Source organism: Podarcis vaucheri, assembly GCF_965113315.1.
Source record: "Podarcis vaucheri genome assembly, chromosome: 5".
In the NCBI taxonomy this organism is placed as follows: domain Eukaryota; kingdom Metazoa; phylum Chordata; class Lepidosauria; order Squamata; family Lacertidae; genus Podarcis; species Podarcis vaucheri.
The window spans coordinates 92,771,251-92,843,339 of NC_138763.1; positions in this window are offsets into that span (position 1 = coordinate 92,771,251).

Here is a 72,089-nt window from a genome sequence, read left to right on the forward strand (position 1 = left end):
TATCATAGGACATGAAATCAGCCCTCGAAAACTTAACCTGTGAAAAAAAAAATTTCTAAGCCCTGGGGTCACAACTTCAGCAAAAATCTGAAATTCTCCAATTCACTCAAAAATGGTGCTAAACTGTTGCAAATTCTCCCCTGCAAGGTTTGGCGGTGGAAACAGAAGGCTTTTTATCATAGGCCAAGAAATCAACCCTCGACAACTTAACCTGTGAAAAAAAAAAATTCTAAGCCCCAGGGTCACAATTTCAGCAAAAATCTGAAATTCTCCAATTCACTCAAAAATGGTGCTAAACTGTTGCAAATTCTCCCCTAAAAGGTTTGGCGGTGGAAACAGAAGGCTTTTTATCATAGCCGAAGAAATCAGCCCTCGACAACTTAACCTGTGAAAAAAAAAATTTCTAAGCCCCGGGGTCACAACTTCAGCAAAAATCTGAAATTCTCCAATTCACTCAAAAATGGTGCCAAAGTTTTGCAAATACTCCCCTGAAAGATTCGGCGGTGGAAACAGAAGGCTTTTTATCATAGGACATGAAATCAGCCCTCGACAAATTAACCTGTGAAAAAAAAAATTTCTAAGCCCCGGGGTCACAATTTCAGCAAAAATCTGAAATTCTCCAATTCACTCAAAAATGGTGCTAAACTGTTGCACATTCTTCCTGGAAAGGTTTGGAGGTGGAAACAGACGGCTTTTTATCATAGGACATGAAATCAGCCCTCGACAACTTAAGCTGTGAAAAAAAAAATTTCTAAGCCCCGGGGTCACAACTTCACCAAAAATCTGAAATTCTCCAAGTCACTCAAAAATGGTGCCAAAGTTTTGCAAATACTCCCCTGAAAGGTTTGGCGGTGGAAAGAGAAGGCTTTTTATCATAGGACATGAAATCAGCCCTCGACAACTTAACCTGTGAAAAAAAAAATTTCTAAGCCCCGAGGTCACAACTTCAGCAAAAATCTGAAATTCTCCAATTCACTCAAAAATGGTGCTAAACTGTTGTAAATTCTCCCCTGAAAGGTTTGGCGGTGGAAACAGAAGACTTTTTATCATAGGCCATGAATCAACCCTCGACAACTTAACCTGTGAAAAAAAAAATTTCTAAGCCCCGGGGTCACAATTTCAGGAAAAATCTAAAATTCTCCAATTCACTCAAAAATGGTGCTAAACTGTTGTAAATTTTCCCCTGAAAGCTTTGGCGGTGGAAACAGAAGGCTTTTTATCATAGGCCAAGAAATCAAGCCTCGACAACTTAACCTGTGAAAAAAAAAATTTCTAAGCCCCAGGGTCACAACTTCAGCAAAAATCTGAAATTCTCCAATTCACTCAAAGATGGTGCCAACGTGTTGCAAATACTCCCCTGAAAGGTTTGGCGGTGGAAACAGAAGGCTTTTTATCATAGGACATGAAATCAGCCCTCAACAACTTTACCTGTGGAAAAAAAAAATTCTAAGCCCCGGGGTCACAACTTCAGCAAAAATCTGAAATTCTCCAATTCACTCAAAAATGGTGCCAACGTGTTGCAAATACTCCCCTGAAAGGTTTGGCGGTGGAAACAGAAGGCTTTTTATCATAGGACATGAAATTAGCCCTCGACAACTTAACCTGTGAAAAAAAATAATTTCTAAGCCCCGGGGTCACAACTTCATCAAAAATCTGAAATTCTCCAATTCACTCAAAAATGGTGCCAAAGTTTTGCAAATACACCCCTGAAAGGTTTGGCGGTGGAAACAGAAGGCTTTTTATGATAGGACATGAAATCAGCCCTCGACAACTTAACCTGTGGGGAAAAAAAATTCTAAGCCCCGGGGTCACAACTTCAGCAAAAATCTGAAATTCTCCAATTCACTCAAAAATGGTGCTAAACTCTTGCAAATTCTCCCCTGAAAGGTTTGGCGGTGGAAACAGAAGGCTTTTTATCATAGGCCAAGAAATCAGCCCTCGACAACTTAACCTGTGGAAAAAAAAATTTCTAAGCCCCGGGGTCACAATTTCAGCAAAAATCTGAAATTCTCCAATTCACTCAAAAATGGTGCTAAACTGTTGCACATTCTTCCTGGAAAGGTTTGGCGGTGGAAACAGACGGCCTTTTATCATAGGACATGAAATCAGCCCTCAACAACTTAAGGTGTGAAAAAAAAAATTCTAAGCCCCGGGGTCACAACTTCACCAAAAATCTGAAATTCTCCAAGTCACTCAAAAATGGTGCTAAACTGTTGCAAATTCTCCCCTGAAAGGTTTGGCGGTGGAAACAGAAGGCTTTTTATCAAAGGACATGAAATCAACCCTCGACAACTTAACCTGTGAAAAAAAAAATTTCTAAGCCCCGGGGTCACAACTTCAGCAAAAATCTGAAATTCTCCAATTCACTCAAAGATGGTGCCAAAGTTTTGCAAATACTCCCCTGAAAGGTTTGGCGGTGGAAACAGAAGGCTTTTTATCATAGGACATGAAATCAGCCCTCGACAACTTAACCTGTGAAAAAAAAAATTTCTAAGCCTCGGGGTCACAACTTCAGCAAAAATCTGAAATTTTCCAATTCACTCAAAAATGGTGCCAAAGTTTTGCAAATACTCCCCTGAAAGGTTTGGCGGTGGAAACAGAAGGCTTTTTATCATAGGACTTGAAATCAGCCCTCGACAACTTAAGCTGTGAAAAAAAAAATTTCTAAGCCCCGGGGTCACAATTTCAGCAAAAATCTGAAATTCTCCAATTCACTCAAAAATGGTGCTAAACTGTTGCACATTCTTCCTGGAAAGGTTTGGCGGTGGAAACAGACGGCTTTTTATCATAGGACATGAAATCAGCCCTCGACAACTTAAGCTGTGAAAAAAAATATTTCTAAGCCCCAGGGTCACAACTTCAGCAAAAATCTGAAATTCTCCAATTCACTCAAAGATGGTGCTAAACTGTTGCAAATTCTCCGCTGAAAGGTTTGGCGGTGGAAACAGAAGGCTTTTTATCATAGGCCAAGAAATCAACCCTCAACAACTTAACCTGTGGGAAAAAAAATTCTAAGCCCCAGGGTCACAACTTCATCAAAAATCTGAAATTCTCCAATTCACTCAAAAATGGTGCCATAGTTTTGCAAATACACCCCTGAAAGGTTTGGCGGTGGAAACAGAAGGCTTTTTATGATAGGACATGAAATCAGCCCTCGACAACTTAACCTGTGGGGGAAAAAAATTCTAAGCCCCGGGGTCACAACTTCAGCAAAAATCTGAAATTCTCCAATTCACTCAAAAATGGTGCTAAACTCTTGCAAATTCTCCCCTGAAAGGTTTGGCGGTGGAAACAGAAGGCTTTTTATCATAGGCCAAGAAATCAGCCCTCGACAACTTAACCTGTGGAAAAAAAAATTTCTAAGCCCCGGGGTCACAATTTCAGCAAAAATCTGAAATTCTCCAATTCACTCAAAAATGGTGCTAAACTGTTGCACATTCTTCCTGGAAAGGTTTGGCGGTGGAAACAGACGGCCTTTTATCATAGGACATGAAATCAGCCCTCAACAACTTAAGGTGTGAAAAAAAAAATTCTAAGCCCCGGGGTCACAACTTCACCAAAAATCTGAAATTCTCCAAGTCACTCAAAAATGGTGCTAAACTGTTGCAAATTCTCCCCTGAAAGGTTTGGCGGTGGAAACAGAAGGCTTTTTATCAAAGGACATGAAATCAACCCTCGACAACTTAACCTGTGAAAAAAAAAATTTCTAAGCCCCGGGGTCACAACTTCAGCAAAAATCTGAAATTCTCCAATTCACTCAAAGATGGTGCCAAAGTTTTGCAAATACTCCCCTGAAAGGTTTGGCGGTGGAAACAGAAGGCTTTTTATCATAGGACATGAAATCAGCCCTCGACAACTTAACCTGTGAAAAAAAAAATTTCTAAGCCTCGGGGTCACAACTTCAGCAAAAATCTGAAATTTTCCAATTCACTCAAAAATGGTGCCAAAGTTTTGCAAATACTCCCCTGAAAGGTTTGGCGGTGGAAACAGAAGGCTTTTTATCATAGGACTTGAAATCAGCCCTCGACAACTTAAGCTGTGAAAAAAAAAATTTCTAAGCCCCGGGGTCACAATTTCAGCAAAAATCTGAAATTCTCCAATTCACTCAAAAATGGTGCTAAACTGTTGCACATTCTTCCTGGAAAGGTTTGGCGGTGGAAACAGACGGCTTTTTATCATAGGACATGAAATCAGCCCTCGACAACTTAAGCTGTGAAAAAAAATATTTCTAAGCCCCAGGGTCACAACTTCACCAAAAATCTGAAATTCTCCAAGTCACTCAAAAATGGTGCTAAACTGTTGCAAATTCTCCCCTGCAAGGTTTGGCGGTGGAAACAGAAGGCTTTTTATCATAGGACATGAAATCAGCCCTCGAAAACTTAACCTGTGAAAAAAAAAAATTCGAACCTCGGGGTCACAACTTCAGCAAAAATCTGAAATTCTCCAATTCACTCAAAAATGGTGCAAACTGTTGTAAATTCTCCCCTGAAAGGTTCGGCGGTGGAAACAGAAGGCTTTTTATCATAGGACATGAAATCAGCCCTCGACAACTTAACCTGTGAAAAAAAAAATTTCTAAGCCCCGGGGTCACAACTTCAGCAAAAATCTGAAATTCTCCAATTCACTCAAAAATGGTGCTAAACTGTTGCAAATTCTCCCCTGCAAGGTTTGGCGGTGGAAACAGAAGGCTTTTTATCATAGGCCAAGAAATCAACCCTCGACAACTTAACCTGTGGAAAAAAAAAATTCTAAGCCCCGGGGTCACAATTTCAGCAAAAATCTGAAATTCTCCAATTCACTCAAAAATGGTGCTAAACTGTTGTAAATTCTCCCCTGAAAGGTTTGGCGGTGGAAACAGAAGGCTTTTTATCATAGCCGAAGAAATCAGCCCTCGACAACTTAACCTGTGAAAAAAAAAATTTCTAAGCCCCGGGGTCACAACTTCAGCAAAAATCTGAAATTCTCCAATTCACTCAAAAATGGTGCCAAAGTTTTGCAAATACTCCCCTGAAAGGTTCGGCGGTGGAAACAGAAGGCTTTTTATCATAGGACATGAAATCAGCCCTCGACAAATTAACCTATGAAAAAAAAAATTTCTAAGCCCCGGGGTCACAATTTCAGCAAAAATCTGAAATTCTCCAATTCACTCAAAAATGGTGCTAAACTGTTGCACATTCTTCCTGGAAAGGTTTGGAGGTGGAAACAGACGGCTTTTTATCATAGGACATGAAATCAGCCCTCGACAACTTAAGCTGTGAAAAAAAAAATTTCTAAGCCCCAGGGTCACAACTTCACCAAAAATCTGAAATTCTCCAAGTCACTCAAAAATGGTGCTAAACTGTTGCAAATTCTCCCCTGCAAGGTTTGGCGGTGGAAACAGAAGGCTTTTTATCATAGGACATGAAATCAGCCCTCGACAACTTAACCTGTGAAAAAAAAAATTTCTAAGCCCCGGGGTCACAACTTCAGCAAAAATCTGAAATTCTCCAATTCACTCAAAAATAGTGCTAAACTGTTGCACTTTCTTCCTGGAAAGGTTTGGCGGTGGAAACAGACGGCTTTTTATCATAGGACATGAAATCAGCCCTCGACAACTTAACCCGTGAAAAAAAAAATGTCTAAGCCCCGGGGTCACAACTTACCAAAAATCCGAAATTCTCCAAATCACTCAAAAATGGTGCTAAACTGTTGCAAATTTTCCCCTGCAAAGTTTTTCGGTGGAAACAGAAGGCTTTTTATCATAGGCCAAGAAATCAACCCTCGACAACTTAACCTGTGAAAAAAAAAATTTCTAAACCCCGGGGTCACAACTTCAGCAGAAATCTGAAATTCTCCAATTCACTCAAAAATGGTGCTAAACTGTTGCAAATTCTCCCCTGCAAGGTTTGGCGGTGGAAACAGAAGGCTTTTTATCATAGGACATGAAATCAGCCCTCGACAACTTAACCTGTGAAAAAAAAAATTTCTAAGCCCCGGGGTCACAACTTCAGCAAAAATCTGAAATTCTCCAATTCACTCAAAAATGGTGCTAAACTGTTGCAAATTCTCCCCTGAAAGGTTTGGCGGTGGAAACAGAAGGCTTTTTATCATAGGCCAAGAAATCAGCCCTCGACAACTTAACCTGTGAAAAAAAAAATTTCTAAGCCCCGGGGTCACAACTTCAGCAAAAATCTGAAATTCTCCAATTCACTCAAAAATGGTGCCAAAGTTTTGCAAATACTCCCCTGAAAGGTTTGGCGGTGGAAACAGAAGGCTTTTTATCATAGGACATGAAATCAGCCCTCGACAACTTAACCTGTGGGGGAAAAAATTTCTAAGCCCCGGGGTCACAATTTCAGCAAAAATCTGAAATTCTCCAATTCACTCAAAAATGGTGCTAAACTGTTGCAAATTCTCCCCTGAAAGGTTTGGCGGTGGAAACAGAAGGCTTTTTATCATAAGCGAAGAAATCAGCCCTCGACAAGTTAACCTGTGAAAAAAAACATTTCTAAGCCCCGGGGTCACAACTTCAGCAAAAATCTGAAATTCTCCAATTCACTCAAAAATGGTGCCAAAGTTTTGAAATACTCCCCTGAAAGGTTCGGCGGTGGAAACAGAAGGCTTTTTATCATAGGACATGAAATCAGCCCTCGACAACTTAACCTGTGAAAAAAAAAATTTCTAAGCCCCGGGGTCACAACTTCAGCAAAAATCTGAAATTCTCCAATTCACTCAAAAATGGTGCCAAAGTTTTGCAAATACTCCCCTGAAAGGTTCGGCGGTGGAAACAGAAGGCTTTTTATCATAGGACATGAAATCAGCCCTCGACAACTTAACCTGTGAAAAAAAAAATTTCTAAGCCCCGGGGTCACAACTTCAGCAAAAATCTGAAATTCTCCAATTCACTCAAAAATGGTGCTAAACTGTTGCACATTCTTCCTGGAAAGGTTTGGCGGTGGAAACAGACAGCTTTTTATCATAGGACATGAAATCAGCCCTCAACAACTTAACCTGTGAAAAAAAAAAATTCTAAGCCCCGGGGTCACAACTTCAGCAAAAATCTGAAATTCTCCAATTCACTCAAAAATGGTGCCAAAGTTTTGCAAATACTCCCCTGAAATGTTTGGCGGTGGAAACAGAAGGCTTTTTATCATAGGACATGAAATCAACCCTCGACAACTTAACCTGTGAAAAAAAAAATTTCTAAGCCCCGGGGTCACAACTTCAGCAAAAATCTGAAATTCTCCAATTCACTCAAAGATGGTGCCAAAGTTTTGCAAATACTCCCCTGAAAGGTTTGGCGGTGGAAACAGAAGGCTTTTTATCATAGGACATGAAATCAGCCCTCGACAACTTAACCTGTGAAAAAAAAAATTTCTAAGCCTCGGGGTCACAACTTCAGCAAAAATCTGAAATTCTCCAATTCACTCAAAAATGGTGCCAAAGTTTTGCAAATACTCCCCTGAAAGGTTTGGCGGTGGAAACAGAAGGCTTTTTATCATAGGACTTGAAATCAGCCCTCGACAACTTAAGCTGTGAAACAAAAAATTTCTAAGCCCCGGGGTCACAATTTCAGCAAAAATCTGAAATTCTCCAATTCACTCAAAAATGGTGCTAAACTGTTGCACATTCTTCCTGGAAAGGTTTGGCGGTGGAAACAGACGGCTTTTTATCATAGGACATGAAATCAGCCCTCGACAACTTAAGCTGTGAAAAAAAATATTTCTAAACCCCAGGGTCACAACTTCACCAAAAATCTGAAATTCTCCAAGTCACTCAAAAATGGTGCTAAACTGTTGCAAATTCTCCCCTGCAAGGTTTGGCGGTGGAAACAGAAGGCTTTTTATCATAGGACATGAAATCAGCCCTCGAAAACTTAACCTGTGAAAAAAAAAATTTCGAACCTCGGGGTCACAACTTCAGCAAAAATCTGAAATTCTCCAATTCACTCAAAAATGGTGCAAACTGTTGTAAATTCTCCCCTGAAAGGTTCGGCGGTGGAAACAGAAGGCTTTTTATCATAGGACATGAAATCAGCCCTCAACAACTTAACCTGTGAAAAAAAAAAATTTCTAAGCCCCGGGGTCACAACTTCAGCAAAAATCTGAAATTCTCCAATTCACTCAAAAATGGTGCTAAACTGTTGCAAATTCTCCCCTGCAAGGTTTGGCGGTGGAAACAGAAGGCTTTTTATCATAGGCCAAGAAATCAACCCTCGACAACTTAACCTGTGAAAAAAAAAAATTCTAAGCCCCGGGGTCACAATTTCAGCAAAAATCTGAAATTCTCCAATTCACTCAAAAATGGTGCTAAACTGTTGCAAATTCTCCCCTGAAAGGTTTGGCGGTGGAAACAGAAGGCTTTTTATCATAGCCGAAGAAATCAGCCCTCGACAACTTAACCTGTGAAAAAAAAAATTTCTAAGCCCCGGGGTCACAACTTCAGCAAAAATCTAAAATTCTCCAATTCACTCAAAAATGGTGCCAAAGTTTTGCAAATACTCCCCTGAAAGGTTCGGCGGTGGAAACAGAAGGCTTTTTATCATAGGACATGAAATCAGCCCTCGACAAATTAACCTGTGAAAAAAAAAATTTCTAAGCCCCGGGGTCACAATTTCAGCAAAAATCTGAAATTCTCCAATTCACTCAAAAATGGTGCTAAACTGTTGCACATTCTTCCTGGAAAGGTTTGGAGGTGGAAACAGACGGCTTTTTATCATAGGACATGAAATCAGCCCTCGACAAATTAACCTGTGAAAAAAAAAATTTCTAAGCCCCGGGGTCACAACTTCACCAAAAATCTGAAATTCTCCAAGTCACTCAAAAATGGTGCTAAACTGTTGCACATTCTTCCTGGAAAGGTTTGGCGGTGGAAACAGACGGCTTTTTATCATAGGACATGAAATCAGCCCTCAACAACTTAACCTGTGGAAAAAAAAATTTCTAAGCCCCGGGGTCACAATTTCAGCAAAAATCTGAAATTCTCCAATTCACTCAAAAATGGTGCTAAACTGTTGCAAATTCTCCCCTGAAAGGTTCGGCGGTGGAAACAGAAGGCTTTTTATCATAGGACATGAAATCAGCCCTCGACAACTTAACCTGTGGAAAAAAAAATTTCTAAGCCCCGGGGTCACAACTTCAGCAAAAATCTGAAATTCTCCAATTCACTCAAAAATGGTGCCAAAGGTTTGCAAATACTCCCCTGAAAGGTTCGGCGGTGGAAACAGAAGGCTTTTTATCATAGGACATGAAATCAGCCCTCGACAACTTAACCTGTGAAAAAAAAAAATTCTAAGCCCCGGGGTCACAACTTCAGCAAAAATCTGAAATTCTCCAATTCACTCAAAAATGGTGCTAAACTGTTGCACATTCTTCCTGGAAAGGTTTGGCGGTGGAAACAGACAGCTTTTTATCATAGGACATGAAATCAGCCCTCGACAACTTAACCCGTGAAAAAAAAAATGTCTAAGCCCCGGGGTCACAACTTACCAAAAATCCGAAATTCTCCAAATCACTCAAAAATGGTGCTAAACTGTTGCAAATTTTCCCCTGCAAAGTTTTTCGGTGGAAACAGAAGGCTTTTTATCATAGGCCAAGAAATCAACCCTCGACAACTTAACCTGTGAAAAAAAAAATTTCTAAGCCCCGGGGTCACAACTTCAGCAGAAATCTGAAATTCTCCAATTCACTCAAAAATGGTGCTAAACTGTTGCAAATTCTCCCCTGCAAGGTTTGGCGGTGGAAACAGAAGGCTTTTTATCATAGGACATGAAATCAGCCCTCGACAACTTAACCTGTGAAAAAAAAAATTTCTAAGCCCCGGGGTCACAACTTCAGCAAAAATCTGAAATTCTCCAATTCACTCAAAAATGGTGCTAAACTGTTGCAAATTCTCCCCTGAAAGGTTTGGCGGTGGAAACAGAAGGCTTTTTATCATAGGCCAAGAAATCAGCCCTCGACAACTTAACCTGTGAAAAAAAAAATTTCTAAGCCCCGGGGTCACAACTTCAGCAAAAATCTGAAATTCTCCAATTCACTCAAAAATGGTGCCAAAGTTTTGCAAATACTCCCCTGAAAGGTTTGGCGGTGGAAACAGAAGGCTTTTTATCATAGGTCATGAAATCAGCCCTCGACAACTTAACCCGTGAAAAAAAAAATGTCTAAGCCCCGGGGTCACAATTTCAGCAAAAATCTGAAATTCTCCAATTCACTCAAAAATGGTGCTAAACTGTTGCAAATTCTCCCCTGCAAGGTTTGGCGGTGGAAACAGAAGGCTTTTTATCATAGGCCAAGAAATCAACCCTCGACAACTTAACCTGTGAAAAAAAAAATTCTAAGCCCCGGGGTCACAATTTCAGCAAAAATCTGAAATTCTCCAATTCACTCAAAAATGGTGCTAAACTGTTGCAAATTCTCCCCTGAAAGGTTTGGCGGTGGAAACAGAAGCCTTTTTATCATAAGCGAAGAAATCAGCCCTCGACAACTTAACCTGTGAAAAAAAACATTTCTAAGCCCCGGGGTCACAACTTCAGCAAAAATCTGAAATTCTCCAATTCACTCAAAAATGGTGCCAAAGTTTTGCAAATACTCCCCTGAAAGGTTCGGCGGTGGAAACAGAAGGCTTTTTATCATAGGACATGAAATCAGCCCTCGACAACTTAACCTGTGAAAAAAAAAATTTCTAAGCCCCGGGGTCACAACTTCAGCAAAAATCTGAAATTCTCCAATTCACTCAAAAATGGTGCCAAAGTTTTGCAAATGCTCCCCTGAAAGGTTCGGCGGTGGAAACAGAAGGCTTTTTATCATAGGACATGAAATCAGCCCTCGACAACTTAACCTGTGAAAAAAAAAATTTCTAAGCCCCGGGGTCACAACTTCAGCAAAAATCTGAAATTCTCCAATTCACTCAAAAATGGTGCTAAACTGTTGCACATTCTTCCTGGAAAGGTTTGGCGGTGGAAACAGACAGCTTTTTATCATAGGACATGAAATCAGCCCTCGACAACTTAACCTGTGAAAAAAAAAATTTCTAAGCCCCAGGGTCACAACTTCACCAAAAATCTGAAATTCTCCAAGTCACTCAAAAATGGTGCTAAACTGTTGCACATTCTTCCTGGAAAGGTTTGGCGGTGGAAACAGACGGCTTTTTATCATAGGACATGAAATCAGCCCTCAACAACTTAACCTGTGAAAAAAAAAAATTCTAAGCCCCGGGGTCACAACTTCAGCAAAAATCTGAAATTCTCCAATTCACTCAAAAATGGTGCCAAAGTTTTGCAAATACTCCCCTGAAATGTTTGGCGGTGGAAACAGAAGGCTTTTTATCATAGGACATGAAATCAGCCCTCGACAACTTAACCTGTGAAAAAAAAAATTTCTAAGCCCTGGGGTCACAATTTCAGCAAAAATCTGAAATTCTCCAATTCACTCAAAAATGGTGCTAAACTGTTGCACATTCTTCCTGGAAAGGTTTGGCGGTGGAAACAGACGGCTTTTTATCATAGGACATGAAATCAGCCCTCGACAACTTAAGCAGTGAAAAAAAAAATTTCTAAGCCCCGGGGTCACAACTTCAGCAAAAATCTGAAATTCTCCAATTCACTCAAAAATGGTGCTAAACTGTTGCACATTCTTCCTGGAAAGGTTTGGCGGTGGAAACAGACAGCTTTTTATCATAGGACATGAAATCAGCCCTCGACAACTTAACCTGTGAAAAAAAAATTTCTAAGCCCCTGGTCACAACTTCACCAAAAATCTGAAATTCTCCAAGTCACTCAAAAATGGTGCTAAACTGTTGCACATTCTTCCTGGAAAGGTTTGGCGGTGGAAACAGACGGCTTTTTATCATAGGACATGAAATCAGCCCTCAACAACTTAAGCTGTGGAAAAAAAAATTTCTAAGCCCCGGGGTCACAAGTTCACCAAAAATCTGAAATTCTCCAAGTCACTCAAAAATGGTGCTAAACTGTTGCAAATTCTCCCCTGCAAGGTTTGGCGGTGGAAACAGAAGGCTTTTTATCATAGGACATGAAATCAGCCCTCGACAACTTAACCTGTGAAAAAAAAAATTTCTAAGCCCCGGGGTCACAACTTCAGCAAAAATCTGAAATTCTCCAATTCACTCAAAAATGGTGCCAAAGTTTTGCAAAAACTCCCCTGAAAGGTTCGGCGGTGGAAACAGAAGGCTTTTTATCATAGGACATGAAATCAGCCCTCGACAACTTAACCTGTGAAAAAAAAAATTTCTAAGCCCCGGGGTCACAACTTCACCAAAAATCCGAAATTCTCCAAATCACTCAAAAATGGTGCCAAAGTTTTGCAAATACTCCCCTGAAAGGTTTGGCGGTGGAAACAGAAGGCTTTTTATCATAGGACATGAAATCAGCCCTCGACAACTTAAGCAGTGAAAAAAAAAATTTCTAAGCCCCGGGGTCACAACTTCACCAAAAATCTGAAATTCTCCAATTCACTCAAAGATGGTGCCAAAGTTTTGCAAATACTCCCCTGAAAGGTTTGGCGGTGGAAACAGAAGGCTTTTTATCATAGGACATGAAATCAGCCCTCCACAACTTAACCTGTGAAAAAAAAAATTTCTAAGCCCCGGGGTCACAATTTCAGCAAAAATCTGAAATTCTCCAATTCACTCAAAAATTGTGCTAAACTGTTGCACATTCTTCCTGGAAAGGTTTGGCGGTGGAAACAGACGGCTTTTTATCATAGGACATGAAATCAGCCCTCAACAACTTAACCTGTGAAAAAAAAAAATTCTAAGCCCCGGGGTCACAACTTCAGCAAAAATCTGAAATTCTCCAAGTCACTCAAAAATGGTGCCAAAGTTTTGCAAATACTCCCCTGAAATGTTTGGCGGTGGAAACAGAAGGCTTTTTATCATAGGACATGAAATCAGCCCTCGACAACTTAACCTGTGAAAAAAAAAAATTCTAAGCCCCGGGGTCACAATTTCAGCAAAAATCTGAAATTCTCCAATTCACTCAAAAATTGTGCTAAACTGTTGCACATTCTTCCTGGAAAGGTTTGGCGGTGGAAACAGACGGCTTTTTATCATAGGACATGAAATCATCCCTCGACAACTTAACCTGTGAAAAAAAAAATTTCTAAGCCCCAGGGTCACAACTTCACCAAAAATCTGAAATTCTCCAAGTCACTCAAAAATGGTGCTAAACTGTTGCACATTCTTCCTGGAAAGGTTTGGCGGTGGAAACAGACGGCTTTTTATCATAGGACATGAAATCAGCCCTCAACAACTTAAGCTGTGGAAAAAAAAATTTCTAAGCCCCGGGGTCACAAGTTCACCAAAAATCTGAAATTCTCCAAGTCACTCAAAAATGGTGCTAAACTGTTGCAAATTCTCCCCTGCAAGGTTTGGCGGTGGAAACAGAAGGCTTTTTATCATAGGACATGAAATCAGCCCTCGACAACTTAACCTGTGAAAAAAAAAATTTCTAAGCCCCGGGGTCACAACTTCAGCAAAAATCTGAAATTCTCCAAATCACTCAAAAATGGTGCTAAACTGGTGCAAATTTTCCCCTGCAAAGTTTTTTGGTGGAAACAGAAGGCTTTTTATCATAGGCCAAGAAATCAACCCTCGACAACTTAACCTGTGGAAAAAAAAAATTCTAAGCCCCGGGGTCACAACTTCAGCAAAAATCTGAAATTCTCCAATTCACTCAAAAATGGTGCCAAAGTTTTGCAAATACTCCCCTGAAATGTTTGGCGGTGGAAACAGAAGGCTTTTTATCATAGGACATGAAATCAGCCCTCGACAACTTAACCTGTGAAAAAAAAAATTTCTAAGCCCTGGGGTCACAATTTCAGCAAAAAACTGAAATTCTCCAATTCACTCAAAAATGGTGCTAAACTGTTGCACATTCTTCCTGGAAAGGTTTGGCGGTGGAAACAGACGGCTTTTTATCATAGGACATGAAATCAGCCCTCGACAACTTAAGCAGTGAAAAAAAAAATTTCTAAGCCCCGGGATCACAACTTCACCAAAAATCTGAAATTCTCCAATTCACTCAAAGATGCTGCCAAAGTTTTGCAAATACTCCCCTGAAAGGTTTGGCGGTGGAAACAGAAGGCTTTTTATCATAGGACATGAAATCAGCCCTCGACAACTTAACCTGTGAAAAAAAAAATTTCTAAGCCCCGGGGTCACAATTTCAGCAAAAATCTGAAATTCTCCAATTCACTCAAAAATTGTGCTAAACTGTTGCACATTCTTCCTGGAAAGGTTTGGCGGTGGAAACAGACGGCTTTTTATCATAGGACATGAAATCAGCCCTCAACAACTTAAGGTGTGAAAAAAAAAAATTTCTAAGCCCCGGGGTCACAACTTCACCAAAAATCTGAAATTCTCCAAGTCACTCAAAAATGGTGCTAAACTGTTGCAAATTCTCCCCTGCAAGGTTTGGCGGTGGAAACAGAAGGCTTTTTATCATAGGCCAAGAAATCAACCCTCGACAACTTAACCTGTGAAAAAAAAAAATTCTAAGCCCCGGGGTCACAACTTCAGCAAAAATCTGAAATTCTCCAATTCACTCAAAAATGGTGCTAAACTGTTGCAAATTCTCCCCTGAAAGGTTTGGCGGTGGAAACAGAAGGCTTTTTATCATAGGCCAAGAAATCAGCCCTCGACAACTTAACCTGTGAAAAAAAAATTTTCTAAGCCCCGGGGTCACAACTTCAGCAAAAATCTGAAATTCTCCAATTCACTGAAAAATGGTGCCAAAGTTTTGCAAATACTCCCCTGAAAGGTTTGGCGGTGGAAACAGAAGGCTTTTTATCATAGGACATGAAATCAGCCCTCGACAACTTAACATGTGAAAAAAAAAATTTCTAAGCCCCGGGGTCACAACTTCAGCAAAAATCTGAAATTCTCCAATTCACTCAAAAATGGTGCTAAACTGTTGTAAATTCTCCCCTGAAAGTTTTGGTGGTGGAAACAGAAGGCTTTTTATCATAGGACATGAAATCAGCCCTCGACAACTTAACCCGTGAAAAAAAAATGTCTAAGCCCCGGGGTCACAATTTCAGCAAAAATCTGAAATTCTACAATTCACTCAAAAATGGTGCTAAACTGTTGCACATTCTTCCTGGAAAGGTTTGGCGGTGGAAACAGACGGCTTTTTATCATAGGCGAAGAAATCAACCCACGACAACTTAACCTGTGAAAAAAAAAATTTCTAAGCCCCGGGGTCACAACTTCACCAAAAATCTGAAATTCTCCAATTCACTCAAAGATGGTGCCAAAGTTTTGCAAATACTCCCCTGAAAGGTTTGGCGGTGGAAACAGAAGGCTTTTTATCATAGGACATGAAATCAGCCCTCGACAACATAACCTGTGAAAAAAAAAATTTCTAAGCCCCGGGGTCACAATTTCAGCAAAAATCTGAAATTCTCCAATTCACTCAAAAATTGTGCTAAACTGTTGCACATTCTTCCTGGAAAGGTTTGGCGGTGGAAACAGACGGCTTTTTATCATAGGACATGAAATCAGCCCTCAACAACTTAAGGTGTGGAAAAAAAAAATTTCTAAGCCCCGGGGTCACAACTTCACCAAAAATCTGAAATTCTCCAAGTCACTCAAAAATGGTGCTAAACTGTTGCAAATTCTCCCCTGCAAGGTTTGGCGGTGGAAACAGAAGGCTTTTTATCATAGGCCAAGAAATCAACCCTCGACAACTTAACCTGTGAAAAAAAAAAATTCTAAGCCCCGGGGTCACAATTTCAGCAAAAATCTGAAATTCTCCAATTCACTCAAAAATGGTGCTAAACTGTTGCAAATTCTCCCCTGAAAGGTTTGGCGGTGGAAACAGAAGGCTTTTTATCATAGGACATGAAATCAGCCCTCGACAACTTAACCTGTGAAAAAAAAATTTTCTAAGCCCCGGGGTCACAACTTCAGCAAAAATCTGAAATTCTCCAATTCACTCAAAAATGGTGCCAAAGTTTTCCAAATACTCCCCTGAAAGGTTTGGCGGTGGAAACAGAAGGCTTTTTATCATAGGACATGAAATCAGCCCTCGACAACTTAACCTGTGAAAAAAAAAATTTCTAAGCCCCGGGGTCACAACTTCAGCAAAAATCTGAAATTCTCCAATTCACTCAAAAATGGTGCTAAACTGTTGTAAATTCTCCCCTGAAAGTTTTGGTGGTGGAAACAGAAGGCTTTTTATCATAGGACATGAAATCAGCCCTCGACAACTTAACCCGTGAAAAAAAAATGTCTAAGCCCCGGGGTCACAATTTCAGCAAAAATCTGAAATTCTCCAATTCACTCAAAAATGGTGCTAAACTGTTGCACATTCTTCCTGGAAAGGTTTGGCGGTGGAAACAGACGGCTTTTTATCATAGGCGAAGAAATCAACCCACGACAACTTAACCTGTGAAAAAAAAAATTTCTAAGCCCCGGGGTCACAACTTCACCAAAAATCTGAAATTCTCCAATTCACTCAAAGATGGTGCCAAAGTTTTGCAAATACTCCCCTGAAAGGTTTGGCGGTGGAAACAGAAGGCTTTTTATCATAGGACATGAAATCAGCCCTCGACAACTTAACCTGTGAAAAAAAAAAATTCTAAGCCCCGGGGTCACAATTTCAGCAAAAATCTGAAATTCTACAATTCACTCAAAAATTGTGCTAAACTGTTGCACATTCTTCCTGGAAAGGTTTGGCGGTGGAAACAGACGGCTTTTTATCATAGGACATGAAATCAGCCCTCGACAACTTAAGCTGTGAAAAAAAAAAATTCTAAGCCCCAGGGTCACAACTTCACCAAAAATCTGAAATTCTCCAATTCACTCAAAAATTGTGCTAAACTGTTGCACATTCTTCCTGGAAAGGTTTGGCGGTGGAAACAGACGGCTTTTTATCATAGGCCAATTAATCAACCCTCGACAACTTAAGCTGTGAAAAAAAAAAATTCTAAGCCCCAGGGTCACAACTTCACCAAAAATCTGAAATTCTCCAAGTCACTCAAAAATGGTGCTAAACTGTTGCACATTCTTCCTGGAAAGGTTTGGCGGTGGAAACAGACGGCTTTTTATCATACGCCAATTAATCAACCCTCGACAACTTAACCTGTGAAAAAAAAAAATTCTAAGCCCCGGGGTCACAATTTCAGCAAAAATCTGAAATTCTCCAATTCACTCAAAAATGGTGCTAAACTGTTGCAAATTCTCCCCTGAAAGGTTTGGCGGTGGAAACAGAAGGCTTTTTATCATAGGACATGAAATCAGCCCTCGACAACTTAACCTGTGAAAAAAAAATTTTCTAAGCCCCGGGGTCACAACTTCAGCAAAAATCTGAAATTCTCCAATTCACTCAAAGATGGTGCCAACGTGTTGCAAATACTCCCCTGAAAGGTTTGGCGTTGGAAACAGAAGGCTTTTTATCATAGGACATGAAATCAGCCCTCGACAACTTAACCTGTGAAAAAAAAAATTTCTAAGCCCCGGGGTCACAACTTCAGCAAAAATCTGAAATTCTCCAATTCACTCAAAAATGGTGCTAAACTGTTGTAAATTCTCCCCTGAAAGTTTTGGTGGTGGAAACAGAAGGCTTTTTATCATAGGACATGAAATCAGCCCTCGACAACTTAACCCGTGAAAAAAAAATGTCTAAGCCCCGGGGTCACAATTTCAGCAAAAATCTGAAATTCTCCAATTCACTCAAAAATGGTGCTAAACTGTTGCACATTCTTCCTGGAAAGGTTTGGCGGTGGAAACAGACGGCTTTTTATCATAGGCGAAGAAATCAACCCACGACAACTTAACATGTGAAAAAAAAAATTTCTAAGCCCCGGGGTCACAACTTCACCAAAAATCTGAAATTCTCCAATTCACTCAAAGATGGTGCCAAAGTTTTGCAAATACTCCCCTGAAAGGTTTGGCGGTGGAAACAGAAGGCTTTTTATCATAGGACATGAAATCAGCCCTCGACAACTTAACCTGTGAAAAAAAAAATTCTAAGCCCCGGGGTCACAATTTCAGCAAAAATCTGAAATTCTACAATTCACTCAAAAATTGTGCTAAACTGTTGCACATTCTTCCTGGAAAGGTTTGGCGGTGGAAACAGACGGCTTTTTATCATAGGACATGAAATCAGCCCTCGACAACTTAAGCTGTGGAAAAAAAAAATTCTAAGCCCCAGGGTCACAACTTCACCAAAAATCTGAAATTCTCCAATTCACTCAAAAATTGTGCTAAACTGTTGCACATTCTTCCTGGAAAGGTTTGGCGGTGGAAACAGACGGCTTTTTATCATAGGACATGAAATCAGCCCTCGACAACTTAAGCTGTGAAAAAAAAAAATTCTAAGCCCCAGGGTCACAACTTCACCAAAAATCTGAAATTCTCCAAGTCACTCAAAAATGGTGCTAAACTGTTGCAAATTCTCCCCTGCAAGGTTTGGCGGTGGAAACAGAAGGCTTTTTATCATAGGACATGATATCAGCCCTCGACAACTTAACCTGTGAAAAAAAAAATTTCTAAGCCCCGGGGTCACAACTTCAGCAAAAATCTGAAATTCTCCAATTCACTCAAAAATGGTGCCAAAGTTTTGCAAATACTCCCCTGAAAGGTTTGGCGGTGGAAACAGAAGGCTTTTTATCATAGGACATGAAATCAGCCCTCGACAACTTAACCTGTGGGAAACAAAATTTCTAAGCCCCGGGGTCACAATTTCAGCAAAAATCTGAAATTCTCCAATTCACTCAAAAATGGTGCTAAACTGTTGCACATTCTTCCTGGAAAGGTTTGGCGGTGGAAACAGACGGCTTTTTATCATAGGACATGAAATCAGCCCTCAACAACTTAAGGTGTGGAAAAAAAAAATTTCTAAGCCCCGGGGTCACAACTTCACCAAAAATCTGAAATTCTCCAAGTCACTCAAAAATGGTGCTAAACTGTTGCAAATTCTCCCCTGCAAGGTTTGGCGGTGGAAACAGAAGGCTTTTTATCATAGGCCAAGAAATCAACCCTCGACAACTTAACCTGTGAAAAAAAAAAATTCTAAGCCCCGGGGTCACAATTTCAGCAAAAATCTGAAATTCTCCAATTCACTCAAAAATGGTGCTAAACTGTTGCAAATTCTCCCCTGAAAGGTTTGGCGGTGGAAACAGAAGGCTTTTTATCATAGGACATGAAATCAGCCCTCGACAACTTAACCTGTGAAAAAAAAATTTTCTAAGCCCCGGGGTCACAACTTCAGCAAAAATCTGAAATTCTCCAATTCACTCAAAAATGGTGCCAAAGTTTTCCAAATACTCCCCTGAAAGGTTTGGCGGTGGAAACAGAAGGCTTTTTATCATAGGACATGAAATCAGCCCTCGACAACTTAACCTGTGAAAAAAAAAATTTCTAAGCCCCGGGGTCACAACTTCAGCAAAAATCTGAAATTCTCCAATTCACTCAAAAATGGTGCTAAACTGTTGTAAATTCTCCCCTGAAAGTTTTGGTGGTGGAAACAGAAGGCTTTTTATCATAGGACATGAAATCAGCCCTCGACAACTTAACCCGTGAAAAAAAAATGTCTAAGCCCCGGGGTCACAATTTCAGCAAAAATCTGAAATTCTCCAATTCACTCAAAAATGGTGCTAAACTGTTGCACATTCTTCCTGGAAAGGTTTGGCGGTGGAAACAGACGGCTTTTTATCATAGGCGAAGAAATCAACCCACGACAACTTAACCTGTGAAAAAAAAAATTTCTAAGCCCCGGGGTCACAACTTCACCAAAAATCTGAAATTCTCCAATTCACTCAAAGATGGTGCCAAAGTTTTGCAAATACTCCCCTGAAAGGTTTGGCGGTGGAAACAGAAGGCTTTTTATCATAGGACATGAAATCAGCCCTCGACAACTTAACCTGTGAAAAAAAAAAATTCTAAGCCCCGGGGTCACAATTTCAGCAAAAATCTGAAATTCTACAATTCACTCAAAAATTGTGCTAAACTGTTGCACATTCTTCCTGGAAAGGTTTGGCGGTGGAAACAGACGGCTTTTTATCATAGGACATGAAATCAGCCCTCGACAACTTAAGCTGTGAAAAAAAAAAATTCTAAGCCCCAGGGTCACAACTTCACCAAAAATCTGAAATTCTCCAATTCACTCAAAAATTGTGCTAAACTGTTGCACATTCTTCCTGGAAAGGTTTGGCGGTGGAAACAGACGGCTTTTTATCATAGGCCAATTAATCAACCCTCGACAACTTAAGCTGTGAAAAAAAAAAATTCTAAGCCCCAGGGTCACAACTTCACCAAAAATCTGAAATTCTCCAAGTCACTCAAAAATGGTGCTAAACTGTTGCACATTCTTCCTGGAAAGGTTTGGCGGTGGAAACAGACGGCTTTTTATCATAGGCCAATTAATCAACCCTCGACAACTTAACCTGTGAAAAAAAAAAATTCTAAGCCCCGGGGTCACAATTTCAGCAAAAATCTGAAATTCTCCAATTCACTCAAAAATGGTGCTAAACTGTTGCAAATTCTCCCCTGAAAGGTTTGGCGGTGGAAACAGAAGGCTTTTTATCATAGGACATGAAATCAGCCCTCGACAACTTAACCTGTGAAAAAAAAATTTTCTAAGCCCCGGGGTCACAACTTCAGCAAAAATCTGAAATTCTCCAATTCACTCAAAGATGGTGCCAACGTGTTGCAAATACTCCCCTGAAAGGTTTGGCGTTGGAAACAGAAGGCTTTTTATCATAGGACATGAAATCAGCCCTCGACAACTTAACCTGTGAAAAAAAAAATTTCTAAGCCCCGGGGTCACAACTTCAGCAAAAATCTGAAATTCTCCAATTCACTCAAAAATGGTGCTAAACTGTTGTAAATTCTCCCCTGAAAGTTTTGGTGGTGGAAACAGAAGGCTTTTTATCATAGGACATGAAATCAGCCCTCGACAACTTAACCCGTGAAAAAAAAATGTCTAAGCCCCGGGGTCACAATTTCAGCAAAAATCTGAAATTCTCCAATTCACTCAATAATGGTGCTAAACTGTTGCACATTCTTCCTGGAAAGGTTTGGCGGTGGAAACAGACGGCTTTTTATCATAGGCGAAGAAATCAACCCACGACAACTTAACATGTGAAAAAAAAAATTTCTAAGCCCCGGGGTCACAACTTCACCAAAAATCTGAAATTCTCCAATTCACTCAAAGATGGTGCCAAAGTTTTGCAAATACTCCCCTGAAAGGTTTGGCGGTGGAAACAGAAGGCTTTTTATCATAGGACATGAAATCAGCCCTCGACAACTTAACCTGTGAAAAAAAAAATTCTAAGCCCCGGGGTCACAATTTCAGCAAAAATCTGAAATTCTACAATTCACTCAAAAATTGTGCTAAACTGTTGCACATTCTTCCTGGAAAGGTTTGGCGGTGGAAACAGACGGCTTTTTATCATAGGACATGAAATCAGCCCTCGACAACTTAAGCTGTGGAAAAAAAAAATTCTAAGCCCCAGGGTCACAACTTCACCAAAAATCTGAAATTCTCCAATTCACTCAAAAATTGTGCTAAACTGTTGCACATTCTTCCTGGAAAGGTTTGGCGGTGGAAACAGACGGCTTTTTATCATAGGACATGAAATCAGCCCTCGACAACTTAAGCTGTGAAAAAAAAAAATTCTAAGCCCCAGGGTCACAACTTCACCAAAAATCTGAAATTCTCCAAGTCACTCAAAAATGGTGCTAAACTGTTGCAAATTCTCCCCTGCAAGGTTTGGCGGTGGAAACAGAAGGCTTTTTATCATAGGACATGATATCAGCCCTCGACAACTTAACCTGTGAAAAAAAAAATTTCTAAGCCCCGGGGTCACAACTTCAGCAAAAATCTGAAATTCTCCAATTCACTCAAAAATGGTGCCAAAGTTTTGCAAATACTCCCCTGAAAGGTTCGGCGGTGGAAACAGAAGGCTTTTTATCATAGGACATGAAATCAGCCCTCGACAACTTAACCTGTGAAAAAAAAAATTTCTAAGCCCCGGGGTCACAATTTCAGCAAAAATCTGAAATTCTCCAATTCACTCAAAAATGGTGCTAAACTGTTGCACATTCTTCCTGGAAAGGTTTGGCGGTGGAAACAGACGGCTTTTTATCATAGGACATGAAATCAGCCCTCGACAACTTAAGCTGTGAAAAAAAAAAATTCTAAGCCCCGGGGTCACAACTTCACCAAAAATCTGAAATTCTCCAAGTCACTCAAAAATGGTGCTAAACTGTTGCAAATTTTCCCCTGCAAAGTTTTTCGTTGGAAACAGAAGGCTTTTTATCATAGGCCAAGAAATCAACCCTCGACAACTTAACCTGTGAAAAAAAAAAATTCTAAGCCCCGGGGTCACAATTTCAGCAAAAATCTGAAATTCTACAATTCACTCAAAAATTGTGCTAAACTGTTGCACATTCTTCCTGGAAAGGTTTGGCGGTGGAAACAGACGGCTTTTTATCATAGGACATGAAATCAGCCCTCGACAACTTAAGCTGTGAAAAAAAAAAATTCTAAGCCCCAGGGTCACAACTTCACCAAAAATCTGAAATTCTCCAATTCACTCAAAAATTGTGCTAAACTGTTGCACATTCTTCCTGGAAAGGTTTGGCGGTGGAAACAGACGGCTTTTTATCATAGGACATGAAATCAGCCCTCGACAACTTAAGCTGTGAAAAAAAAAAATTCTAAGCCCCAGGGTCACAACTTCACCAAAAATCTGAAATTCTCCAAGTCACTCAAAAATGGTGCTAAACTGTTGCACATTCTTCCTGGAAAGGTTTGGCGGTGGAAACAGACGGCTTTTTATCATAGGCCAAGAAATCAACCCTCGACAACTTAACCTGTGAAAAAAAAAAATTCTAAGCCCCGGGGTCACAATTTCAGCAAAAATCTGAAATTCTCCAATTCACTCAAAAATGGTGCTAAACTGTTGCAAATTCTCCCCTGAAAGGTTTGGCGGTGGAAACAGAAGGCTTTTTATCATAGGACATGAAATCAGCCCTCGACAACTTAACCTGTGAAAAAAAATTTTTCTAAGCCCCGGGGTCACAACTTCAGCAAAAATCTGAAATTCTCCAATTCACTCAAAAATGGTGCCAAAGTTTTGCAAATACTCCCCTGAAAGGTTTGGCGGTGGAAACAGAAGGCTTTTTATCATAGGACATGAAATCAGCCCTCGACAACTTAACCTGTGAAAAAAAAAATTCTAAGCCCCGGGGTCACAATTTCAGCAAAAATCTGAAATTCTACAATTCACTCAAAAATTGTGCTAAACTGTTGCACATTCTTCCTGGAAAGGTTTGGCGGTGGAAACAGACGGCTTTTTATCATAGGACATGAAATCAGCCCTCGACAACTTAAGCTGTGGAAAAAAAAAATTCTAAGCCCCAGGGTCACAACTTCACCAAAAATCTGAAATTCTCCAATTCACTCAAAAATGGTGCTAAACTGTTGCACATTCTTCCTGGAAAGGTTTGGCGGTGGAAACAGACGGCTTTTTATCATAGGCGAAGAAATCAACCCACGACAACTTAACCTGTGAAAAAAAAATTTTCTAAGCCCCGGGGTCACAACTTCAGCAAAAATCTGAAATTCTCCAATTCACTCAAAGATGGTGCCAAAGTTTTGCAAATACTCCCCTGAAAGGTTTGGCGGTGGAAACAGAAGGCTTTTTATCATAGGACATGAAATCAGCCCTCGACAACTTAACCTGTGAAAAAAAAAATTCTAAGCCCCGGGGTCACAATTTCAGCAAAAATCTGAAATTCTACAATTCACTCAAAAATTGTGCTAAACTGTTGCACATTCTTCCTGGAAAGGTTTGGCGGTGGAAACAGACGGCTTTTTATCATAGGACATGAAATCAGCCCTCGACAACTTAAGCTGTGGAAAAAAAAAATTCTAAGCCCCAGGGTCACAACTTCACCAAAAATCTGAAATTCTCCAATTCACTCAAAAATTGTGCTAAACTGTTGCACATTCTTCCTGGAAAGGTTTGGCGGTGGAAACAGACGGCTTTTTATCATAGGACATGAAATCAGCCCTCGACAACTTAAGCTGTGAAAAAAAAAAATTCTAAGCCCCAGGGTCACAACTTCACCAAAAATCTGAAATTCTCCAAGTCACTCAAAAATGGTGCTAAACTGTTGCAAATTCTCCCCTGCAAGGTTTGGCGGTGGAAACAGAAGGCTTTTTATCATAGGACATGATATCAGCCCTCGACAACTTAACCTGTGAAAAAAAAAATTTCTAAGCCCCGGGGTCACAACTTCAGCAAAAATCTGAAATTCTCCAATTCACTCAAAAATGGTGCCAAAGTTTTGCAAATACTCCCCTGAAAGGTTCGGCGGTGGAAACAGAAGGCTTTTTATCATAGGACATGAAATCAGCCCTCGACAACTTAACCTGTGAAAAAAAAAATTTCTAAGCCCCGGGGTCACAATTTCAGCAAAAATCTGAAATTCTCCAATTCACTCAAAAATGGTGCTAAACTGTTGCACATTCTTCCTGGAAAGGTTTGGCGGTGGAAACAGACGGCTTTTTATCATAGGACATGAAATCAGCCCTCGACAACTTAAGCTGTGAAAAAAAAAAATTCTAAGCCCCGGGGTCACAACTTCACCAAAAATCTGAAATTCTCCAAGTCACTCAAAAATGGTGCTAAACTGTTGCAAATTTTCCCCTGCAAAGTTTTTCGTTGGAAACAGAAGGCTTTTTATCATAGGCCAAGAAATCAACCCTCGACAACTTAACCTGTGAAAAAAAAAATTTCTAAGCCCCGGGGTCACAACTTCAGCAAAAATCTGAAATTCTCCAGTTCACTCAAAAATGGTGCAAACTGTTGTAAATTCTCCCCTGAAAGGTTCGGCGGTGGAAACAGAAGGCTTTTTATCATAGGACATGAAATCAGCCCTCGACAACTTAACCTGTGGGGAAAAAAATTTCTAAGCCCCAGGGTCACAACTTCACCAAAAATCTGAAATTCTCCAATTCACTCAAAAATTGTGCTAAACTGTTGCACATTCTTCCTGGAAAGGTTTGGCGGTGGAAACAGACGGCTTTTTATCATAGGACATGAAATCAGCCCTCGACAACTTAAGCTGTGAAAAAAAAAAATTCTAAGCCCCAGGGTCACAACTTCACCAAAAATCTGAAATTCTCCAAGTCACTCAAAAATGGTGCTAAACTGTTGCACATTCTTCCTGGAAAGGTTTGGCGGTGGAAACAGACGGCTTTTTATCATAGGCCAAGAAATCAACCCTCGACAACTTAACCTGTGAAAAAAAAAAATTCTAAGCCCCGGGGTCACAATTTCAGCAAAAATCTGAAATTCTCCAATTCACTCAAAAATGGTGCTAAACTGTTGCAAATTCTCCCCTGAAAGGTTTGGCGGTGGAAACAGAAGGCTTTTTATCATAGGACATGAAATCAGCCCTCGACAACTTAACCTGTGAAAAAAAAATTTTCTAAGCCCCGGGGTCACAACTTCAGCAAAAATCTGAAATTCTCCAATTCACTCAAAAATGGTGCCAAAGTTTTGCAAATACTCCCCTGAAAGGTTTGGCGGTGGAAACAGAAGGCTTTTTATCATAGGACATGAAATCAGCCCTCGACAACTTAACCTGTGAAAAAAAAAATTTCTAAGCCCCGGGGTCACAACTTCAGCAAAAATCTGAAATTCTCCAATTCACTCAAAAATGGTGCTAAACTGTTGTAAATTCTCCCCTGAAAGTTTTGGTGGTGGAAACAGAAGGCTTTTTATCATAGGACATGAAATCAGCCCTCGACAACTTAACCCGTGAAAAAAAAATGTCTAAGCCCCGGGGTCACAATTTCAGCAAAAATCTGAAATTCTCCAATTCACTCAAAAATGGTGCTAAACTGTTGCACATTCTTCCTGGAAAGGTTTGGCGGTGGAAACAGACGGCTTTTTATCATAGGCGAAGAAATCAACCCACGACAACTTAACCTGTGAAAAAAAAAATTTCTAAGCCCCGGGGTCACAACTTCACCAAAAATCTGAAATTCTCCAATTCACTCAAAGATGGTGCCAAAGTTTTGCAAATACTCCCCTGAAAGGTTTGGCGGTGGAAACAGAAGGCTTTTTATCATAGGACATGAAATCAGCCCTCGACAACTTAACCTGTGAAAAAAAAAAATTCTAAGCCCCGGGGTCACAATTTCAGCAAAAATCTGAAATTCTACAATTCACTCAAAAATTGTGCTAAACTGTTGCACATTCTTCCTGGAAAGGTTTGGCGGTGGAAACAGACGGCTTTTTATCATAGGACATGAAATCAGCCCTCGACAACTTAAGCTGTGAAAAAAAAAAATTCTAAGCCCCAGGGTCACAACTTCACCAAAAATCTGAAATTCTCCAATTCACTCAAAAATTGTGCTAAACTGTTGCACATTCTTCCTGGAAAGGTTTGGCGGTGGAAACAGACGGCTTTTTATCATAGGACATGAAATCAGCCCTCGACAACTTAAGCTGTGAAAAAAAAAAATTCTAAGCCCCAGGGTCACAACTTCACCAAAAATCTGAAATTCTCCAAGTCACTCAAAAATGGTGCTAAACTGTTGCAAATTCTCCCCTGCAAGGTTTGGCGGTGGAAACAGAAGGCTTTTTATCATAGGACATGATATCAGCCCTCGACAACTTAACCTGTGAAAAAAAAAATTTCTAAGCCCCGGGGTCACAACTTCAGCAAAAATCTGAAATTCTCCAATTCACTCAAAAATGGTGCCAAAGTTTTGCAAATACTCCCCTGAAAGGTTCGGCGGTGGAAACAGAAGGCTTTTTATCATAGGACATGAAATCAGCCCTCGACAACTTAACCTGTGAAAAAAAAAATTTCTAAGCCCCGGGGTCACAATTTCAGCAAAAATCTGAAATTCTCCAATTCACTCAAAAATGGTGCTAAACTGTTGCACATTCTTCCTGGAAAGGTTTGGCGGTGGAAACAGACGGCTTTTTATCATAGGACATGAAATCAGCCCTCGACAACTTAAGCTGTGAAAAAAAAAAATTCTAAGCCCCGGGGTCACAACTTCACCAAAAATCTGAAATTCTCCAAGTCACTCAAAAATGGTGCTAAACTGTTGCAAATTTTCCCCTGCAAAGTTTTTCGTTGGAAACAGAAGGCTTTTTATCATAGGCCAAGAAATCAACCCTCGACAACTTAACCTGTGAAAAAAAAAATTTCTAAGCCCCGGGGTCACAACTTCAGCAAAAATCTGAAATTCTCCAGTTCACTCAAAAATGGTGCAAACTGTTGTAAATTCTCCCCTGAAAGGTTCGGCGGTGGAAACAGAAGGCTTTTTATCATAGGACATGAAATCAGCCCTCGACAACTTAACCTGTGGGGAAAAAAATTTCTAAGCCCCGGGGTCACAACTTCAGCAAAAATCTGAAATTCTCCAATTCACTCAAAAATGGTGCTAAACTGTTGCACATTCTTCCTGGAAAGGTTTGGCGGTGGAAACAGACGGCTTTTTATCATAGGACATGAAATCAGCCCTCAACAACTTAAGCTGTGGAAAAAAAAAATTTCTAAGCCCCGGGGTCACAACTTCAGCAAAAATCTGAAATTCTCCAATTCACTCAAAAATGGTGCTAAACTGTTGCAAATTCTCCCCTGAAAGTTTTGGCGGTGGAAACAGAAGGCTTTTTATCATAGGCCAAGAAATCAACCCTCGACAACTTAACCTGTGAAAAAAAAAATTCTAAGCCCCGGGGTCACAATTTCAGCAAAAATCTGAAATTCTCCAATTCACTCAAAAATGGTGCTAAACTGTTGCAAATTCTCCCCTGAAAGGTTTGGCGGTGGAAACAGAAGGCTTTTTATCATAGGACATGAAATCAGCCCTCGACAACTTAACCTGTGAAAAAAAAAATTTCTAAGCCCCGGGGTCACAACTTCAGCAAAAATCTGAAATTCTCCAATTCACTCAAAAATGGTGCCAAAGTTTTGCAAATACTCCCCTGAAAGGTTTGGCAGTGGAAACAGAAGGCTTTTTATCATAGGACATGAAATCAGCCCTCGACAACTTAACCTGTGAAAAAAAAAATTTCTAAGCCCCGGGGTCACAACTTCAGCAAAAATCTGAAATTCTCCAATTCACTCAAAAATGGTGCTAAACTGTTGTAAATTCTCCCCTGAAAGTTTTGGTGGTGGAAACAGAAGGCTTTTTATCATAGGACATGAAATCAGCCCTCGACAACTTAACCCGTGAAAAAAAAATGTCTAAGCCCCGGGGTCACAATTTCAGCAAAAATCTGAAATTCTCCAATTCACTCAAAAATGGTGCTAAACTGTTGCACATTCTTCCTGGAAAGGTTTGGCGGTGGAAACAGACGGCTTTTTATCATAGGACATGAAATCAGCCCTCAACAACTTAAGGTGTGAAAAAAAAAATTTCTAAGCCCCGGGGTCACAACTTCACCAAAAATCTGAAATTCTCCAAGTCACTCAAAAATGGTGCTAAACTGTTTCAAATTCTCCCCTGCAAGGTTTGGCGGTGGAAACAGAAGGCTTTTTATCATAGGCCAAGAAATCAACCCTCGACAACTTAACCTGTGAAAAAAAAAAATTCTAAGCCCCGGGGTCACAATTTCAGCAAAAATCTGAAATTCTCCAATTCACCCAAAAATGGTGCTAAACTGTTGCAAATACTCCCCTGAAAGTTTTGGCGGTGGAAACAGAAGGCTTTTTATCATAGGCGAAGAAATCAACCCACGACAACTTAACCTGTGAAAAAAAAATTCTAAGCCCCGGGGTCACAACTTCAGCAAAAATCTGAAATTCTCCAGTTCACTCAAAAATGGTGCAAACTGTTGTAAATTCTCCCCTGAAAGGTTCGGCGGTGGAAACAGAAGGCTGTTTATCATAGGACATGAAATCAGCCCTCGACAACTTAACCTGTGGGGAAAAAAATTTCTAAGCCCCGGGGTCACAACTTCAGCAAAAATCTGAAATTCTCCAATTCACTCAAAAATGGTGCTAAACTGTTGCACATTCTTCCTGGAAAGGTTTGGCGGTGGAAACAGACGGCTTTTTATCATAGGACATGAAATCAGCCCTCGACAACTTAAGCTGTGAAAAAAAAAATTTCTAAGCCCCGGGGTCACAACTTCAGCAAAAATCTGAAATTCTCCAATTCACTCAAAAAATGGTGCTAAAGTTTTGCAAATACTCCCCTGAAAGGTTTAGCGGTGGAAACAGACGGCTTTTTATCATAGGACATGAAATCAGCCGTCGACCACTTAACCTGTGAAAAAAAAAATTTCTAAGCCCCGGGGTCACAATTTCAGCAAAAATCTGAAATTCTCCAATTCACTCAAAAATGGTGCTAAGCTGTTGCACATTCTTCCTGGAAAGGTTTGGCGGTGGAAACAGACGGATTTTTATCATAGGACATGAAATCAGCCCTCGACAACTTAAGCTGTGAAAAAAAAAATTTCTAAGCCCCGGGGTCACAACTTCACCAAAAATCTGAAATTCTCCAAGTCACTCAAAAATGGTGCTAAACTGTTGCAAATTTTCCCTTGCAAATTTTGGCGGTGGAAACAGAAGGCTTTTATCATAGGCCAAGAAATCAACCCTCGACAACTTAACCTGTGAAAAAAAAAATTTCTAAGCCCCGGGGTCACAACTTCACCAAAAATCTGAAATTCTCCAATTCACTCAAAAATGGTGCTAAACTGTTGTAAATACTCCCCTGAAAGTTTTGGCGGTGGAAACAGAAGGCTTTTTATCATAGGACATGAAATCAGCCCTCGACAACTTAACCTGTGAAAAAAAAAATTTCTGAGCCCCGGGGTCACAATTTCAGCAAAAATCTGAAATTCTCCAATTCACTCAAAAATGGTGCTAAACTGTTGCACATTCTTCCTGGAAAGGTTTGGCGGTGGAAACAGACGGCTTTTTATCATAGGATATGAAATCAGCCCTCAACAACTTAAGGTGTGAAAAAAAAAATTTCTAAGCCCCGGGGTCACAACTTCACCAAAAATCTGAAATTCTCCAAGTCACTCAAAAATGGTGCTAAACTGTTGCAAATTCTCCCCTGCAAGGTTTGGCGGTGGAAACAGAAGGCTTTTTATCATAGGCCAAGAAATCAACCCTCGACAACTTAACCTGTGAAAAAAAAAAATTCTAAGCCCCGGGGTCACAATTTCAGCAAAAATCTGAAATTCTCCAATTCACTCAAAAATGGTGCTAAACTGTTGCAAATTCTCCCCTGAAAGGTTTGGCGGTGGAAACAGAAGGCTTTTTATCATAGGACATGAAATCAACCCTCGACAACTTAACCTGTGAAAAAAAAAAATTCTAAGCCCCGGGGTCACAATTTCAGCAAAAATCTGAAATTCTCCAATTCACTCAAAAATGGTGCTAAACTGTTGTAAATTCTCCCCTGAAAGTTTTGGTGGTGGAAACAGAAGGCTTTTTATCATAGGACATGAAATCAGCCCTCGACAACTTAACCCGTGAAAAAAAAAATTTCTAAGCCCCGGGGTCACAATTTCAGCAAAAATCTGAAATTCTCCAATTCACTCAAAAATGGTGCTAAACTGTTGCACATTCTGCCTGGAAAGGTTTGTTGGTGGGAACAGACGGCTTTTTATCATAGGACATGAAATCAGCCCTCAACAACTTAAGGTGTGAAAAAAAAAAATTCTAAGCCCCGGGGTCACAATTTCAGCAAAAATCTGAAATTCTCCAATTCACTCAAAAATGGTGCTAAACTGTTGCAAATTCTCCCCTGAAAGGTTTGGCGGTGGAAACAGAAGGCTTTTTATCATAGGACATGAAATCAGCCCTCGACAACTTAACCTGTGGAAAAAAAAATTTCTAAGCCCCGGGGTCACAACTTCAGCAAAAATCTGAAATTCTCCAATTCACTCAAAAATGGTGCCAAAGTTTTGCAAATACTCCCCTGAAAGGTTTGGCGGTGGAAACAGAAGGCTTTTTATCATAGGACATGAAATCAGCCCTCGACAACTTAACCTGTGAAAAAAAAAATTTCTAAGCCCCGGGGTCACAACTTCAGCAAAAATCTGAAATTCTCCAATTCACTCAAAAATGGTGCTAAACTGTTGTAAATTCTCCCCTGAAAGTTTTGGTGGTGGAAACAGAAGGCTTTTTATCATAGGACATGAAATCAGCCCTCGACAACTTAACCCGTGAAAAAAAAAAATTTCTAAGCCCCGGGGTCACAATTTCAGCAAAAATCTGAAATTCTCCAATTCACTCAAAAATGGTGCTAAACTGTTGCACATTCTTCCTGGAAAGGTTTGTTGGTGGGAACAGACGGCTTTTTATCATAGGACATGAAATCAGCCCTCAACAACTTAAGGTGTGGAAAAAAAAAATTCTAAGCCCCGGGGTCACAACTTCACCAAAAATCTGAAATTCTCCAATTCACTCAAAAATGGTGCCAAAGTTTTGCAAATACTCCCCTGAAAGGTTTGGCGGAGGAAACAGAAGGCTTTTTATCATAGGACATGAAATCAGCCCTCGACAACTTAAGCTGTGGAAAAAAAAATTTCTAAGCCCCGGGGTCACAAGTTCACCAAAAATCTGAAATTCTCCAAGTCACTCAAAAATGGTGCTAAACTGTTGCAAATTTTCCCCTGCAAAGTTTTTCGGTGGAAACAGAAGGCTTTTTATCATAGGCCAAGAAATCAACCCTCGACAACTTAACCTGTGAAAAAAAAATTTTCTAAGCCCCGGGGTCACAACTTCAGCAAAAATCTGAAATTCTCCAAGTCACTCAAAAATGGTGCTAAAGTGTTGCAAATTCTCCCCTGCAAGGTTTGGCGGTGGAAACAGAAGGCTTTTTATCATAGGACATGAAATCAGCCCTCGACAACTTAACCTGTGAAAAAAAAAATTTCTAAGCCCCGGGGTCACAACTTCAGCAAAAATCTGAAATTCTCCAATTCACTCAAAAATGGTGCCAAAGTTTTGCAAATACTCCCCTGAAATGTTTGGCGGTGGAAACAGAAGGCTTTTTATCATAGGACATGAAATCAGCCCTCGACAACTTAACCTGTGAAAAAAAAAAATTCTAAGCCCCGGGGTCACAATTTCAGCAAAAATCTGAAATTCTCCAATTCACTCAAAAATGGTGCTAAACTGTTGCAAATTCTCCCCTGAAAGGTTTGGCGGTGGAAACAGAAGGCTTTTTATCATAGGCCAAGAAATCAACCCTCGAAAAATTAACCTGTGAAAAAAAAAATTTCTATGCCCCGGGGTCACAACTTCAGCAAAAATCTGAAATTCTCCAATTCACTCAAAAATGGTGCCAAAGTTTTGCAAATACTCCCCTGAAAGGTTTGGCGGTGGAAACAGAAGGCTTTTTATCATAGGACATGAAATCAGCCCTCTACAACTTAACCTGTGAAAAAAAAAAATTTCTAAGCCCCGGGGTCACAACTTCAGCAAAAATCTGAAATTCTCCAATTCACTCAAAAATGGTGCTAAACTGTTGCAAATTATCCCCTGAAAGGTTTGGCGGTGGAAACAGAAGGCTTTTTATCATAGGCCAAGAAATCAGCCCTCTACAACTTAACCTGTGAAAAAAAAAAATTTCTAAGCCCCGGGGTCACAACTTCAGCAAAAATCTGAAATTCTCCAATTCACTCAAAAATGGTGCTAAACTGTTGCAAATTCTCCCCTGAAAGGTTTGGCGGTGGAAACAGAAGGCTTTTTATCATAGGCCAAGAAATCAGCCCTCGACAACTTAACCTGTGAAAAAAAAATTTCTAAGCCCCGGGGTCACAATTTCAGCAAAAATCTGAAATTCTCCAAGTCACTCAAAAATGGTGCTAAACTGTTGCAAATTCTCCCCTGCAAGGTTTGGCGGTGGAAACATAAGGCTTTTTATTATAGGACATGAAATCAGCCCTCGACAACTTAACCTGTGAAAAAAAAAATTTCTAAGCCCCGGGGTCACAACTTCAGCAAAAATCTGAAATTCTCCAATTCATTCAAAAATGGTTCCAAAGTTTTGCAAATACTCCCCTGAAATGTTTGGCGGTGGAAACAGAAGGCTTTTTATCATAGGACATGAAATCAGCCCTCGACAACTTAACCTGTGAAAAAAAAAATTTCTAAGCCCCAGGGTCACAACTTCACCAAAAATCTGAAATTCTCCAAGTCACTCAAAAATGGTGCTAAACTGTTGCACATTCTTCCTGGAAAGGTTTGGCGGTGGAAACAGACGGCTTTTTATCATAGGACATGAAATCAGCCCTCAACAACTTAAGCTGTGGAAAAAAAAATTTTTAAGCCCTGGGGTCACAACTTCACCAAAAATCTGAAATTCTCCAAGTCACTCAAAAATGGTGCTAAACTGTTGCAAATTCTCCCCTGCAAGGTTTGGCGGTGGAAACAGAACGCTTTTTATCATAGGCCAAGAAATCAACCCTCGACAACTTAACCTGTGAAAAAAAAAATTCTAAGCCCCGGGGTCACAATTTCAGCAAAAATCTGAAATTCTCCAATTCACTCAAAAATGGTGCTAAACTGTTGCAAATTCTCCCCTGAAAGGTTTGGCGGTGGAAACAGAAGGCTTTTTATCATAGTCCAAGAAATCAACCCTCGAAAAATTAACCTGTGAAAAAAAAAAATTCTATGCCCCGGGGTCACAACTTCAGCAAAAATCTGAAATTCTTCAATTCACTCAAAAATGGTGCCAAAGTTTTGCAAATACTCCCCTGAAAGGTTTGGCGGTGGAAACAGAAGGCTTTTTATCATAGGACATGAAATCAGCCCTCGACAACTTAACCTGTGAAAAAAAAAATTTCTAAGGCCCGGGGTCACAATTTCAGCAAAAATCTGAAATTCTCCAATTCACTCAAAAATGGTGCTAAACGGTTGCACATTCTTCCTGGAAAGGTTTGGCGGTGGAAACAGAAGGCTTTTTATCATAGGACATGAAATCAGCCCTCGACAACTTAACCTGTGAAAAAAAAAAAATTCTAAGCCCCGGGGTCACAATTTCATCAAAAATCTGAAATTCTCCAATTCACTCAAAAATGGTGCCAAACTGTTGCACATTCTTCCTGGAAAGGTTTGGCGGTGGAAACAGACGGCTTTTTATCATAGGACATGAAATCAGCCCTCGACAACTTAAGCTGTGAAAAAAAAAATTTCTAAGCCCCGGGGTCACAACTTCAGCAAAAATCTGAAATTCTCCAAGTCACTCAAAAATGGTGCTAAACTGTAGCAAATTTTCCCCTGCAAAGTTTGGCGGTGGAAACAGAAGGCTTTTTATCATAGGCCAAGAAATCAACCCTCGACAACTTAACCTGTGAAAAAAAAAAATTCTAAGCCCCGGGGTCACAACTTCAGCAAAAATCTGAAATTCTCCAATTCACTCAAAAATGGTGCCAAAGTTTTGCAGATACTCCCCTGAAAGGTTTGGCGGTGGAAACAGAAGGCTTTTTATCATAGGCGAAGAAATCAACCTTCGACAACTTAACCTGTGAAAAACAAAATTTCTAAGCCCCGGGGTCACAACTTCAGCAAAAATCTGAAATTCTCCAATTCACTCAAAGATGGTGCCAAAGTTTTGAAAATACTCCCCTGAAAGGTTTGGCGGTGGAAACAGAAGGCTTTTTATCATAGGACATGAAATCAGCCCTCGACAACTTAACCTGTGAAAAAAAAAATTTCTAACCCCCGGGGTCACAACTTCAGAAAAAATCTGAAATTCTCCAATTCACTCAAAAATGGTGCCAAAGTTTTGCAGATACTCCCCTGAAAGGTTTGGCGGTGGAAACAGAAGGCTTTTTATCATAGGACATGAAATCAGCCCTCGACAACTTAAGCTGTGAAAAAAAAAAAATTCTAAGCCCCGGGGTCACAATTTCAGCAAAAATCTGAAATTCTCCAATTCACTCAAAAATGGTGCTAAACTGTTGCACATTCTTCCTGGAAAGGTTTGGCGGTGGAAACAGACAGCTTTTTATCATAGGACATGAAATCAGCCCTCGACAACTTAAGCTGTGAAAAAAAAAATTTCTAAGCCCCAGGGTCACAACTTCACCAAAAATCTGAAATTCTCCAAGTCACTCAAAAATGGTGCTAAACTGTTGCAAATACTCCCCTGAAAGGTTTGGCGGAGGAAACAGAAGGCTTTTTATCATAGGACATGAAATCAGCCCTCGACAACTTAACCTGTGAAAAAATAAATTTCTAAGAACCGGGGTCACAATTTCATCAAAAATCTGAAATTCTCCAATTCACTCAAAAATGGTGCCAAACTGTTGCACATTCTTCCTGGAAAGGTTTGGCGGTGGAAACAGACGGCTTTTTATCATAGGACATGAAATCAGCCCTCAACAACTTAAGGTGTGAAAAAAAAAAATTTCTAAGCCCCGGGGTCACAACTTCAGCAAAAATCTGAAATTCTCCAATTCACTCAAAGATGGTGCCAAAGTTTTGAAAATACTCCCCTGAAAGGTTTGGCGGTGGAAACAGAAGGCTTTTTATCATAGGACATGAAATCAGCCCTCGACAACTTAACCTGTGAAAAAAAAAATTTCTAACCCCCGGGGTCACAACTTCGGCAAAAATCTGAAATTCTCCAATTCACTCAAAAATGGTGCCAAAGTTTTGCAGATACTCCCCTGAAAGGTTTGGCGGTGGAAACAGAAGGCTTTTTATCATAGGACATGAAATCAGCCCTCGACAACTTAAGCTGTGAAAAAAAAAATTTCTAAGCCCCAGGGTCACAACTTCACCAAAAATCTGAAATTCTCCAAGTCACTCAAAAATGGTGCTAAACTGTTGCACATTCTTCCTGGAAAGGTTTGGCGGTGGAAACAGACGGCTTTTTATCATAGGACATGAAATCAGCCCTCAACAACTTAAGCTGTGAAAAAAAAAATTTCTAAGCCCCGGGGTCACAACTTCACCAAAAATCTGAAATTCTCCAAGTCACTCAAAAATGGTGCTAAACTGTTGCAAATTCTCCCCTGCAAGATTTGGCGGTGGAAACAGAAGGCTTTTTATCATAGGACATGAAATCAGCCCTCGACAACTTAAGCTGTGAAAAAAAAAATTTCTAAGCCCCGGGGTCACAACTTCAGCAAAAATCTGAAATTCTCCAAGTCACTCAAAAATGGTGCTAAACTGTTGCAAATTTTCCCCTGCAAAGTTTGGCGGTGGAAACAGAAGGCTTTTTATCATTGGACATGAAATCAGCCCTCGACAACTTAACCTGTGAAAAAAAAAATTCTAAGCCCCGGGGTCACAACTTCAGCAAAAATCTGAAATTCTCCAATTCACTCAAAAATGGTGCCAAAGTTTTGCAAATACTCCCCTGAAAGGTTTGGCGGTGGAAACAGAAGGCTTTTTATCATAGGACATGAAATCAGCCCTCGACAACTTAACCTGTGAAAAAAAAAATTTCTAAGCCCCGGGGTCACAACTTCAGCAAAAATCTGAAATTCTCCAATTCACTCAAAAATGGTGCTAAACTGTTGTAAATTCTCCCCTGAAAGTTTTGGTGGTGGAAACAGAAGGCTTTTTACCATAGGACATGAAATCAGCCCTCGACAACTTAACCCGTGAAAAAAAAAATTTCTAAGCCCCGGGGTCACAACTTCACCAAAAATCTGAAATTCTCCAAGTCACTCAAAAATGGTGCTAAACTGTTGCAAATTCTCCCCTGCAAGGTTTGGCGGTGGAAACAGAAGGCTTTTTATCATAGGCCAAGAAATCAACCCTCGACAACTTAACCTGTGAAAAAAAAAAAATTCTAAGCCCCGGGGTCACAATTTCAGCAAAAATCTGAAATTCTCCAATTCACTCAAAAATGGTGCTAAACTTTTGCAAATTATCCCCTGAAAGGTTTGGCGGTGGAAACAGAAGGCTTTTTATCATAGGCGAAGAAATCAACCTTCGACAACTTAACCTGTGAAAAAAAAAATTTCTAAGCCCCGGGGTCACAACTTCAGCAAAAATCTGAAATTCTCCAATTCACTCAAAGATGGTGCCAAAGTTTTGAAAATACTCCCCTGAAAGGTTTGGCGGTGGAAACAGAAGGCTTTTTATCATAGGACATGAAATCAGCCCTCGACAACTTAACCTGTGAAAAAAAAAATTTTTAACCCCCGGGGTCACAACTTCAGCAAAAATCTGAAATTCTCCAATTCACTCAAAAATGGTGCCAAAGTTTTGCAGATACTCCCCTGAAAGGTTTGGCGGTGGAAACAGAAGGCTTTTTATCATAGGACATGAAATCAGCCCTCGACAACTTAAGCTGTGAAAAAAAAAATTTCTAAGCCCCAGGGTCACAACTTCACCAAAAATCTGAAATTCTCCAAGTCACTCAAAAATGGTGCTAAACTGTTGCACATTCTTCCTGGAAAGGTTTGGCGGTGGAAACAGACGGCTTTTTATCATAGGACATGAAATCAGCCCTCAACAACTTAAGCTGTGAAAAAAAAAATTTCTAAGCCCCGGGGTCACAACTTCACCAAAAATCTGAAATTCTCCAAGTCACTCAAAAATGGTGCTAAACTGTTGCAAATTCTCCCCTGCAAGATTTGGCGGTGGAAACAGAAGGCTTTTTATCATAGGACATGAAATCAGCCCTCAATAACTTAAGCTGTGAAAAAAAAAAATTCTAAGCCCCGGGGTCTCAACTTCACCAAAAATCTGAAATTCTCCAATTCACTCAAAAATGGTGCTAAACTGTTGCAAATTCTCCCCTGAAAGGTTTGGCGGTGGAAACAGAAGGCTTTTTATCATTGGACATGAAATCAGCCCTCGACAACTTAACCTGTGAAAAAAAAAAATTTCTAAGCCCCGGGGTCACAACTTCAGCAAAAATCTGAAATTCTCCAATTCACTCAAAAATGGTGCCAAAGTTTTGCAAATACTCCCCTGAAAGGTTTGGCGGTGGAAACAGAAGGCTTTTTATCATAGGACATGAAATCAGCCCTCGACAACTTAACCTGTGAAAAAAAAAATTTCTAAGCCCCGGGGTCACAACTTCAGCAAAAATCTGAAATTCTCCAATTCACTCAAAAATGGTGCTAAACTGTTGTAAATTCTCCCCTGAAAGTTTTGGTGGTGGAAACAGAAGGCTTTTTATCATAGGACATGAAATCAGCCCTCGACAACTTAACCCGTGAAAAAAAAAATTTCTAAGCCCCGGGGTCACAATTTCAGCAAAAATCTGAAATTCTCCAATTCACTCAAAAATGGTGCTAAACTGTTGCACATTCTTCCTGGAAAGGTTTGTTGGTGGGAACAGACGGCTTTTTATCATAGGACATGAAATCAGCCCTCAACAACTTAAGGTGTGAAAAAAAAAAAATTCTAAGCCCCGGGGTCACAACTTCACCAAAAATCTGAAATTCTCCAATTCACTCAAAAATGGTGCCAAAGTTTTGCAAATACTCCCCTGAAAGGTTTGGCGGAGGAAACAGAAGGCTTTTTATCATAGGACATGAAATCAGCCCTCGACAACTTAAGCTGTGGAAAAAAAAATTTCTAAGCCCCGGGGTCACAAGTTCACCAAAAATCTGAAATTCTCCAAGTCACTCAAAAATGGTGCTAAACTGTTGCAAATTCTCCCCTGCAAGGTTTGGCGGTGGAAACAGAAGGTTTTTTATCATAGGACATGAAATCAGCCCTCGACAACTTAACCTGTGAAAAAAAAAAATTTCTAAGCCCCGGGGTCACAATTTCAGCAAAAATCTGAAATTCTCCAATTCACTCAAAAATGGTGCTAAACGGTTGCACATTCTTCCTGGAAAGGTTTGGCGGTGGAAACAGAAGGCTTTTTATCATAGGACATGAAATCAGCCCTCGACAACTTAACCTGTGAAAAAAAAAAAATTCTAAGCCCCGGGGTCACAATTTCATCAAAAATCTGAAATTCTCCAATTCACTCAAAAATGGCGCCAAACTGTTGCACATTCTTCCTGGAAAGGTTTGGCGGTGGAAACAGACGGCTTTTTATCATAGGACATGAAATCAGCCCTCGACAACTTAAGCTGTGAAAAAAAAAATTTCTAAGCCCCGGGGTCACAACTTCAGCAAAAATCTGAAATTCTCCAAGTCACTCAAAAATGGTGCTAAACTGTAGCAAATTTTCCCCTGCAAAGTTTGGCGGTGGAAACAGAAGGCTTTTTATCATAGGCCAAGAAATCAACCCTCGACAACTTAACCTGTGAAAAAAAAAAATTCTAAGCCCCGGGGTCACAACTTCAGCAAAAATCTGAAATTCTACAATTCACTCAAAAATGGTGCCAAAGTTTTGCAAATACTCCCCTGAAAGGTTTGGCGGTGGAAACAGAAGGCTTTTTATCATAGGACATGAAATCAGCCCTCGACAACTTAACCTGTGAAAAAAAAAATTTCTAAGCCCCGGGGTCACAATTTCAGCAAAAATCTGAAATTCTCCAATTCACTCAAAAATGGTGCTAAACTGTTGCACATTCTTCCTGGAAAGGTTTGGCAGTGGAAACAGACGGCTTTTTATCATAGGACATGAAATCAGCCCTCAACAACTTAAGGTGTGAAAAAAAAAATTTCTAAGCCCCGGGGTCACAACTTCACCAAAAATCTGAAATTCTCCAAGTCACTCAAAAATGGTGCTAAACTGTTGCAAATTCTCCCCTGCAAGGTTTGGCGGTGGAAACAGAAGGCTTTTTATCATAGGCCAAGAAATCAACCCTCGACAACTTAACCTGTGAAAAAAAAAAATTCTAAGCCCCGGGGTCACAACTTCAGCAAAAATCTGAAATTCTCCAATTCACTCAAAAATGGTGCCAAAGTTTTGCAGATACTCCCCTGAAAGGTTTGGCGGTGGAAACAGAAGGCTTTTTATCATAGGCGAAGAAATCAACCTTCGACAACTTAACCTGTGAAAAACAAAATTTCTAAGCCCCGGGGTCACAACTTCAGCAAAAATCTGAAATTCTCCAATTCACTCAAAGATGGTGCCAAAGTTTTGAAAATACTCCCCTGAAAGGTTTGGCGGTGGAAACAGAAGGCTTTTTATCATAGGACATGAAATCAGCCCTCGACAACTTAACCTGTGAAAAAAAAAATTTCTAACCCCCGGGGTCACAACTTCAGCAAAAATCTGAAATTCTCCAATTCACTCAAAAATGGTGCCAAAGTTTTGCAGATACTCCCCTGAAAGGTTTGGCGGTGGAAACAGAAGGCTTTTTATCATAGGACATGAAATCAGCCCTCGACAACTTAAGCTGTGAAAAAAAAAAATTCTAAGCCCCGGGGTCACAATTTCAGCAAAAATCTGAAATTCTCCAATTCACTCAAAAATGGTGCTAAACTGTTGCACATTCTTCCTGGAAAGGTTTGGCGGTGGAAACAGACAGCTTTTTATCATAGGACATGAAATCAGCCCTCGACAACTTAAGCTGTGAAAAAAAAAATTTCTAAGCCCCAGGGTCACAACTTCACCAAAAATCTGAAATTCTCCAAGTCACTCAAAAATGGTGCTAAACTGTTGCAAATACTCCCCTGAAAGGTTTGGCGGAGGAAACAGAAGGCTTTTTATCATAGGACATGAAATCAGCCCTCGACAACTTAACCTGTGAAAAAATAAATTTCTAAGCCCCGGGGTCACAATTTCATCAAAAATCTGAAATTCTCCAATTCACTCAAAAATGGTGCCAAACTGTTGCACATTCTTCCTGGAAAGGTTTGGCGGTGGAAACAGACGGCTTTTTATCATAGGACATGAAATCAGCCCTCGACAACTTAAGCTGTGAAAAAAAAAATTTCTAAGCCCCGGGGTCACAACTTCAGCAAAAATCTGAAATTCTCCAATTCACTCAAAAATGGTGCCAAAGTTTTGCAAAAACTCCCCTGAAAGGTTCGGCAGTGGAAACAGAAGGCTTTTTATCATAGGACATGAAATCAGCCCTCGACAACTTAACCTGTGAAAAAATAAATTTCTAAGCCCCGGGGTCACAATTTCATCAAAAATCTGAAATTCTCCAATTCACTCAAAAATGGTGCCAAACTGTTGCACATTCTTCCTGGAAAGGTTTGGCGGTGGAAACAGAAGGCTTTTTATCATAGGACATGAAATCAGCCCTCGACAACTTAACCTGTGAAAAAAAAAATTCTAAGCCCCGGGGTCACAATTTCAGCAAAAATCTGAAATTCTCCAATTCACTCAAAAATGGTGCTAAACTGTTGCACATTCTTCCTGGAAAGGTTTGGCGGTGGAAATAGACGGCTTTTTATCATAGGACATGAAATCAGCCCTCAACAACTTAAGGTGTGAAAAAAAAAATTTCTAAGCCCCGGGGTCACAACTTCACCAAAAATCTGAAATTCTCCAAGTCACTCAAAAATGGTGCTAAACTGTTGCAAATTCTCCCCTGCAAGGTTTGGCGGTGGAAACAGAAGGCTTTTTATCATAGGCCAAGAAATCAACCCTCGACAACTTAACCTGTGAAAAAAAAAATTTCTAAGCCTCGGGGTCACAATTTCAGCAAAAATCTGAAATTCTCCAATTCACTCAAAAATGGTGCTAAACTTTTGCAAATTCTCCCCTGAAAGGTTTGGCGGTGGAAACAGAAGGCTTTTTATCATAGGCGAAGAAATCAACCTTCGACAACTTAACCTGTGAAAAAAAAAATTTCTAAGCCCCGGGGTCACAACTTCAGCAAAAATCTGAAATTCTCCAATTCACTCAAAGATGGTGCCAAAGTTTTGAAAATACTCCCCTGAAAGGTTTGGCGGTGGAAAAAGAAGGCTTTTTATCATAGGACATGAAATCAGCCCTCCACAACTTAACCTGTGAAAAAAAAAATTTCTAACCCCCGGGGTCACAACTTCAGCAAAAATCTGAAATTCTCCAATTCACTCAAAAATGGTGCCAAAGTTTTGCAGATACTCCCCTGAAAGGTTTGGCGGTGGAAACAGAAGGCTTTTTATCATAGGACATGAAATCAGCCCTCGACAACTTAACCTGTGAAAAAAAAAATTTCTAAGCCCCGGGGTCACAATTTCAGCAAAAAATCTGAAATTCTCCAATTCACTCAAAAATGGTGCTAAACTGTTGCACATTCTTCCTGGAAAGGTTTGGCGGTGGAAACAGACAGCTTTTTATCATAGGACATGAAATCAGCCCTCGACAACTTAAGCTGTGAAAAAAAAAAATTCTAAGCCCCAGGGTCACAACTTCACCAAAAATCTGAAATTCTCCAAGTCACTCAAAAATGGTGCTAAACTGTTGCACATTCTTCCTGGAAAGGTTTGGCGGTGGAAACAGACGGCTTTTTATCATAGGACATGAAATCAGCCCTCAACAACTTAAGCTGTGAAAAAAAAAATTTCTAAGCCCCGGGGTCACAACTTCACCAAAAATCTGAAATTCTCCAAGTCACTCAAAAATGGTGCTAAACTGTTGCAAATTCTCCCCTGCAAGATTTGGCGGTGGAAACAGAAGGCTTTTTATCATAGGACATGAAATCAGCCCTCGACAACTTAAGCTGTGAAAAAAAAAATTTCTAAGCCCCGGGGTCACAACTTCAGCAAAAATCTGAAATTCTCCAAGTCACTCAAAAATGGTGCTAAACTGTTGCAAATTTTCCCCTGCAAAGTTTGGCGGTGGAAACAGAAGGCTTTTTATCATTGGACATGAAATCAGCCCTCGACAACTTAACCTGTGAAAAAAAAAAATTCTAAGCCCCGGGGTCACAACTTCAGCAAAAATCTGAAATTCTCCAATTCACTCAAAAATGGTGCCAAAGTTTTGCAAATACTCCCCTGAAAGGTTTGGCGGTGGAAACAGAAGGCTTTTTATCATAGGACATGAAATCAGCCCTCGACAACTTAACCTGTGAAAAAAAAAATTTCTAAGCCCCGGGGTCACAACTTCAGCAAAAATCTGAAATTCTCCAATTCACTCAAAAATGGTGCTAAACTGTTGTAAATTCTCCCCTGAAAGTTTTGGTGGTGGAAACAGAAGGCTTTTTATCATAGGACATGAAATCAGCCCTCGACAACTTAACCCGTGAAAAAAAAAATTTCTAAGCCCCGGGGTCACAACTTCACCAAAAATCTGAAATTCTCCAAGTCACTCAAAAATGGTGCTAAACTGTTGCAAATTCTCCCCTGCAAGGTTTGGCGGTGGAAACAGAAGGCTTTTTATCATAGGCCAAGAAATCAACCCTCGACAACTTAACCTGTGAAAAAAAAAAATTCTAAGCCCCGGGGTCACAATTTCAGCAAAAATCTGAAATTCTCCAATTCACTCAAAAATGGTGCTAAACTTTTGCAAATTCTCCCCTGAAAGGTTTGGCGGTGGAAACAGAAGGCTTTTTATCATAGGCGAAGAAATCAACCTTCGACAACTTAACCTGTGAAAAAAAAAATTTCTAAGCCCCGGGGTCACAACTTCAGCAAAAATCTGAAATTCTCCAATTCACTCAAAGATGGTGCCAAAGTTTTGAAAATACTCCCCTGAAAGGTTTGGCGGTGGAAACAGAAGGCTTTTTATCATAGGACATGAAATCAGCCCTCGACAACTTAACCTGTGAAAAAAAAAATTTCTAACCCCCGGGGTCACAACTTCAGCAAAAATCTGAAATTCTCCAATTCACTCAAAAATGGTGCCAAAGTTTTGCAGATACTCCCCTGAAAGGTTTGGCGGTGGAAACAGAAGGCTTTTTATCATAGGACATGAAATCAGCCCTCGACAACTTAACCTGTGAAAAAAAAAATTTCTAAGCCCCGGGGTCACAATTTCAGCAAAAAATCTGAAATTCTCCAATTCACTCAAAAATGGTGCTAAACTGTTGCACATTCTTCCTGGAAAGGTTTGGCGGTGGAAACAGACAGCTTTTTATCATAGGACATGAAATCAGCCCTCGACAACTTAAGCTGTGAAAAAAAAAATTTCTAAGCCCCAGGGTCACAACTTCACCAAAAATCTGAAATTCTCCAAGTCACTCAAAAATGGTGCTAAACTGTTGCACATTCTTCCTGGAAAGGTTTGGCGGTGGAAACAGACGGCTTTTTATCATAGGACATGAAATCAGCCCTCAACAACTTAAGCTGTGAAAAAAAAAAATTTCTAAGCCCCGGGGTCACAACTTCAGCAAAAATCTGAAATTCTCCAAGTCACTCAAAAATGGTGCTAAACTGTTGCAAATTCTCCCCTGCAAGATTTGGCGGTGGAAACAGAAGGCTTTTTATCATAGGACATGAAATCAGCCCTCGACAACTTAACCCGTGAAAAAAAAAATTTCTAAGCCCCGGGGTCACAACTTCAGCAAAAATCTGAAATTCTCCAATTCACTCAAAAATGGTGCTAAACTGTTGTAAATTCTCCCCTGAAAGTTTTGGTGGTGGAAACAGAAGGCTTTTTATCATAGGACATGAAATCAGCCCTCGACAACTTAACCCGTGAAAAAAAAAATTTCTAAGCCCCGGGGTCACAATTTCAGCAAAAATCTGAAATTCTCCAATTCACTCAAAAATGGTGCTAAACTGTTGCACATTCTTCCTGGAAAGGTTTGTTGGTGGTAACAGACGGCTTTTTATCATAGGACATGAAATCAGCCCTCAACAACTTAAGGTGTGAAAAAAAAAAATTCTAAGCCCCGGGGTCACAACTTCACCAAAAATCTGAAATTCTCCAATTCACTCAAAAATGGTGCCAAAGTTTTGCAAATACTCCCCTGAAAGGTTTGGCGGAGGAAACAGAAGGCTTTTTATCATAGGACATGAAATCAGCCCTCGACAACTTAAGCTGTGGAAAAAAAAATTTCTAAGCCCCGGGGTCACAAGTTCACCAAAAATCTGAAATTCTCCAAGTCACTCAAAAATGGTGCTAAACTGTTGCAAATTCTCCCCTGCAAGGTTTGGCGGTGGAAACAGAAGGTTTTTTATCATAGGACATGAAATCAGCCCTCGACAACTTAACCTGTGAAAAAAAAAATTTCTAAGCCCCGGGGTCACAATTTCAGCAAAAATCTGAAATTCTCCAATTCACTCAAAAACCTGAAAGGTTTTTCGGTGGAAACAGATAGGGTTTTATCATCGGAAACAGAATTAGCCCTTGACTTCTGAAGAACATTTTTTGAAAAAATCCCTAAGCCGCGCGGTCACAATTTCAGCAAAAATCTGACGTTTTGCAAGTCACTCAAAAATGTTGGCAAACTGTTGCAAACGCTCCCCTGAAAGGTTTTTCGGTGGAATCAGATGGGGTTTTATCATCGGAAACAGAATTAGCCCTCGTCGTCTGAACACCTTTTTTGGAAAAAACCCCTAAGCCGCGCGGTCACAATTTCAGCAAAAATCTTACGTTTTGAAATTCACTCAAAAATGTTGGCAAACTGTTGCAAACGCTCCCCTGAAAGGTTTTTCGGTGGAAACAGATGGGGTTTTATCATCGGAAACAGAATTAGCCCTCGACGTTTGAACACCTTTTTTTTGAAAAAATCCCTAAGCCGCGCGGTCACAATTTCAGCAAAAATCTGACGTTTTGCAATTCACTCAAAAATGTTGGCAAACTGTTGCAAACGCTCCCCTGAAACGTTTTTCGGTGGAAACAGATGGGGTTTTATCATCGGAAACAGAATTAGCCCTCGACTTCTGAAGAACTTTTTTTTAAAAAATCCCAAAGCCGCGCGGTCACAATTTCAGCAAAAATCTGACGTTTTGCAATTCACTCAAAAATGTTGGCAAACTGTTGCAAACGCTCCCCTGAAAGGTTTTTCGGTGGAAACAGATGGGGTTTTATCATCGGAAACAGAATTAGCCCTTGACTTCTGAAGAACTTTTTTTAAAAAAATCCCAAAGCCGCGCGGTCACAATTTCAGCAAAAATCTGACGTTTTGCCATTCACTCAAAAATGTTGGCAAACTGTTGCAAACGCTCCCCTGAAAGGTTTTTTGGAGGAAACAGATAGGGTTTTATGATCGGAAACAGAATTAGCCCTTGACTTCTGAATAACTTTTTTTGAAAAAATCCCTAAGCCGCGCGGTCACAATTTCAGCAAAAATCTGACGTTTTGCAAGTCACTCAAAAATGTTGGCAAACTGTTGCAAACGCTCCCCTGAAAGGTTTTTCGGTGGAAACAGATGGGGTTTTATCATCGGAAACAGAATTAGCCCTCGACTTCTGAAGAACTTTTTTTTAAAAAATCCCAAAGCCGCGCGGTCACAATTTCAGCAAAAATATGACGTTTTGCCATTCACTCAAAAATGTTGGCAAACTGTTGCAAACGCTCCCCTGAAAGGTTTTTTGGAGGAAACAGATAGGGTTTTATCATCGGAAACAGAATTAGCCCTTGACTTCTGAATAACTTTTTTTGAAAAAATCCCTAAGCCGCGCGGTCACAATTTCAGCAAAAATCTGACGTTTTGCAATTCACTCAAAAATGTTGGCAAACTGTTGCAAACGCTCCCCTGAAAGGTTTTTTGGAGGAAACAGATAGGGTTTTATCATCGGAAACAGAATTAGCCCTTGACTTCTGAAGAACTTTTTTTGAAAAAATCCCAAAGCCGCGCGGTCACAATTTCAGCAAAAATCTGACGTTTTGAAATTCACTCAAAAATGTTGGCAAACTGTTGCAAACGCTCCCCTGAAAGGTTTTTCGGTGGAAACAGATGGGGTTTTATCATCGGAAACAGAATTAGCCCTCGACTTCTGAAGAAGATTTTTTTTAAAAATCCCAAAGCCGCGCGGTCACAATTTCAGCAAAAATCTGACGTTTTGAAATTCACTCAAAAATGTTGGCAAACTGTTGCAAACGCTCCCCTGAAAGGTTTTTTGGAGGAAACAGATAGGGTTTTATCATCGGAAACAGAATTAGCCCTTGACTTCTGAAGAACTTTTTTTGAAAAAATCCCAAAGCCGCGCGGTCACAATTTCAGCAAAAATCTGACGTTTTGAAATTCACTCAAAAATGTTGGCAAACTGTTGCAAACGCTCCCCTGAAAGGTTTTTCGGTGGAAACAGATGGGGTTTTATCATCGGAAACGGAATTAGCCCTCGACTTCTGAAGAAGATTTTTTTTAAAAATCCCAAAGCCGCGCGGTCACAATTTCAGCAAAAATCTGACGTTTTGAAATTCACTCAAAAATGTTGGCAAACTGTTGCAAACGCTCCCCTGAAAGGTTTTTTGGAGGAAACAGATAGGGTTTTATCATCGGAAACAGAATTAGCCCTTGACTTCTGAAGAACTTTTTTTGAAAAAATCCCAAAGCCGCGCGGTCACAATTTCAGCAAAAATCTGACGTTTTGAAATTCACTCAAAAATGTTGGCAAACTGTTGCAAACGCTCCCCTGAAAGGTTTTTCGGTGGAAACAGATGGGGTTTTATCATCGGAAACAGAATTAGCCCTCGACTTCTGAAGAAGATTTTTTTTAAAAATCCCAAAGCCGCGCGGTCACAATTTCAGCAAAAATCTGACGTTTTGAAATTCACTCAAAAATGTTGGCAAACTGTTGCAAACGCTCCCCTGAAAGGTTTTTCGGTGGAAACAGATGGGGTTTTATCATCGGAAACAGAATTAGCCCTCGACGTTTGAACCCCTTTTTTTGAAAAAATCCCTAAGCCGCGCGGTCACAATTTCAGCAAAAATCTGACGTTTTGCAATTCACTCAAAAATGTTGGCAAACTGTTGCAAACGGTCCCCTGAAAGGTTTTTCGGTGGAAACAGATGGGGTTTTATCATCGGAAACAGAATTAGCCCTCGACTTCTGAAGAACTTTTTTTTAAAAAATGCCAAAGCCGCGCGGTCACAATTTCAGCAAAAATCTGACGTTTTGCCATTCACTCAAAAATGTTGGCAAACTGTTGCAAACGCTCCCCTGAAAGGTTTTTTGGAGGAAACAGATAGGGTTTTATCATCGGAAACAGAATTAGCCATTGACTTCTGAAGAACTTTTTTTGAAAAAATCCCTAAGCCGCGCGGTCACAATTTCAGCAAAAATCTGACGTTTTGCAAGTCACTCAAAAATGTTGGCAAACTGTTGCAAACGCTCCCCTGAAAGGTTTTTCGGTGGAAACAGATGGGGTTTTATCATCGGAAACAGAATTAGCCCTCGACGTTTGAACACCTTTTTTTAAAAAAATCCCTAAGCCGCGCGGTCACAATTTCAGCAAAAATCTGACGTTTTGCAATTCACTCAAAAATGTTGGCAAACTGTTGCAAACGCTCCCCTGAAAGGTTTTTCGGTGGAAACAGATGGGGTTTTATCATCGGAAACAGAATTAGCCCTCGACTTCTGAAGAAGTTTTTTTTAAAAAATCCCAAAGCCGCGCGGTCACAATTTCAGCAAAAATCTGACGTTTTGCAATTCACTCAAAAATGTTGGCAAACTGTTGCAAACGCTCCCCTGAAAGGTTTTTTGGAGGAAACAGATAGGGTTTTATCATCGGAAACAGAATTAGCCCTTGACTTCTGAAGAACTTTTTTTGAAAAAATCCCAAAGCCGCGCGGTCACAATTTCAGCAAAAATCTGACGTTTTGAAATTCACTCAAAAATGTTGGCAAACTGTTGCAAACGCTCCCCTGAAAGGTTTTTCGGTGGAAACAGATGGGGTTTTATCATCGGAAACAGAATTAGCCCTCGACTTCTGAAGAAGATTTTTTTTAAAAATCCCAAAGCCGCGCGGTCACAATTTCAGCAAAAATCTGACGTTTTGAAATTCACTCAAAAATGTTGGCAAACTGTTGCAAACGCTCCCCTGAAAGGTTTTTTGGAGGAAACAGATAGGGTTTTATCATCGGAAACAGAATTAGCCCTTGACTTCTGAAGAACTTTTTTTGAAAAAATCCCAAAGCCGCGCGGTCACAATTTCAGCAAAAATCTGACGTTTTGAAATTCACTCAAAAATGTTGGCAAACTGTTGCAAACGCTCCCCTGAAAGGTTTTTCGGTGGAAACAGATGGGGTTTTATCATCGGAAACAGAATTAGCCCTCGACTTCTGAAGAAGATTTTTTTTAAAAATCCCAAAGCCGCGCGGTCACAATTTCAGCAAAAATCTGACGTTTTGAAATTCACTCAAAAATGTTGGCAAACTGTTGCAAACGCTCCCCTGAAAGGTTTTTCGGTGGAAACAGATGGGGTTTTATCATCGGAAACAGAATTAGCCCTCGACGTTTGAACCCCTTTTTTTGAAAAAATCCCTAAGCCGCGCGGTCACAATTTCAGCAAAAATCTGACGTTTTGCAATTCACTCAAAAATGTTGGCAAACTGTTGCAAACGGTCCCCTGAAAGGTTTTTCGGTGGAAACAGATGGGGTTTTATCATCGGAAACAGAATTAGCCCTCGACTTCTGAAGAACTTTTTTTTAAAAAATGCCAAAACCGCGCGGTCACAATTTCAGCAAAAAACTGACGTTTTGCCATTCACTCAAAAATGTTGGCAAACTGTTGCAAACGCTCCCCTGAAAGGTTTTTTGGAGGAAACAGATAGGGTTTTATCATCGGAAACAGAATTAGCCATTGACTTCTGAAGAACTTTTTTTGAAAAAATCCCTAAGCCGCGCGGTCACAATTTCAGCAAAAATCTGACGTTTTGCAAGTCACTCAAAAATGTTGGCAAACTGTTGCAAACGCTCCCCTGAAAGGTTTTCCGGTGGAAACAGATGGGGTTTTACAATCGGAAACAGAATTAGCCCTTGACTTCTGAAGAAGTTTTTTTGAAATAATCCCTAAGCCGCGCGGTCACAATTTCAGCAAAAATCTGACGTTTTGCAATTCACTCAAAAATGTTGGCAAACTGTTGCAAACGCTCCCCTGAAAGGTTTTTCGGTGGAAATAGATGGGGTTTTACAATCGGAAACAGAATTAGCCCTTGACTTCCGCAGAAGTTTTTTTGAAATAATCCCTAAGCCGCGCGGTCACAATTTCAGCAAAAATCTGACGTTTTGCAACTCACTCAAAATTGTTGGCAAACTGTTGCAAACGCTCCCCTGAAAGGTTTTTCGGTGGAAACAGATGGGGTTTTATCATCGGAAACAGAATTAGCCCTCGACTTCTGAAGAAGTTTTTTTAAAAAAATCCCAAAGCCGCGCGGTCACTATTTCAGCAAAAATCTGACGTTTTGAAATTCACTCAAAAATGTTGGCAAACTGTTGCAAAAGCTCCCCTGAAAGGTTTTTTGGTGGAAACAGATGGGGTTTTATCATCGGAAACAGAATTAGCCCTCGACTTCTGAAGAAGTTTTTTTAAAAAAATCCCAAAGCCGCGCGGTCACAATTTCAGCAAAAGTCTGACGTTTTGAAATTCACTCAAAAATGTTGGCAAACTGTTGCAAACGCTCCCCTGAAAGGTTTTTCGGTGGAAACAGATGGGGTTTTATCATCGGAAACAGAATTAGCCCTCGACGTTTGAACACCTTTTTTGAAAAAATCCCTAAGCCGCGCGGTCACAATTTCAGCAAAAATCTGACGTTTTGCAATTCACTCAAAAATGTTGGCAAACTGTTGCAAACGCTCCCCTGAAAGGTTTTTCAGTGGAAACAGATGGGGTTTTATCATCGGAAACAGAATTAGCCCTCGACTTCTGAAGAACTTTTTTTAAAAAAATCCCAAAGCCGCGCGGTCACAATTTCAGCAAAAATCTGACGTTTTGCAAGTCACTCAAAAATGTTGGCAAACTGTTGCAAACGCTCCCCTGAAATGTTTTTTGGAGGAAACAGATAGGGTTTTATCATCGGAAACAGAATTAGCCATTGACTTCTGAAGAACTTTTTTTGAAAAAATCCCTAAGCCGCGCGGTCACAATTTCAGCAAAAATCTGACGTTTTGCAAGTCACTCAAAAATGTTGGCAAACTGTTGCAAACGCTCCCCTGAAAGGTTTTCCGGTGGAAACAGATGGGGTTTTACAATCGGAAACAGAATTAGCCCTTGACTTCTGAAGAAGTTTTTTTGAAATAATCCCTAAGCCGCGCGGTCACAATTTCAGCAAAAATCTGACGTTTTGCAATTCACTCAAAAATGTTGGCAAACTGTTGCAAACGCTCCCCTGAAAGGTTTTTCAGTGGAAACAGATGGGGTTTTACAATCGGAAACAGAATTAGCCCTTGACTTCCGCAGAAGTTTTTTTGAAATAATCCCTAAGCCGCGCGGTCACAATTTCAGCAAAAATCTGACGTTTTGCAACTCACTCAAAATTGTTGGCAAACTGTTGCAAACGCTCCCCTGAAAGGTTTTTCGGTGGAAACAGATGGGGTTTTATCATCGGAAACAGAATTAGCCCTCGACTTCTGAAGAAGTTTTTTTAAAAAAATCCCAAAGCCGCGCGGTCACTATTTCAGCAAAAATCTGACGTTTTGAAATTCACTCAAAAATGTTGGCAAACTGTTGCAAAAGCTCCCCTGAAAGGTTTTTTGGTGGAAACAGATGGGGTTTTATCATCGGAAACAGAATTAGCCCTCGACTTCTGAAGAAGTTTTTTTAAAAAAATCCCAAAGCCGCGCGGTCACAATTTCAGCAAAAGTCTGACGTTTTGAAATTCACTCAAAAATGTTGGCAAACTGTTGCAAACGCTCCCCTGAAAGGTTTTTCGGTGGAAACAGATGGGGTTTTATCATCGGAAACAGAATTAGCCCTCGACGTTTGAACCCCTTTTTTTGAAAAAATCCCTAAGCCGCGCGGTCACAATTTCAGCAAAAATCTGACGTTTTGCAATTCACTCAAAAATGTTGGCAAACTGTTGCAAACGCTCCCCTGAAAGGTTTTTCGGTGGAAACAGATGGGGTTTTATCATCGGAAACAGAATTAGCCCTCGACTTCTGAAGAAGTTTTTTTTAAAAAATCCCAAAGCCGCGCGGTCACAATTTCAGCAAAAATCTGACGTTTTGCAATTCACTCAAAAATGTTGGCAAACTGTTGCAAACGCTCCCCTGAAAGGTTTTTTGGAGGAAACAGATAGGGTTTTATCATCGGAAACAGAATTAGCCCTTGACTTCTGAAGAACTTTTTTTGAAAAAATCCCAAAGCCGCGCGGTCACAATTTCAGCAAAAATCTGACGTTTTGAAATTCACTCAAAAATGTTGGCAAACTGTTGCAAACGCTCCCCTGAAAGGTTTTTCGGTGGAAACAGATGGGGTTTTATCATCGGAAACAGAATTAGCCCTCGACTTCTGAAGAAGATTTTTTTTAAAAATCCCAAAGCCGCGCGGTCACAATTTCAGCAAAAATCTGACGTTTTGAAATTCACTCAAAAATGTTGGCAAACTGTTGCAAACGCTCCCCTGAAAGGTTTTTCGGTGGAAACAGATGGGGTTTTATCATCGGAAACAGAATTAGCCCTCGACGTTTGAACCCCTTTTTTTGAAAAAATCCCTAAGCCGCGCGGTCACAATTTCAGCAAAAATCTGACGTTTTGCAATTCACTCAAAAATGTTGGCAAACTGTTGCAAACGGTCCCCTGAAAGGTTTTTCGGTGGAAACAGATGGGGTTTTATCATCGGAAACAGAATTAGCCCTCGACTTCTGAAGAACTTTTTTTAAAAAATGCCAAAGCCGCGCGGTCACAATTTCAGCAAAAATCTGACGTTTTGCCATTCACTCAAAAATGTTGGCAAACTGTTGCAAACGCTCCCCTGAAAGGTTTTTTGGAGGAAACAGATAGGGTTTTATCATCGGAAACAGAATTAGCCATTGACTTCTGAAGAACTTTTTTTGAAAAAATCCCTAAGCCGCGCGGTCACAATTTCAGCAAAAATCTGACGTTTTGCAAGTCACTCAAAAATGTTGGCAAACTGTTGCAAACGCTCCCCTGAAAGGTTTTCCGGTGGAAACAGATGGGGTTTTACAATCGGAAACAGATTTAGCCCTTGACTTCTGAAGAAGTTTTTTTGAAATAATCCCTAAGCCGCGCGGTCACAATTTCAGCAAAATTCTGACGTTTTGCAATTCACTCAAAAATGTTGGCAAACTGTTGCAAACGCTCCCCTGAAAGGTTTTTCGGTGGAAACAGATGGGGTTTTACAATCGGAAACAGAATTAGCCCTTGACTTCCGCAGAAGTTTTTTTGAAATAATCCCTAAGCCGCGCGGTCACAATTTCAGCAAAAATCTGACGTTTTGCAACTCACTCAAAATTGTTGGCAAACTGTTGCAAACGCTCCCCTGAAAGGTTTTTCGGTGGAAACAGATGGGGTTTTATCATCGGAAACAGAATTAGCCCTCGACTTCTGAAGAAGTTTTTTTAAAAAAATCCCAAAGCCGCGCGGTCACTATTTCAGCAAAAATCTGACGTTTTGAAATTCACTCAAAAATGTTGGCAAACTGTTGCAAACGCTCCCCTGAAAGGTTTTTCGGTGGAAACAGATGGGGTTTTATCATCGGAAACAGAATTAGCCCTCGACTTCTGAAGAAGATTTTTTTTAAAAATCCCAAAGCCGCGCGGTCACAATTTCAGCAAAAATCTGACGTTTTGAAATTCACTCAAAAATGTTGGCAAACTGTTGCAAACGCTCCCCTGAAAGGTTTTTCGGTGGAAACAGATGGGGTTTTATCATCGGAAACAGAATTAGCCCTCGACGTTTGAACCCCTTTTTTTTGAAAAAATCCCTAAGCCGCGCGGTCACAATTTCAGCAAAAATCTGACGTTTTGCAATTCACTCAAAAATGTTGGCAAACTGTTGCAAACGGTCCCCTGAAAGGTTTTTCGGTGGAAACAGATGGGGTTTTATCATCGGAAACAGAATTAGCCCTCGACTTCTGAAGAACTTTTTTTTAAAAAATGCCAAAGCCGCGCGGTCACAATTTCAGCAAAAATCTGACGTTTTGCCATTCACTCAAAAATGTTGGCAAACTGTTGCAAACGCTCCCCTGAAAGGTTTTTTGGAGGAAACAGATAGGGTTTTATCATCGGAAACAGAATTAGCCATTGACTTCTGAAGAACTTTTTTTGAAAAAATCCCTAAGCCGCGCGGTCACAATTTCAGCAAAAATCTGACGTTTTGCAATTCACTCAAAAATGTTGGCAAACTGTTGCAAACGCTCCCCTGAAAGGTTTTTCGGTGGAAACAGATGGGGTTTTACAATCGGAAACAGAATTAGCCCTTGACTTCCGCAGAAGTTTTTTTGAAATAATCCCTAAGCCGCGCGGTCACAATTTCAGCAAAAATCTGACGTTTTGCAACTCACTCAAAAATGTTGGCAAACTGTTGCAAACGCTCCCCTGAAAGGTTTTTCGGTGGAAACAGATGGGGTTTTACAATCGGAAACAGAATTAGCCCTTGACTTCCGCAGAAGTTTTTTTGAAATAATCCCTAAGCCGCGCGGTCACAATTTCAGCAAAAATCTGACGTTTTGCAACTCACTCAAAATTGTTGGCAAACTGTTGCAAACGCTCCCCTGAAAGGTTTTTCGGTGGAAACAGATGGGGTTTTATCATCGGAAACAGAATTAGCCCTCGACTTCTGAAGAAGTTTTTTTAAAAAAATCCCAAAGCCGCGCGGTCACTATTTCAGCAAAAATCTGACGTTTTGAAATTCACTCAAAAATGTTGGCAAACTGTTGCAAACGCTCCCCTGAAAGGTTTTTCGGTGGAAACAGATGGGGTTTTATCATCGGAAACAGAATTAGCCCTCGACTTCTGAAGAAGATTTTTTTTTAAAATCCCAAAGCCGCGCGGTCACAATTTCAGCAAAAATCTGACATTTTGAAATTCACTCAAAAATGTTGGCAAACTGTTGCAAACGCTCCCCTGAAAGGTTTTTCGGTGGAAACAGATGGGGTTTTATCATCGGAAACAGAATTAGCCCTCGACGTTTGAACCCCTTTTTTTGAAAAAATCCCTAAGCCGCGCGGTCACAATTTCAGCAAAAATCTGACGTTTTGCAATTCACTCAAAAATGTTGGCAAACTGTTGCAAACGGTCCCCTGAAAGGTTTTTCGGTGGAAACAGATGGGGTTTTATCATCGGAAACAGAATTAGCCCTCGACTTCTGAAGAACTTTTTTTTAAAAAATGCCAAAGCCGCGCGGTCACAATTTCAGCAAAAATCTGACGTTTTGCCATTCACTCAAAAATGTTGGCAAACTGTTGCAAACGCTCCCCTGAAAGGTTTTTTGGAGGAAACAGATAGGGTTTTATCATCGGAAACAGAATTAGCCATTGACTTCTGAAGAACTTTTTTTGAAAAAATCCGTAAGCCGCGCGGTCACAATTTCAGCAAAAATCTGACGTTTTGCAATTCACTCAAAAATGTTGGCAAACTGTTGCAAACGCTCCCCTGAAAGGTTTTTCGGTGGAAACAGATGGGGTTTTACAATCGGAAACAGAATTAGCCCTTGACTTCCGCAGAAGTTTTTTTGAAATAATCCCTAAGCCGCGCGGTCACAATTTCAGCAAAAATCTGACGTTTTGCAACTCACTCAAAATTGTTGGCAAACTGTTGCAAACGCTCCCCTGAAAGGTTTTTCGGTGGAAACAGATGGGGTTTTATCATCGGAAACAGAATTAGCCCTTGACTTCTGAAGAAGTTTTTTTGAAAAAATCTCTAAGCCGCGCGGTCACAATTTCAGCAAAAATCTGACGTTTTGAAATTCACTCAAAAATGTTGGCAAACTGTTGCAAACGCTCCCCTGAAAGGTTTTTTGGTGGAAACAGATGGGGTTTTATCATCGGAAACAGAATTAGCCCTCGACTTCTGAAGAAGTTTTTTTAAAAAAATCCCAAAGCCGCGCGGTCACAATTTCAGCAAAAGTCTGACGTTTTGAAATTCACTCAAAAATGTTGGCAAACTGTTGCAAACGCTCCCCTGAAAGGTTTTTCGGTGGAAACAGATGGGGTTTTATCATCGGAAACAGAATTAGCCCTCGACGTTTGAACACCTTTTTTTAAAAAAATCCCTAAGCCGCGCGGTCACAATTTCAGCAAAAATCTGACGTTTTGCAATTCACTCAAAAATGTTGGCAAACTGTTGCAAACGCTCCCCTGAAAGGTTTTTCGGTGGAAACAGATGGGGTTTTATCATCGGAAACAGAATTAGCCCTCGACTTCTGAAGAAGTTTTTTTTAAAAAATCCCAAAGCCGCGCGGTCACAATTTCAGCAAAAATCTGACGTTTTGCAATTCACTCAAAAATGTTGGCAAACTGTTGCAAACGCTCCCCTGAAAGGTTTTTTGGAGGAAACAGATAGGGTTTTATCATCGGAAACAGAATTAGCCCTTGACTTCTGAAGAACTTTTTTTGAAAAAATCCCAAAGCCGCGCGGTCACAATTTCAGCAAAAATCTGACGTTTTGAAATTCACTCAAAAATGTTGGCAAACTGTTGCAAACGCTCCCCTGAAAGGTTTTTCGGTGGAAACAGATGGGGTTTTATCATCGGAAACAGAATTAGCCCTCGACTTCTGAAGAAGATTTTTTTTAAAAATCCCAAAGCCGCGCGGTCACAATTTCAGCAAAAATCTGACGTTTTGAAATTCACTCAAAAATGTTGGCAAACTGTTGCAAACGCTCCCCTGAAAGGTTTTTTGGAGGAAACAGATAGGGTTTTATCATCGGGAACAGAATTAGCCCTTGACTTCTGAAGAACTTTTTTTGAAAAAATCCCTAAGCCGCGCGGTCACAATTTCAGCAAAAATCTGACGTTTTGCAATTCACTCAAAAATGTTGGCAAACTGTTGCAAACGGTCCCCTGAAAGGTTTTTCGGTGGAAACAGATGGGGTTTTATCATCGGAAACAGAATTAGCCCTCGACTTCTGAAGAACTTTTTTTTAAAAAATGCCAAAGCCGCGCGGTCACAATTTCAGCAAAAATCTGACGTTTTGCCATTCACTCAAAAATGTTGGCAAACTGTTGCAAACGCTCCCCTGAAAGGTTTTTTGGAGGAAACAGATAGGGTTTTATCATCGGAAACAGAATTAGCTATTGACTTCTGAAGAACTTTTTTTGAAAAAATCCCTAAGCCGCGCGGTCACAATTTCAGCAAAAATCTGACGTTTTGCAAGTCACTCAAAAATGTTGGCAAACTGTTGCAAACGCTCCCCTGAAAGGTTTTCCGGTGGAAACAGATGGGGTTTTACAATCGGAAACAGAATTAGCCCTTGACTTCTGAAGAAGTTTTTTTGAAATAATCCCTAAGCCGCGCGGTCACAATTTCAGCAAAAATCTGACGTTTTGCAATTCACTCAAAAATGTTGGCAAACTGTTGCAAACGCTCCCCTGAAAGGTTTTTCGGTGGAAACAGATGGGGTTTTACAATCGGAAACAGAATTAGCCCTTGACTTCCGCAGAAGTTTTTTTGAAATAATCCCTAAGCCGCGCGGTCACAATTTCAGCAAAAATCTGACGTTTTGCAACTCACTCAAAATTGTTGGCAAACTGTTGCAAACGCTCCCCTGAAAGGTTTTTCGGTGGAAACAGATGGGGTTTTATCATCGGAAACAGAATTAGCCCTCGACTTCTGAAGAAGTTTTTTTAAAAAAATCCCAAAGCCGCGCGGTCACAATTTCAGCAAAAGTCTGACGTTTTGAAATTCACTCAAAAATGTTGGCAAACTGTTGCAAACGCTCCCCTGAAAGGTTTTTCGGTGGAAACAGATGGGGTTTTATCATCGGAAACAGAATTAGCCCTCGACGTTTGAACACCTTTTTTAAAAAAAATCCCTAAGCCGCGCGGTCACAATTTCAGCAAAAATCTGACGTTTTGCAATTCACTCAAAAATGTTGGCAAACTGTTGCAAACGCTCCCCTGAAAGGTTTTTCGGTGGAAACAGATGGGGTTTTATCATCGGAAACAGAATTAGCCCTCGACTTCTGAAGAAGTTTTTTTTAAAAAATCCCAAAGCCGCGCGGTCACAATTTCAGCAAAAATCTGACGTTTTGCAATTCACTCAAAAATGTTGGCAAACTGTTGCAAACGCTCCCCTGAAAGGTTTTTTGGAGGAAACAGATAGGGTTTTATCATCGGAAACAGAATTAGCCCTTGACTTCTGAAGAACTTTTTTTGAAAAAATCCCAAAGCCGCGCGGTCACAATTTCAGCAAAAATCTGACGTTTTGAAATTCACTCAAAAATGTTGGCAAACTGTTGCAAACGCTCCCCTGAAAGGTTTTTCGGTGGAAACAGATGGGGTTTTATCATCGGAAACAGAATTAGCCCTCGACTTCTGAAGAAGATTTTTTTTTAAAATCCCAAAGCCGCGCGGTCACAATTTCAGCAAAAATCTGACGTTTTGAAATTCACTCAAAAATGTTGGCAAACTGTTGCAAACGCTCCCCTGAAAGGTTTTTTGGAGGAAACAGATAGGGTTTTATCATCGGAAACAGAATTAGCCCTTGACTTCTGAAGAACTTTTTTTGAAAAAATCCCAAAGCCGCGCGGTCACAATTTCAGCAAAAATCTGACGTTTTGAAATTCACTCAAAAATGTTGGCAAACTGTTGCAAACGCTCCCCTGAAAGGTTTTTCGGTGGAAACAGATGGGGTTTTATCATCGGAAACAGAATTAGCCCTCGACGTTTGAACCCCTTTTTTTGAAAAAATCCCTAAGCCGCGCGGTCACAATTTCAGCAAAAATCTGACGTTTTGCAATTCACTCAAAAATGTTGGCAAACTGTTGCAAATGGTCCCCTGAAAGGTTTTTCGGTGGAAACAGATGGGGTTTTATGATCGGAAACAGAATTAGCCCTCGACTTCTGAAGAACTTTTTTTTAAAAAATGCCAAAGCCGCGCGGTCACAATTTCAGCAAAAATCTGACGTTTTGCCATTCACTCAAAAATGTTGGCAAACTGTTGCAAACGCTCCCCTGAAAGGTTTTTTGGAGGAAACAGATAGGGTTTTATCATCGGAAACAGAATTAGCCATTGACTTCTGAAGAACTTTTTTTGAAAAAATCCCTAAGCCGCGCGGTCACAATTTCAGCAAAAATCTGACGTTTTGCAAGTCACTCAAAAATGTTGGCAAACTGTTGCAAACGCTCCCCTGAAAGGTTTTCCGGTGGAAACAGATGGGGTTTTACAATCGGAAACAGAATTAGCCCTTGACATCTGAAGAAGTTTTTTTGAAATAATCCCTAAGCCGCGCGGTCACAATTTCAGCAAAAATCTGACGTTTTGCAATTCACTCAAAAATGTTGGCAAACTGTTGCAAACGCTCCCCTGAAAGGTTTTTCGGTGGAAACAGATGGGGTTTTACAATCGGAAACAGAATTAGCCCTTGACTTCCGCAGAAGTTTTTTTGAAATAATCCCTAAGCCGCGCGGTCACAATTTCAGCAAAAATCTGACGTTTTGCAACTCACTCAAAAATGTTGGCAAACTGTTGCAAACGCTCCCCTGAAAGGTTTTTTGGTGGAAACAGATGGGGTTTTATCATCGGAAACAGAATTAGCCCTCGACTTCTGAAGAAGTTTTTTTAAAAAAATTCCAAAGCCGCGCGGTCACAATTTCAGCAAAAGTCTGACGTTTTGAAATTCACTCAAAAATGTTGGCAAACTGTTGCAAACGCTCCCCTGAAAGGTTTTTCGGTGGAAACAGATGGGGTTTTATCATCGGAAACAGAATTAGCCCTTGACGTTTGAACACCTTTTTTAAAAAAAATCCCTAAGCCGCGCGGTCACAATTTCAGCAAAAATCTGACGTTTTGCAATTCACTCAAAAATGTTGGCAAACTGTTGCAAACGCTCCCCTGAAAGGTTTTTCGGTGGAAACAGATGGGGTTTTATCATCGGAAACAGAATTAGCCCTCGACTTCTGAAGAAGTTTTTTTAAAAAAATCCCAAAGCCGCGCGGTCACAATTTCAGCAAAAATCTGACGTTTTGCAATTCACTCAAAAATGTTGGCAAACTGTTGCAAACGCTCCCCTGAAAGGTTTTTTGTAGGAAACAGATAGGGTTTTATCATCGGAAACAGAATTAGCCCTTGACTTCTGAAGAACTTTTTTTGAAAAAATCCCAAAGCCGCGCGGTCACAATTTCAGCAAAAATCTGACGTTTTGAAATTCACTCAAAAATGTTGGCAAACTGTTGCAAACGCTCCCCTGAAAGGTTTTTCGGTGGAAACAGATGGGGTTTTATCATCGGAAACAGAATTAGCCCTCGACTTCTGAAGAAGATTTTTTTTAAAAATCCCAAAGCCGCGCGGTCACAATTTCAGCAAAAATCTGACGTTTTGAAATTCACTCAAAAATGTTGGCAAACTGTTGCAAACGCTCCCCTGAAAGGTTTTTTGGAGGAAACAGATAGGGTTTTATCATCGGAAACAGAATTAGCCCTTGACTTCTGAAGAACTTTTTTTGAAAAAATCCCAAAGCCGCGCGGTCACAATTTCAGCAAAAATCTGACGTTTTGAAATTCACTCAAAAATGTTGGCAAACTGTTGCAAACGCTCCCCTGAAAGGTTTTTCGGTGGAAACAGATGGGGTTTTATCATCGGAAACAGAATTAGCCCTCGACTTCTGAAGAAGATTTTTTTTAAAAATCCCAAAGCCGCGCGGTCACAATTTCAGCAAAAATCTGACGTTTTGAAATTCACTCAAAAATGTTGGCAAACTGTTGCAAACGCTCCCCTGAAAGGTTTTTCGGTGGAAACAGATGGGGTTTTATCATCGGAAACAGAATTAGCCCTCGACGTTTGAACCCCTTTTTTTGAAAAAATCCCTAAGCCGCGCGGTCACAATTTCAGCAAAAATCTGACGTTTTGCAATTCACTCAAAAATGTTGGCAAACTGTTGCAAACGGTCCCCTGAAAGGTTTTTCGGTGGAAACAGATGGGGTTTTATCATCGGAAACAGAATTAGCCCTCGACTTCTGAAGAACTTTTTTTTAAAAAATGCCAAAGCCGCGCGGTCACAATTTCAGCAAAAATCTGACGTTTTGCCATTCACTCAAAAATGTTGGCAAACTGTTGCAAACGCTCCCCTGAAAGGTTTTTTGGAGGAAACAGATAGGGTTTTATCATCGGAAACAGAATTAGCCATTGACTTCTGAAGAACTTTTTTTGAAAAAATCCCTAAGCCGCGTGGTCACAATTTCAGCAAAAATCTGACGTTTTGCAAGTCACTCAAAAATGTTGGCAAACTGTTGCAAACGCTCCCCTGAAAGGTTTTCCGGTGGAAACAGATGGGGATTTACAATCGGAAACAGAATTAGCCCTTGACTTCTGAAGAAGTTTTTTTGAAATAATCCCTAAGCCGCGCGGTCACAATTTCAGCAAAAATCTGACGTTTTGCAATTCACTCAAAAATGTTGGCAAACTGTTGCAAACGCTCCCCTGAAAGGTTTTTCGGTGGAAACAGATGGGGTTTTACAATCGGAAACAGAATTAGCCCTTGACTTCCGCAGAAGTTTTTTTGAAATAATCCCTAAGCCGCGCGGTCACAATTTCAGCAAAAATCTGACGTTTTGCAACTCACTCAAAATTGTTGGCAAACTGTTGCAAACGCTCCCCTGAAAGGTTTTTCGGTGGAAACAGATGGGGTTTTATCATCGGAAACAGAATTAGCCCTCGACTTCTGAAGAAGTTTTTTTAAAAAAATCCCAAAGCCGCGCGGTCACTATTTCAGCAAAAATCTGACGTTTTGAAATTCACTCAAAAATGTTGGCAAACTGTTGCAAACGCTCCCCTGAAAGGTTTTTCGGTGGAAACAGATGGGGTTTTATCATCGGAAACAGAATTAGCCCTCGACGTTTGAACCCCTTTTTTTGAAAAAATCCCTAAGCCGCGCGGTCACAATTTCAGCAAAAATATGACGTTTTGCAATTCACTCAAAAATGTTGGCAAACTGTTGCAAACGGTCCCCTGAAAGGTTTTTCGGTGGAAACAGATGGGGTTTTATCATCGGAAACAGAATTAGCCCTCGACTTCTGAAGAACTTTTTTTTAAAAAATGCCAAAGCCGCGCGGTCACAATTTCAGCAAAAATCTGACGTTTTGCCATTCACTCAAAAATGTTGGCAAACTGTTGCAAACGCTCCCCTGAAAGGTTTTTTGGAGGAAACAGATAGGGTTTTATCATCGGAAACAGAATTAGCCATTGACTTCTGAAGAACTTTTTTTGAAAAAATCCCTAAGCCGCGCGGTCACAATTTCAGCAAAAATCTGACGTTTTGCAAGTCACTCAAAAATGATGGCAAACTGTTGCAAACGCTCCCCTGAAAGGTTTTCCGGTGGAAACAGATGGGGTTTTACAATCGGAAACAGAATTAGCCCTTGACTTCTGAAGAAGTTTTTTTGAAATAATCCCTAAGCCGCGCGGTCACAATTTCAGCAAAAATCTGACGTTTTGCAATTCACTCAAAAATGTTGGCAAACTGTTGCAAACGCTCCCCTGAAAGGTTTTTCGGTGGAAACAGATGGGGTTTTACAATCGGAAACAGAATTAGCCCTTGACTTCCGCAGAAGTTTTTTTGAAATAATCCCTAAGCCGCGCGGTCACAATTTCAGCAAAAATCTGACGTTTTGCAACTCACTCAAAATTGTTGGCAAACTGTTCCAAACGCTCCCCTGAAAGGTTTTTCGGTGGAAACAGATGGGGTTTTATCATCGGAAACAGAATTAGCCCTCGACTTCTGAAGAAGTTTTTTTAAAAAAATCCCAAAGCCGCGCGGTCACTATTTCAGCAAAAATCTGACGTTTTGAAATTCACTCAAAAATGTTGGCAAACTGTTGCAAACGCTCCCCTGAAAGGTTTTTTGGTGGAAACAGATGGGGTTTTATCATCGGAAACAGAATTAGCCCTCGACTTCTGAAGAAGTTTTTTTAAAAAAATCCCAAAGCCGCGCGGTCACAATTTCAGCAAAAGTCTGACGTTTTGAAATTCACTCAAAAATGTTGGCAAACTGTTGCAAACGCTCCCCTGAAAGGTTTTTCGGTGGAAACAGATGGGGTTTTATCATCGGAAACAGAATTAGCCCTCGACGTTTGAACACCTTTTTTTAAAAAAATCCCTAAGCCGCGCGGTCACAATTTCAGCAAAAATCTGACGTTTTGCAATTCACTCAAAAATGTTGGCAAACTGTTCCAAACGCTCCCCTGAAAGGTTTTTCGGTGGAAACAGATGGGGTTTTATCATCGGAAACAGAATTAGCCCTCGACTTCTGAAGAAGTTTTTTTTAAAAAATCCCAAAGCCGCGCGGTCACAATTTCAGCAAAAATCTGACGTTTTGCAATTCACTCAAAAATGTTGGCAAACTGTTGCAAACGGTCCCCTGAAAGGTTTTTTGGAGGAAACAGATAGGGTTTTATCATCGGAAACAGAATTAGCCCTTGACTTCTGAAGAACTTTTTTTGAAAAAATCCCAAAGCCGCGCGGTCACAATTTCAGCAAAAATCTGACGTTTTGAAATTCACTCAAAAATGTTGGCAAACTGTTGCAAACGCTCCCCTGAAAGGTTTTTCGGTGGAAACAGATGGGGTTTTATCATCGGAAACAGAATTAGCCCTCGACTTCTGAAGAAGATTTTTTTTAAAAATCCCAAAGCCGCGCGGTCACAATTTCAGCAAAAATCTGACGTTTTGAAATTCACTCAAAAATGTTGGCAAACTGTTGCAAACGCTCCCCTGAAAGGTTTTTTGGAGGAAACAGATAGGGTTTTATCATCGGAAACAGAATTAGCCCTTGACTTCTGAAGAACTTTTTTTGAAAAAATCCCAAAGCCGCGCGGTCACAATTTCAGCAAAAATCTGACGTTTTGAAATTCACTCAAAAATGTTGGCAAACTGTTGCAAACGCTCCCCTGAAAGGTTTTTCGGTGGAAACAGATGGGGTTTTATCATCGGAAACAGAATTAGCCCTCGACTTCTGAAGAAGATTTTTTTTAAAAATCCCAAAGCCGCGCGGTCACAATTTCAGCAAAAATCTGACGTTTTGAAATTCACTCAAAAATGTTGGCAAACTGTTGCAAACGCTCCCCTGAAAGGTTTTTCGGTGGAAACAGATGGGGTTTTATCATCGGAAACAGAATTAGCCCTCGACGTTTGAACCCCTTTTTTTGAAAAAATCCCTAAGCCGCGCGGTCACAATTTCAGCAAAAATCTGACGTTTTGCAATTCACTCAAAAATGTTGGCAAACTGTTGCAAACGGTCCCCTGAAAGGTTTTTCGGTGGAAACAGATGGGGTTTTATCATCAGAAACAGAATTAGCCCTCGACTTCTGAAGAACTTTTTTTTTAAAAAATGCCAAAGCCGCGCGGTCACAATTTCAGCAAAAATCTGACGTTTTGCCATTCACTCAAAAATGTTGGCAAACTGTTGCAAACGCTCCCCTGAAAGGTTTTTTGGAGGAAACAGATAGGGTTTTATCATCGGAAACAGAATTAGCCATTGACTTCTGAAGAACTTTTTTTGAAAAAATCCCTAAGCCGCGCGGTCACAATTTCAGCAAAAATCTGACGTTTTGCAAGTCACTCAAAAATGTTGGCAAACTGTTGCAAACGCTCCCCTGAAAGGTTTTCCGGTGGAAACAGATGGGGTTTTATCATCGGAAACAGAATTAGCCCTCGACTTCTGAAGAAGATTTTTTTTAAAAATCCCAAAGCCGCGCGGTCACAATTTCAGCAAAAATCTGACGTTTTGAAATTCACTCAAAAATGTTGGCAAACTGTTGCAAACGCTCCCCTGAAAGGTTTTTCGGTGGAAACAGATGGGGTTTTATCATCGGAAACAGAATTAGCCCTCGACGTTTGAACCCCTTTTTTTGAAAAAATCCCTAAGCCGCGCGGTCACAATTTCAGCAAAAATCTGACGTTTTGCAATTCACTCAAAAATGTTGGCAAACTGTTGCAAACGGTCCCCTGAAAGGTTTTTCGGTGGAAACAGATGGGGTTTTATCATCGGAAACAGAATTAGCCCTCGACTTCTGAAGAACTTTTTTTTAAAAAATGCCAAAGCCGCGCGGTCACAATTTCAGCAAAAATCTGACGTTTTGCCATTCACTCAAAAATGTTGGCAAACTGTTGCAAACGCTCCCCTGAAACGTTTTTTGGAGGAAACAGATAGGGTTTTATCATCGGAAACAGAATTAGCCATTGACTTCTGAAGAACTTTTTTTGAAAAAATCCCTAAGCCGCGCGGTCACAATTTCAGCAAAAATCTGACGTTTTGCAAGTCACTCAAAAATGTTGGCAAACTGTTGCAAACGCTCCCCTGAAAGGTTTTCCGGTGGAAACAGATGGGGTTTTACAATCGGAAACAGAATTAGCCCTTGACTTCTGAAGAAGTTTTTTTGAAATAATCCCTAAGCCGCGCGGTCACAATTTCAGCAAAAATCTGACGTTTTGCAATTCACTCAAAAATGTTGGCAAACTGTTGCAAACGCTCCCCTGAAAGGTTTTTCGGTGGAAACAGATGGGGTTTTACAATCGGAAACAGAATTAGCCCTTGACTTCCGCAGAAGTTTTTTTGAAATAATCCCTAAGCCGCGCGGTCACAATTTCAGCAAAAATCTGACGTTTTGCAACTCACTCAAAATTGTTGGCAAACTGTTGCAAACGCTCCCCTGAAAGGTTTTTCGGTGGAAACAGATGGGGTTTTATCATCGGAAACAGAATTAGCCCTCGACTTCTGAAGAAGTTTTTTTAAAAAAATCCCAAAGCCGCGCGGTCACTATTTCAGCAAAAATCTGACGTTTTGAAATTCACTCAAAAATGTTGGCAAACTGTTGCAAACGCTCCCCTGAAAGTTTTTTTGGTGGAAACAGATGGGGTTTTATCATCGGAAACAGAATTAGCCCTCGACTTCTGAAGAAGTTTTTTTAAAAAAATCCCAAAGCCGCGCGGTCACAATTTCAGCAAAAGTCTGACGTTTTGAAATTCACTCAAAAATGTTGGCAAACTGTTGCAAACGCTCCCCTGAAAGGTTTTTCGGTGGAAACAGATGGGGTTTTATCATCGGAAACAGAATTAGCCCTCGACGTTTGAACACCTTTTTTTAAAAAAATCCCTAAGCCGCGCGGTCACAATTTCAGCAAAAATCTGACGTTTTGCAATTCACTCAAAAATGTTGGCAAACTGTTCCAAACGCTCCCCTGAAAGGTTTTTCGGTGGAAACAGATGGGGTTTTATCATCGGAAACAGAATTAGCCCTCGACTTCTGAAGAAGTTTTTTTTAAAAAATGCCAAAGCCGCGCGGTCACAATTTCAGCAAAAATCTGACGTTTTGCCATTCACTCAAAAATGTTGGCAAACTGTTGCAAACGCTCCCCTGAAACGTTTTTTGGAGGAAACAGATAGGGTTTTATCATCGGAAACAGAATTAGCCATTGACTTCTGAAGAACTTTTTTTGAAAAAATCCCTAAGCCGCGCGGTCACAATTTCAGCAAAAATCTGACGTTTTGCAAGTCACTCAAAAATGTTGGCAAACTGTTGCAAACGCTCCCCTGAAAGGTTTTCCGGTGGAAACAGATGGGGTTTTACAATCGGAAACAGAATTAGCCCTTGACTTCTGAAGAAGTTTTTTTGAAATAATCCCTAAGCCGCGCGGTCACAATTTCAGCAAAAATCTGACGTTTTGCAATTCACTCAAAAATGTTGGCAAACTGTTGCAAACGCTCCCCTGAAAGGTTTTTCGGTGGAAACAGATGGGGTTTTACAATCGGAAACAGAATTAGCCCTTGACTTCCGCAGAAGTTTTTTTGAAATAATCCCTAAGCCGCGCGGTCACAATTTCAGCAAAAATCTGACGTTTTGCAACTCACTCAAAATTGTTGGCAAACTGTTGCAAACGCTCCCCTGAAAGGTTTTTCGGTGGAAACAGATGGGGTTTTATCATCGGAAACAGAATTAGCCCTCGACTTCTGAAGAAGTTTTTTTAAAAAAATCCCAAAGCCGCGCGGTCACTATTTCAGCAAAAATCTGACGTTTTGAAATTCACTCAAAAATGTTGGCAAACTGTTGCAAACGCTCCCCTGAAAGTTTTTTTGGTGGAAACAGATGGGGTTTTATCATCGGAAACAGAATTAGCCCTCGACTTCTGAAGAAGTTTTTTTAAAAAAATCCCAAAGCCGCGCGGTCACAATTTCAGCAAAAGTCTGACGTTTTGAAATTCACTCAAAAATGTTGGCAAACTGTTGCAAACGCTCCCCTGAAAGGTTTTTCGGTGGAAACAGATGGGGTTTTATCATCGGAAACAGAATTAGCCCTCGACGTTTGAACACCTTTTTTTAAAAAAATCCCTAAGCCGCGCGGTCACAATTTCAGCAAAAATCTGACGTTTTGCAATTCACTCAAAAATGTTGGCAAACTGTTCCAAACGCTCCCCTGAAAGGTTTTTCGGTGGAAACAGATGGGGTTTTATCATCGGAAACAGAATTAGCCCTCGACTTCTGAAGAAGTTTTTTTTAAAAAATCCCAAAGCCGCGCGGTCACAATTTCAGCAAAAATCTGACGTTTTGCAATTCACTCAAAAATGTTGGCAAACTGTTGCAAACGGTCCCCTGAAAGGTTTTTTGGAGGAAACAGATAGGGTTTTATCATCGGAAACAGAATTAGCCCTTGACTTCTGAAGAACTTTTTTTGAAAAAATCCCAAAGCCGCGCGGTCACAATTTCAGCAAAAATCTGACGTTTTGAAATTCACTCAAAAATGTTGGCAAACTGTTGCAAACGCTCCCCTGAAAGGTTTTTCGGTGGAAACAGATGGGGTTTTATCATCGGAAACAGAATTAGCCCTCGACTTCTGAAGAAGATTTTTTTTAAAAATCCCAAAGCCGCGCGGTCACAATTTCAGCAAAAATCTGACGTTTTGAAATTCACTCAAAAATGTTGGCAAACTGTTGCAAACGCTCCCCTGAAAGGTTTTTTGGAGGAAACAGATAGGGTTTTATCATCGGAAACAGAATTAGCCCTTGACTTCTGAAGAACTTTTTTTGAAAAAATCCCAAAGCCGCGCGGTCACAATTTCAGCAAAAATCTGACGTTTTGAAATTCACTCAAAAATGTTGGCAAACTGTTGCAAACGCTCCCCTGAAAGGTTTTTCGGTGGAAACAGATGGGGTTTTATCATCGGAAACAGAATTAGCCCTCGACTTCTGAAGAAGATTTTTTTTAAAAATCCCAAAGCCGCGCGGTCACAATTTCAGCAAAAATCTGACGTTTTGAAATTCACTCAAAAATGTTGGCAAACTGTTGCAAACGCTCCCCTGAAAGGTTTTTCGGTGGAAACAGATGGGGTTTTATCATCGGAAACAGAATTAGCCCTCGACGTTTGAACCCCTTTTTTTGAAAAAATCCCTAAGCCGCGCGGTCACAATTTCAGCAAAAATCTGACGTTTTGCAATTCACTCAAAAATGTTGGCAAACTGTTGCAAACGGTCCCCTGAAAGGTTTTTCGGTGGAAACAGATGGGGTTTTATCATCAGAAACAGAATTAGCCCTCGACTTCTGAAGAACTTTTTTTTTAAAAAATGCCAAAGCCGCGCGGTCACAATTTCAGCAAAAATCTGACGTTTTGCCATTCACTCAAAAATGTTGGCAAACTGTTGCAAACGCTCCCCTGAAAGGTTTTTTGGAGGAAACAGATAGGGTTTTATCATCGGAAACAGAATTAGCCATTGACTTCTGAAGAACTTTTTTTGAAAAAATCCCTAAGCCGCGCGGTCACAATTTCAGCAAAAATCTGACGTTTTGCAAGTCACTCAAAAATGTTGGCAAACTGTTGCAAACGCTCCCCTGAAAGGTTTTCCGGTGGAAACAGATGGGGTTTTATCATCGGAAACAGAATTAGCCCTCGACTTCTGAAGAAGATTTTTTTTAAAAATCCCAAAGCCGCGCGGTCACAATTTCAGCAAAAATCTGACGTTTTGAAATTCACTCAAAAATGTTGGCAAACTGTTGCAAACGCTCCCCTGAAAGGTTTTTCGGTGGAAACAGATGGGGTTTTATCATCGGAAACAGAATTAGCCCTCGACGTTTGAACCCCTTTTTTTGAAAAAATCCCTAAGCCGCGCGGTCACAATTTCAGCAAAAATCTGACGTTTTGCAATTCACTCAAAAATGTTGGCAAACTGTTGCAAACGGTCCCCTGAAAGGTTTTTCGGTGGAAACAGATGGGGTTTTATCATCGGAAACAGAATTAGCCCTCGACTTCTGAAGAACTTTTTTTTAAAAAATGCCAAAGCCGCGCGGTCACAATTTCAGCAAAAATCTGACGTTTTGCCATTCACTCAAAAATGTTGGCAAACTGTTGCAAACGCTCCCCTGAAACGTTTTTTGGAGGAAACAGATAGGGTTTTATCATCGGAAACAGAATTAGCCATTGACTTCTGAAGAACTTTTTTTGAAAAAATCCCTAAGCCGCGCGGTCACAATTTCAGCAAAAATCTGACGTTTTGCAAGTCACTCAAAAATGTTGGCAAACTGTTGCAAACGCTCCCCTGAAAGGTTTTCCGGTGGAAACAGATGGGGTTTTACAATCGGAAACAGAATTAGCCCTTGACTTCTGAAGAAGTTTTTTTGAAATAATCCCTAAGCCGCGCGGTCACAATTTCAGCAAAAATCTGACGTTTTGCAATTCACTCAAAAATGTTGGCAAACTGTTGCAAACGCTCCCCTGAAAGGTTTTTCGGTGGAAACAGATGGGGTTTTACAATCGGAAACAGAATTAGCCCTTGACTTCCGCAGAAGTTTTTTTGAAATAATCCCTAAGCCGCGCGGTCACAATTTCAGCAAAAATCTGACGTTTTGCAACTCACTCAAAATTGTTGGCAAACTGTTGCAAACGCTCCCCTGAAAGGTTTTTCGGTGGAAACAGATGGGGTTTTATCATCGGAAACAGAATTAGCCCTCGACTTCTGAAGAAGTTTTTTTAAAAAAATCCCAAAGCCGCGCGGTCACTATTTCAGCAAAAATCTGACGTTTTGAAATTCACTCAAAAATGTTGGCAAACTGTTGCAAACGCTCCCCTGAAAGTTTTTTTGGTGGAAACAGATGGGGTTTTATCATCGGAAACAGAATTAGCCCTCGACTTCTGAAGAAGTTTTTTTAAAAAAATCCCAAAGCCGCGCGGTCACAATTTCAGCAAAAGTCTGACGTTTTGAAATTCACTCAAAAATGTTGGCAAACTGTTGCAAACGCTCCCCTGAAAGGTTTTTCGGTGGAAACAGATGGGGTTTTATCATCGGAAACAGAATTAGCCCTCGACGTTTGAACACCTTTTTTAAAAAAAATCCCTAAGCCGCGCGGTCACAATTTCAGCAAAAATCTGACGTTTTGCAATTCACTCAAAAATGTTGGCAAACTGTTGCAAACGCTCCCCTGAAAGGTTTTTCGGTGGAAACAGATGGGGTTTTATCATCGGAAACAGAATTAGCCCTCGACTTCTGAAGAAGTTTTTTTTAAAAAATCCCAAAGCCGCGCGGTCACAATTTCAGCAAAAATCTGACGTTTTGCAATTCACTCAAAAATGTTGGCAAACTGTTGCAAACGCTCCCCTGAAAGGTTTTTTGGAGGAAACAGATAGGGTTTTATCATCGGAAACAGAATTAGCCCTTGACTTCTGAAGAACTTTTTTTGAAAAAATCCCAAAGCCGCGCGGTCACAATTTCAGCAAAAATCTGACGTTTTGAAATTCACTCAAAAATGTTGGCAAACTGTTGCAAACGCTCCCCTGAAAGGTTTTTCGGTGGAAACAGATGGGGTTTTATCATCGGAAACAGAATTAGCCCTCAACTTCTGAAGAAGATTTTTTTTAAAAATCCCAAAGCCGCGCGGTCACAATTTCAGCAAAAATCTGACGTTTTGAAATTCACTCAAAAATGTTGGCAAACTGTTGCAAACGCTCCCCTGAAAGGTTTTTTGGAGGAAACAGATAGGGTTTTATCATCGGAAACAGAATTAGCCCTTGACTTCTGAAGAACTTTTTTTGAAAAAATCCCAAAGCCGCGCGGTCACAATTTCAGCAAAAATCTGACGTTTTGAAATTCACTCAAAAATGTTGGCAAACTGTTGCAAACGCTCCCCTGAAAGGTTTTTCGGTGGAAACAGATGGGGTTTTATCATCGGAAACAGAATTAGCCCTCGACTTCTGAAGAAGATTTTTTTTAAAAATCCCAAAGCCGCGCGGTCACAATTTCAGCAAAAATCTGACGTTTTGAAATTCACTCAAAAATGTTGGCAAACTGTTGCAAACGCTCCCCTGAAAGGTTTTTCGGTGGAAACAGATGGGGTTTTATCATCGGAAACAGAATTAGCCCTCGACGTTTGAACCCCTTTTTTTGAAAAAATCCCTAAGCCGCGCGGTCACAATTTCAGCAAAAATCTGACGTTTTGCAATTCACTCAAAAATGTTGGCAAACTGTTGCAAACGGTCCCCTGAAAGGTTTTTCGGTGGAAACAGATGGGGTTTTATCATCGGAAACAGAATTAGCCCTCGACTTCTGAAGAACTTTTTTTTAAAAAATGCCAAAGCCGCGCGGTCACAATTTCAGCAAAAATCTGACGTTTTGCCATTCACTCAAAAATGTTGGCAAACTGTTGCAAACGCTCCCCTGAAAGGTTTTTTGGAGGAAACAGATAGGGTTTTATCATCGGAAACAGAATTAGCCATTGACTTCTGAAGAACTTTTTTTGAAAAAATCCCTAAGCCGCGCGGTCACAATTTCAGCAAAAATCTGACGTTTTGCAAGTCACTCAAAAATGTTGGCAAACTGTTGCAAACGCTCCCCTGAAAGGTTTTCCGGTGGAAACAGATGGGGTTTTACAATCGGAAACAGAATTAGCCCTTGACTTCTGAAGAAGTTTTTTTGAAATAATCCCTAAGCCGCGCGGTCACAATTTCAGCAAAAATCTGACGTTTTGCAATTCACTCAAAAATGTTGGCAAACTGTTGCAAACGCTCCCCTGAAAGGTTTTTCGGTGGAAACAGATGGGGTTTTACAATCGGAAACAGAATTAGCCCTTGACTTCCGCAGAAGTTTTTTTGAAATAATCCCTAAGCCGCGCGGTCACAATTTCAGCAAAAATCTGACGTTTTGCAACTCACTCAAAATTGTTGGCAAACTGTTGCAAACGCTCCCCTGAAAGGTTTTTCGGTGGAAACAGATGGGGTTTTATCATCGGAAACAGAATTAGCCCTCGACTTCTGAAGAAGTTTTTTTAAAAAAATCCCAAAGCCGCGCGGTCACTATTTCAGCAAAAATCTGACGTTTTGAAATTCACTCAAAAATGTTGGCAAACTGTTGCAA